Source organism: Pollicipes pollicipes, unplaced genomic scaffold (genome assembly GCF_011947565.3).
Source record: "Pollicipes pollicipes isolate AB1234 unplaced genomic scaffold, Ppol_2.1 Scaffold_3447;HRSCAF=4054_pilon_pilon_pilon, whole genome shotgun sequence".
In the NCBI taxonomy this organism is placed as follows: Eukaryota; Metazoa; Arthropoda; class Thecostraca; order Pollicipedomorpha; family Pollicipedidae; genus Pollicipes; species Pollicipes pollicipes.
Window position 1 is genome coordinate 11605670 of NW_023596297.1, and position 70400 is coordinate 11676069.

Consider the following 70400-nt stretch of genomic DNA (forward strand, 5'->3'; position numbering starts at 1 on the left):
CAACTATAGCAATCTGAATGCTTTACTGAGTGTGGGGGGATGTATTTGTCGCATATACTGCAAAGCGTATAACACCTACTAACCAAGGATTTTAGGGCGGCAGGAACTTTCTCGCAAGGTGCCGGGTGGTACACCTTCTGCTTTTATCACCTGTGCATGGGAATGTCGTACAACGTACCGACCATATGTTATTGACTTACTGTCAATGATTGGCTGATATGACTTCCATGCCTCATTGACATCTAGACAACAAGTCGACTCGCACATTATCTATGCAGACCCATAGTTTGCACCTGAACAGCCGAAACCGACATGACAATAGTCGTAATACCTGCCAGTAGTTTACTCTAGTAGCCTTGTCGTAAGACAAAGACTGACTGATTAAAAAGGTAGAAATGGGTCATGTCGCAATCGCGACGGATTAGGATATAGCGCAGACGAGCGCATTTGGTCTGGATGTCGTAACGCCTTCGGCTTTCTTGCGCTATCAAGTACAACATAATCACGACTTTCACCACTGTGCGATCTAGTTTATCGAGGTCGGGTGTGTCGTCTCATATGAAAGGGGCTCATTCAGAAATCACTTACAAAAAAGTAAATGCTCTGCAACGTGCTCAATGTGCTCTCCGAACACGGGTTTTACGAGTGGAAAACTAGGGGTTACGGACAAAATCTAGACCAATCTGAACGTTATACTGAGTGGTGGAGAAATACGTTTGCCGCACACACCGCCTGCCTAGTGCGTGGAGGAATGACGACACTTCTGGCAACCCACGGAGTGCCACAGAGAGCCAAAGTCGGCCAGCTATCCTTCACACCATTCGCAAACGACTTGCCAAGTCACCTGTGATATAGACGCCTCGTCTCACACGCAGATGTCGCTCATCTCCTGGACCACGCTCCTCCCAACAAACCGTCCTGACGCAATGAACGAAATATCGATTTGTGAACTGCAGGCTTGGTCCAGCGTAAACTCTCTGAACATGAATGAAGACAAAAACCGGCATTGTTCTCATAGGTTTAAAACATAATTTAAGGACAATTGACGGGAGATAGAGTGGCCATCACACCTTTACGGCACATGCAATTTCTTGGTGTAATCGTAGACTCGACGCTTTCGTGGGAGAAGGGGTGTTGCCAAAATAATGCCAACATGCAGCGGAATTATAATCTTGCTGTATCGCATTAGTCTGAGCATTACACCTAATGTTCTACAAATTATCATGGAAGCTTACGGTTTTCCACTTATATCATGCTGTCTATGTGTATGGGGTGGTGCGATCAAGGGCCATGTGCGGAGAATTCACAAATTTATAAATTTTGCCGCCAGGATTGTCTCTGGTATGAATCGCAGCCAGCATGCAACAACGAGACCAGAGTCTCTAGACTGAACCCGGACAGATCACTTGGAAAAAAGAGGGACGTGCTTGGAAGTATTCAAAGCGCTAAGATGCAAGGAATCGCCCCCACTGTGCGGTTTCTTTTTCAAGCTACGTTCCTCTGTTTCACTGAGGGAGAGGCGCTCCTCCATGTTGATGTGTCTCCACCTGCCCAGGTGCCGATTGGAGGCCACTAAGCAAGCCTTTTCTTATCGTGCCGCGGCAACTTGAAACCGTCAGCGCTTGCCTCCAACCATCCCTATGCCGTCGTCCCTGAGAAATGCAAAACATGCATTTTAAAACGCAAATGTAAGGTCATATCCTTAAGCCCATAGTAGTGACGCGCGTGATTGTGCGCCATATGTATGTACGTCAGTAATCTTGACATATCAATACGGATCTTAGGTAATTTTGATTTGTTTTCATTTATCGTTGTATGTGTACTCTGGGCTTGACGTAATCTGCTGCTGTTAATCTGGAACATGGCTTGGATTTATCGTTCAACTTCGTCCATATTTCATAAAATTACATTTTGCAGTGTCGCACTGTACATCATTGTAACGTCTTGTTTTAGAGTATATTTCGCAGCATCGTGTTTTATAGTATTTGTGTAATGTTTTGTAACGATTAAGTGAGTGTTGCAACAAACGAAACCTAGCGAACGTTATAACAAGCCGAAGATCCGAAGAGCCACTTTGTAGATGGATTTCGAGCAAACAGATAGAAGTACAAAATCGTAACGCTACATATGAAGCTGCACGTTATAGCTGTCTGCAGATATCATCATCTTCATACTATTCTCAGTAGTTATTGCAGGAAAGGAGTTCAGATTAAAAACTGATGCAACTCTCCCTTTTCTCCCCTACACGGGCATTAGAACCCCAACATATTCAAAATGGCATTTCACAATCAAATTAGCCATTAGTCAGTAGGGGCATTACACCCACTTTGACCTTTGCACATAACGTATGTTTGTCAATTTGTGTGTGGCAAAACGTGGGGCAAAACAAACCTGACGGCGGTCTTTGTCTGCACCACTGCTACCAGGCCCATCTTTAACAACGGGAGAGAACACAAGTACCAGACAACATCGTGATCTATCTCTTTCTCGCCCCAAAAGCAGTCGCGGAAAGCAAGCTTATGCTTTCCGAACCACGTACATGCACAACGAGCGTGTCATCAACAACGGCATTGGAGACTTGTCTCTTCGTATGTTCAAGACCCATGCCCTATGACATTGTTCAAAGTACCTAATATTGTAACCTGTCATATTCATCTTTCTGTATGTTTATATTTGCTGCGTTGTGAATGCCTGTGTACCCGCTGGCAAACATCTAAGAATAGCCCAATTAATGTGGAATGGCCCAATAATGTCCAATGCAATGCGCGCTTCGATTGTGCCCTCTTTCTGCATGAGTTGTATTATAAATGCCTCCTTTATGAATCACATCAAGATGGAAAAGGTTACATCTGTAAGAGCTTGGTTAGTCAAAAATAGACACGTGCTTTTTCGGAACGTGTTTGCATTCATAAACTCGCCGACTTACAGAACGCAGCCAAAAGTACCCAGTCTGAACGTACAGCCGCAAGCATTCCCATGCCGCATGCTCGGCGCGGCCCGGGACATCAGCTGCAGTAGTTACATTTCTGTCCGTAGAACCGCACGCTACGGAAGGGTCTTTTACCGCAGGGATGGCGCTGTCGCTGCAGCTGGTCGCCGCAGTAGCGGAACATGCTTCGCTGATTTTGCGAGAGGCAGTAAGCAATCCCCTTCCTCACGTCCCACGCGCACTCGAAGCCTTGGCGACACGGCCGCAACGCACACCATTCCGCGACGTCGACGCAGATCGTTCCCTTATCAGACTGAGGCAAGCAAGCCATGTGCCCTACCGCCATCTTCGCCATCGCCTTCTGCAGCGGGCAGTTGGTGCAGCGGCCGGTGAACACCCGCGCCGTTCGCGGCGGCCATCCCCTCGGACACAGGAACTCCTGCCGTCCATACCCGGTGCACTGGGAATACTGCTCGATCCGGTTCCTCTTAAGCAAGCAGATGAAGTAACCATTCGCATTCCACACGCACCTACTGGGCCCTGGACATCCCATTTGCTGGCATATGGCCAAGATGCCTCCACAGACGACCGCGTTGCCCTCGTTCCAGCAGGCCTGCAGACGCGGCGGCGGCGAGGTGGCCGGCCGCCGCGGCGGCCGGGTGGCCGGCCGGGCCGTCACCGATATTATCGGCCGCACCGAGGTTTGCGCGAGGGGAAAGCAGTAGGCGCATTTGCTACTGAACGCCAGCGGCACGAGACCGGGCTCACACGGCTGCAGCCTCCATTGTTCCTCGGCGCCACAGCGACGATTCTTCGTTTTGCGGCTAACGCACACGACTTGCCCCTTCACAGTCAGCGCGCACTCCTTGTTCTGCCCACATGCCTTTTCTATGCATTGTCTCGAGATGTCCACGCAACGATAACGCGCGTTGTGGACCAGGCAGACAATGGTCTCCGGGAGCGGACGAGTGGTCTTCGGCGTCCGAATCTGCACTGGCGTCGGCACCCAAGTCGGTGTTGGTGTCGGCGCCCGAGTCAGCGCCGGGATCGGCCCGGAGGCGCGGCAGAGCGTGCAGTTCTGACCGAAGCCGAGGATGTCCACGTTCTCCGGACACGGCTGCGAGAGGCGGAGATCCTCCGCGCCGCAGTTTTTGGAGCCCACGCTCGACAATGGGAAACATTCCAGCTGCTCGTCCGGGCTCAAAGCGCACACTGTGTCGTTGGGACAGCTTTTCTGCTGACACTGGGTGCTGATGTCAATGCATTCTTTTTTCCATTCCCCTGAACCCATGTGAATCACGACACATGCTTTTCCTGCCTGATCGTCACCCAATGTTTCAGATGAGTTGCCACCCACACAAAACGTGCATCCTTGTCCAAAGCCACGGACTCTGGAGTCGGCCGGGCATGGCTGGGACAGGCGGAACTCTTCCGAACCGCAGTTCTCGAGCTCTTTGGCCGACGCTGGGAAGCACTCCAGCTCTTCATCCTGAGTCAAGCCGCAAACTGTGTCGTTGGGACAACTTTTCTGCTGACACTGGCTGCTGATGTCAATGCATTCTGTTTTGAACTGCCCTGAACCCATGTCAATCACGACACATGCTTTTCGTGTCTGATCGTCAACGAATGTTTCAGATGAGTTGCCATCCACACAGAATGTACATTCCTCTCCATATCCACGAATTCTGGAGTCGGCCGGGCATGGCCGGGACAGGCGGAGCTCTTCCGAACTGCAGTTCTTGAAGTTTTTGACCGACGCTGGGAAGCACTCCGGCTCTTCATCCAGGTTCAGGCCGCAGACGGTGCCGTTGGGACAGTGCTTTTCGCGACACTGGCTTGCGACATCAGCGCACTCCTTAACACTCCCCCCGCTCATGTGGACAAGCATGCACGCCCTGCTCGTCAGGTCCTGGCGCTCTCCGCGCGGCGTTGGCGGTGACGGTGTCGTTTCGCTGTCCGAGCAGTAGGTGCAGCCGCACCCGAAGCCGAGCAGGGTGGCGCCCTCTGGACAGGGCTGCTCGAGCCGTTCGTCCTCGGAGCCGCAGTGAGGCGCGCGCGTCGCGTTCGCTGGCAGACAGACGGGATGGCCGCTCGGGTCGAGTGCACACGGCTGGTCGGCGCTGCAGTCGAGCTCCTGGCAGGTGGCGCTGATGTCGACACAGGCGCCCCGCCGCACTGCTCCCGTCTGCGGCGGGCTGACCACGCACGCGCGCTCCGACGAGCAGGCGCTGTAGCTGGCACCTGCAGCATAGACACCGGTCAACGCCGGCCCGGCACTGTCCGTAGGGCAACAGGGGCCGACAGGGGTACCGGTCAGCGCCGGCCGGGGACTGTCCTGAGGGCAGCACGGGCCTGCAAGTGCGGGGGGGGGGGGGGGAGGCAATCAGCCCAGTTCTCGGACCACTCAACTCAGTCGACCGCACTTGGTTTTTACTATGCCAAGTGACAAATTGTTTCCATGGTAAATTCTGCTGAATTTCAGTGCAACTAAATCAGTTCTTTAAGTTGTCGCGATTTCAGGCGAAGCAAAGCAGATTGCACTAAGCTCGGCAGATCTGACTGTCGGGCCCAACAATGAAGTTAATGAAATGCTGACGCACTCAGAAAACACTTGCCGGTATTGTGATACAAAAGATAGTGCACTGTTCGACGCGGCTCGGTCGCCTTGTCGGTGGCAATTTGTATTGTTCAGACACTGATATTAACGTCCTCCCCTCCCGGACGCCGCTCAAGCCCTCCCGCTCCCGGCCCGCCGCCGCCCCGCCGCCAAGCGGCTGAAACCCGCACCTCGGGGCAGAGCGTAGGAGCGAGCCGGCGAGAACGGATCATTATTCCATATCACACAATTGCGTATGGATCACGAAAGTCATCAACCTAAAGATCCACGGGTCAGCAACGTTTAAGTGTCCTTGCTTGGCCGTTGGCACGCTATGAAAGCACCTTTGCCACTGTCAGTCATGACTCAGATTCGGCTCGTTCGGCTTGTTTTGCTTGATTCGAGGGCACCTCGGTGCAGCAAAGAAGAATAGTAATGGCAATCTTTGTGGTGACTCTCCAATAATGCTCGTGGTAATTCGCCTTCGTCATTTTGTTGTGAAAAGCGTGGGAGTGGGAGAATAAACTTGGGAGAATAACCGCGATTTGAGTATGCCACTAAGGTGGCTCTTACACCAACATACCTGTGTGGACAGCCAGATATGACCTACCAGCCAGAATGCCACCTCTGGTAGTGGTGCTGCTCACTCGGAGACCGGAAAATAAGTCAAAAGCCAAGTGCAGGAAGGACCTTTAAAAACCCTGATATGGCGAGAACAATCCACACGCTCAGAGGGCATGGCCGATCCTTTAAAAACGTCATAATTTCAGTATTCATCTACGGTAATGGTCGTCGTGAAATCTGGTGCGTTTGTGTCAAATTGAGAGAGAGAGAGAGAGGAGAGAGAGAGAGAGGAGAGAGAGAGAGGAAGAGAGAGAGAGAGAAGAGAGAGAGAGGAGAGAGAGGAGAGAGAGAGAGAGAAGAGAGAGAGTAGAGAGAGAGAGAGAGAGAGAGAGAGAGAGAGGAGAGAGAGAGGAGAGAGAGAGAGAGAGAGAGAGAGAGAGAGAGAGAGAGAGAAGGAGAGAGAGAAGAGAGAGAGAGAGAGAGAGAGAGAGAGAGGAGAGAGAGAGAGAGAGAGAGCGAGAGAGAGAGAGAGAGAGAGAAGAGAGAGAGAGAGAGAGAGAGAGGAGAGAGAGAGAGAAGAGAGAGAGAGAGAGGAGAGAGAGAGAGAGAGGAGAGAGAGAGAGAGAGAGAGAGAGAGAGAGCGAGAGGAGAGAGCGAGAGAGAGAGAGAGAGAGAGAGAGGAGAGAGAGAGGAGAGAGAGAGAGCGAGAGAGAGAGAGAGAGAGAGAGAGAGAGAGAGAGAGAGAGAGAGAGAGAGAGAGAGAGAGGAGAGAGAGAGAGGAGAGAGAGAGAGAGAGAGAGAAGAGAGAGAGAGAGAGAGAGAGAGAGCGAGAGAGAGAGAGAGAGAGAGCGAGAGAGAGAGAGAGAGAGAGAGAGAGAGAGGAGAGAGAGAGAGAGAGAGAGAGAGAGAGAGAGAGAGAGAGAGAGGAGAGAGAGAGAGAGAGAGAGAGAGAGAGAGAGTATATAGAATATCACCATTATATACATATATTAATATATATATATAATATATAATTATATATATATATATATATATATACAGAAAAAGCATGACAAAATGAGCTTAAGTTGACTGCTATATGCGATCAAAATCAAGCCCAAAGTTAATTCCTAGGTTATTCAAGGTTAGCCGGTTAGTCCAAGTGATCAGTTGCATAATGAGTAAGGCAGAGGAGAATCCATTATTTTCAACAATAAATCTGGGGTCTATGTTTTGGGCTCTGTTTCCAGTAGAACAAGGCGTTACATTGCCGCGGTCGCTGAAATTCACGACTGTACTTGCAATATGGGGTTACAGCCCAAAAAATGTAACTCGAATAGCCTTGACATGCTGTTTAAGATACACCAAATATTGCTGATAATAAATTTGGTTTTATTTCTCTTTTTCCGCTTTTGTGGAACTTTATGAAACTAGTTGCAGGCGTAGAAAGTAGGCCAGATCAATCACGAGTGGCAGAATGCATGCAGGCAACCCTGTAGACAGTACAGTTACCTTGCAAAAGACGACTAAACGGTCAAATGGCGTACAATGTCCATCTTTGTAAAATCACGGCGAGTGCGCTTGTTACTTATCGACTTAACTAGCGAAGGGAACTGAACCTTCGCCAGGACCTTTTCTGGTAACAAACGACCGTCCACCCGTATGCTGGTACAACCGGCTTCAGTCCCAGATAGATTAAGTTAAGTTTTTTGCGGATTTCCTCCTCAAATAAGCCCATCTTCAGTCCCAGATAGATTTAGTTAAGTTTTTTTTGCGGATTTCCTCCTCAAATAAGCATCTAGTAATATCTGGTATTCGAGATGCAGTTGGCTCTGACAGTGAAAAGACCCTGCATCGTCAATTTTTGCAGTGCCATGTGGTAACTAGGTTTTGGAAAACTTATGAAGAAAGCACGATGGTCCTTGATCAGCTTTCAGGTGACAACGTAAGTTTCGGGAAACCTGTCCACTGTAATAGCTTTTTCAATCGTACTTTAGACCCTTGTTATGTTGGGCAGGAGGCGTATTGCCATTGAAAGTGTATGAACTTCACTCTCAATTCACAATGCTTTGTTACACACACATTCGAAAGCATAAATGCATGCCAATTGAAAGTAGCATGGCTGGCATGACCCATGGCGTGCAAAAGTTCAACTAAAAGTGATCGAGACTTACCGAGCGACCAACCTCGGTCGCACGGTCTGCGCCCCACCAGCTAACGTGGGGGGGGGGGGGGGGGGGAGGGCATATATGCGACTGTGCCTTAAAAAAGAGACATGTGGGTGAACGGGAGCTCAACTAGATTCGATTCCGTTACGTCACGAGCGGCGCTCGGAATGTGCTGAACTGTCAGGGGAGTGTGGTCGTCTGTTTGATTATTCATCTACGGAGAGTATCGGGCGTGGATGACCGTGTCTTTATTTGTGTTGTGTGCTTGACTGCCTGTCGTGGATGCACTGCAAATGCACATGACAAAAACAGAATAAAAGCTCTTAATGCTTAATGCTAAAAAAACTCCTAATGCGAGCAGTCATGAGGTGATCTTGATGTTCTATGTGCTGTTTTCATTTTCTGGCACCAGAAAATGGTAATAGTATGACTAGTACACACGTTCATGGTGGTCAATGTGGAACATCGGTGAGGTTTTCCATGACCTCTGGAGGTCACAGTTTCCAACGCATGGGTTAAGGACTGCAGTGGTCCCCGTATCTGTACCTGAGTGACATGTACTGTAGTGACTGTACTGAAGTGACATCTGAAGAAAACGGGGTTTTGGAAAATACGCTGTCATAGGTCCACCCAAGTCCACTACGCGATAGTCGATTTTGTATACTTAATTATGAATTGTAAGGACAAAGCATGTCCCATAGCGGGGCGTAGTGTAACGATGGACTCCAGATAAGTTTTCACCTGAGATGATGAACCAGACCTATGCAGGGTATATTCTAGGTTGAATATAGCCTGAATATATACATTTCGGGCTCCCCCATGCTAAGACGATTCGAATGATATGCAAGACAATGCAGTCCCGAGATTAGTTCAATTTGGGCATTGTAGGTGCGTGGCAAAATGCGTTCAGCGAAATGCGTTTGCTGGGGATCCGTTGCTCAGTTGTATACCAAGTTTGAGCGAAATCGAAACGGGGTGTCGACTTCTGCAGAATGTGAATATCAAACCTCTGCCAGATGCGAGGTACTGTAGCTTATGCCAACATGTCAGCAAACGTTAAGCTCCCACGACTTCCGCACGGTCAGCACCAGCAAGTAGACCACGCCCAGCGCCGGCGGTGAACTCACCCGACTTCAGAAGTGACAGCAGCACCAACACCAGCAGCAGAGGAGTCATTTCCAAGGGTGCACCCAGGCGCTGCCCGGAGCACGCCATGTCAGCCCGGCTGGGGTTGCGGGAGGATACTGCTGCCGCCTGCCGACCGGGGGCCCAGCCAGCCCTAGGCCCAAGGGCGGCCTCTGCTGACTGTCTGCCGGGGGGGGGGGGGGGGGAGCTGGTGTACACTCGCTGCGGGCTGGGCCGCGGTCGCGATGTGACCGTGTGATGGCCACAGCAAACGTCGACCCTTGCGACCAGACGCTGGAAAGCAGGCGCACTCGCCGCGCTGCGGGTAACGGCTGGAGATCGCTTGAGCCTCCGAGCGGAGTAGACCGGCCTAACCAGCCTCGGGAGCATCTCGCCGACCACAACCCTCAGGTGTGTGCTGATGCCCCAGACCTGAGGAAATCGGATGATGTTACGGTGATCTTAAAGTCCCAGCGTTGGATCGGGGAACAGCTGTCGGCAATTGATAGCCCGTGACATCTTCATCTGGCACCAGTCGTAGACTCGATGTAAGGTTGCCTCCACTCACCAAATTTGCTCCTGAACACTTCGCCAATCGATGTGAAGCTGGCTTCGCTCACCGTATTTGTTCCCGAATGTTTCGCAAATCGATGTCAGGCTGACCCCCTTCATCACACTTGCTCTTGAGCACTTCGCCAGTCGATGCGTGAAGAATGCGGGGGCTCATGGCTTGTCCGCAGAGGGGGTGGCGACACCGTGGGGCCGCGAACTCACAAGCTTCAGAAAGTGGAGGATTGTCCCAAATAACCTAAAAGAGACCCGCAATTGCCGAACGCATGTGCACGCGATCAGAAGGGTAATGTGCAGAAGGGTAATAGCGCAGAGCATCACAGAACGCTAAACCTATTTGACAATACCACGGTTAAGTTGGTACAAGTGAGCACTCCAAATAGGGGACCGGCAACACTTTGCGTAATTCCTCTCAGTAAGAAGCTCCTCTTGATGTTTAGTGATAATGGCATAATGGTATGATAATGACGTTTTGGCAGTCATGCACTGTGCCTGTCGAAAATTCGCAATCGTTTAAATGTGCCTTCCCTATTTGTGGTCTCGCAGCCGAAAACTAGCAAACCTGGGGGCACCATTCCAGCCATGTGCCCAATATCCTACAAAAATTAACAGAATTTATCAGGTCTTTTGGCTTACCCACCTAACCGATTGAATTTCGCGGGCACTTGTCAAAGGAAGAAGAGATTTTGGCATGGCAAAAACGTTAATTTCTTCGCTCATTCACTCTGGACTTTGAATCCAAGTTATGGCAGAAGCGAATGTATTCTGCGCAAATAATACTATTAATAGTATTTAGTTGTTGCTTAATGTCTCAGCTCTTACGAGTAATAGCTCATACTGGCCTTAAACTACACTTAAACAAAGCTTGAACCTGGCTTTTGTTACCTATCACAAAATGCGAGTGCAAAACGAACTTAAGCTTCATGCGGCGAAGCCGATGGGTTTTACATTCGTTGAGGCTAGAAAAATGCAGCATAAGCACAACTTGGAGTGGGGCCTGATAAATACAAATTGAAGTGTTTTGACAGGTCTACAAGGCCTGGCCAACAAAAACGGATGCTCGGCTAGCCCAGATACCGGTGTCGGCTGATGGCGTATCCCAGGAGCAGCAGCGTGCGAGTGTCCGCTCATGTCGTATCCCGGGAGCAGCAGCATGCAGGCGTCGGATGATGGCGTATCCCGGGAGCAGCAGCATGCAGGTGTCGGCTGATGGCGTACCCCGGGAGCAGCAGCATGCAGGAGTCGGTTGATGGCGTATCCCAGAAGCAGCAGCATGCAAGTGTCCACTGATGGCGTCGAAGTATCAATTTGTTATCACCATCCATCGGATTTTGATACAAATGGGCTACAGAGGTTGTCAATGGCGCTGAAGACCCCTTTGACCTATGCAGGCCTCCCAATTAAGCGGTTTCGGATCTAAAGCCTCGGGCCTTTTGGTGTTGTGTCGTTGAAGGGCTACGTTCGGCGACGATTTTTTTTCGCTGCGAATAAGGAAATCCGTACAAATCTTGATTTCAAAATTAATAAGAGACCGTCCAGACTATGCGAATGTCGTGGTTGGAGTCGTATTGCACAATAAATACTGATTTTGGCATTATGAACACTTGCAATGCATGCTGAACCATTTCCCCCCCGCAATTTTGGGCCTTTTCTTATTCGCATATAAAATAACGTAATTTAAACCACATAATCTAAAAACAAAAAAAGATGGCTATCGGCTTGAAAACAGCGTCAAACGAGGGGAAGACGTTACAATCGCGCCATCGGCCGGCGGCTGCCGGCGCAGTATCTCCCACGCGTCTCTCCGCACAGGCGGCGGAAAATGCGCGCATTGAGACAACGCTAAGCTTAACCACATAATGGCTCGCACACACGTAGTTTACTCAGTGCACCAGTGACACAGCTTAACTCATTCTAATTTATCACAACTCTGGAAGTCAAGAACCGCTGCTTTCCCCCCCACGCCTGATGCTGACTCACGGGCAATGACAGTCTGAGCACTCACTGGAGTTACTCTGTGAGCCTTAATGTCCTTTTGGTATTTTTGGCCGTAGCCAGTCTGATGCTAAGATCATCCTCTGCCCGAAGACTCCTCCCCTTGGTACGAAGATACATATCGCCTGCACACTTGCCTCGGCCTGCACCAACTGGCATTCTCAACAGAGAGAATATGATCAGAATAGAGGCGCGACGGGCTGGCGCCTGCAGCAACCGTGTTCAAGGTCCCCAGCCCGGTCCAAAAAGTTCTTCCCATGGGATATGATAAGGGAATGTCACTCGCACTTCACACCAAAGTCCTCCTCATGAAAGGAAATGTTCGAAGGATTTAAGCCGTTCTTGCACTGCGCAGCTGATCCGTCCGAAAACTAAAACACTATTCATATTTGAAGCGAGGCTTTGCACTTCCGATAAAACGTAGCGTAGAAATGTATGGATCACAAAAGTGTTATGTTTCATCAGCGTCTGACAGCGCGCAATAACTTTTTATGCGCAACACGTCCAGCTTTTGGCCAATATGCCACGAAAGGATGCGACGTGCATGACGATGCATCCCAATGAAACTGCTGACCTTCCTTTTGGGCAATGACATTGTAGCTTTCTAGAAGGTCGAAAAGGATCAAAGCTCCGTTCTCGGAGTCAACAAATAGTTTAAAGGCCATCGAACAAATTTACCGTGGCGTTGGGTCGTAAGTGATATCTGGTCACTCAACTGTGGGTTATGACAATTTGACCAAAAACTCACCCAATGGCAAAACAATTTCATTCGAAGTGCATCGGTCGGTGCTCACCCGATGGCTAAATCTTATTTTATTGATCGAATCCAAAATGTCAGCCGCTCGCGCATTGCTCGCGTCAGTCAAAAGCGATCGCACACCATCTCGAATGCGGAAAATGCTCGCACTCCCGGATCATGCAGGATTCCCTATGAACATCACACACGGCGAGACTCAGTCGGTCATGTTAAGTGAGATCTCGTATGCCAAGAGACCCAACCATCAGCTTGGCGTTTTGGTGATGACAGCATGCGGAAACCGCTGAGTGGTGCCGTTACACATCAGGACACAGTGTTTCGGGCGGAGACTACACTTTCGAAATCCGACTCGTGGGTCACTCTCGTCTTCCTGATTAAGTTGGTGAATCCTATACAGACTGCCTTGAATTAGCCAGCTTTGCTGTTTCATCTCATCACTTTTTACACCTCTCAGACACATAGTCTTTCTTTGCGGGACATATCCTTCTAACTGCACCTGATTCGCAAAACAAGACAATCTTTTAGCTTTCATCCTCAAATGTTTTCCCCTTCAGGAAGAACATTTTTTAAAAAATCAGCTCTTCATTGAGTTTAAGGCTACAAGCGCACTATGAGCTGCGTCGTTCCGAAAAAAGCTCGGCGGTTCTCTCTGGGGACCGCCGAGTAATGACGGTCCCCAGAAATACCGTAAATGAGGACCATGTAAGGAACCGATGGAAACGCCAAGGGTTATCCATCCTTTGTCGATCTTCTTTCAGCTCATTCACCATGCGCTTGTATCTGACACACCCGATGGAATAATGCTTATATGCCCAGCTTGAAACAATGCGATGATGCTTTAGACCATGCAATACCCCAGCGCCAAAGTGCGCTTTGAAAAGATCCTCTGTAGTAAACGTCATTGTGGAGGGATCAAAGCCGGAGTGAAGCGTTTTGTTGAATTCGCGGGATAATAGCCTCGTGTTTGCAAATATATTTCACTTCACATATAGTGTTTCAAGCCTTCGCAGCATTTATTACGCGAGCACTTGACCACATTAGTGTGATGCCACAATATAGAACGCACACGTTGGAGAAAGCATGGCAAATGAAAGGTGTTACGATATTTGTCCGACTAGGTTGACTACTTCAAATAAAAATTCTGAGCTTTTCAGAGAGATTGCGAGAAAACTGGTATCAACGATCAAAGCGGACGTGTCTAATCTAATGCAAAATGAAAGGACAAAAATATGGCATATCCCCAGTAAACTTCGCCGCACTCTCGTTGTGTGGTTCACTAACAGATTGGCGCAACTGGGGCTGTAGAGCATTTCATTGTTGCAAGACACTGCCAACACAGCCACGGGCTCCAACCACACAACGGGCAGTGGCCAAAGACTCTATCACTGGGCATTTGTCTGACTCCTGAATGGCCCTACATGAACAACAGTCACCACCCCTGCAGTACGCACTCACCTCCTCCTCCTCCAATTACCCTGGCCCGACAATTCACGTGGTGATGAGGGGAGCTGGCTGAAGCGGTACGTCGCGCGCCCTGCCTTCGTGCGTCACGCATAACTTGTCGGTGCATGGTCCATATATTTCCAAGCTGATAACTGCCTTTTTATTTTTGGACACAAACTAATGAGAAAAAGATGAAGTTCACATGAGACAATCGTTCTTGGTGCATTATAATAGTTCACATTGCCCTGGCCATTATTTATTGGGAAGGATGATTTTCAGAGTGGCATTCAAATATTCGGGACAGTTTCTGAGCATTTCAACACGTGCCCGGGTGGCCAGTTGAATACTCTGCTCGGTTGGTGGTCAATTTGACCCCGTGAAATCTCGGAAACTAAAATATCTAGAGACACCATATTCACAGGGTGTCTTATTATGTACGTAAACTCACTTGTGTAAAAATTTGGGACATCTAGGCAATTACCTTGGTTTTAAATAACGTCAAACTAGATCAAACTCCAGATTGGTGCTTCAAAAGCTCCCAGACCTCCTCCTGAAACCACCGCGAAACTAGATACCTGTTCTAAGCAAAACGTCAATGAGGCCAGTGACCTTTTAGACCTTTATAAGGTCAAGGTGGCCAAATGCCTATGAGTTTGCTTCCACTCTGTCATTCGAATGAGCGTCAAGGACTACGCTCGACAGTATGTTCCTAAAAACAAAGCGCTGACTTGGGTCATTTCACGTCAGTGACCTACTGTGACCTTGAACAAGTCCAGGGGACAAGTCTGTTGAGGTCCCTGTCACTAATACTCAAAATGAGCGCCAGAAACTGCCCCCTAAAACTAAGCCTTCGCGTAAAAAAGCGGGTTACTTTTGAACTCGTTCTGACCTTCATATCCTACCGTAGGTCAATTTAATTGGTTGTAATTCTAAACTCAGTTCGTGCATTGTCTGGGAAACTATTTCAGACGTGCCTGACTTCGTCTAACGCTCCGTTATTGCATGAGGTTAAACGATTCCCTAGAAATGCCCCTCGCTGTGCGATGCGATATGCGATAATAATATGCGATGATATCAAAGTAATTGTATTGTACGAAATGTTAAACGCGTCCCATCCATACAACCCATGACCTAGGCCATGGCTGTACGCGAAGGCAATGCCTAGGAAATTGCTCAGTCCGGTGCGACAACGGGGCGTTAACGACGCCATGCAGCTTCTGGATGGTGTGTTACACAGATGACTGACTCCAGCACTGCCAATAATTCAATTGATCGTGGGTGGCTTGATTGTAATTTCAAGGTTAAATCCAAACCGCCTCATTGCTGAAACACTTGCTCAATGTGGTAGTCTTTACGCTCATTTCGAATTCCTTAACTGCAGGACGTCAACAGACACCTCAGACACCAATCTGGAGCTTGGCGTTCTTATATCCGAAGGGCACCTGGGGACCTGAAAGTTCGACACAAATGAGTTCGCGTACAGCTCTATCTAACCTGTAAATTTGACAAGTCCAGCTCTCTTTGTTCTTAAGATCTCTGGGATCTAATTGCCCCCCCCCCCCCCCCCCAACCGAGCGAGGCGCATTCAGCCAGCAACCCGTCCGCGTTCCTTGCCATCAGAAGCACGGCGCATCTTCCGCACAGCGCGTACCTCCATACTTGCCAAGCAAGATATCTAACCCGTTCTGGTAACCCGTGAGCCGGCGTTCGGTGCGCCGTCGCCTCGACAAGCTGGCGATTCCAACATTAGACACGCACCAGCGCCATACGCCGCTCACGCACACTGAGCGACACGCCCGTGCCACCTTGATGCTCCTGTTCGAAGACTTCGTAGACTGCTGCATTACAATCTATGCCGTTATCCAAACAGCCCTGGAAGATACACACCCGACAGCGACTCTCCAGTCTTCCACTCAACATCAGTCAGTATGACAGCTGACAGACGCCAGCGTTTCTATGACATCATACACCTGAACGACATTCAAAGCAAGCGTTTCGGTAAAACCTGTATTAATATCCTGCGCGTGTGGTGCAAGCCCATGAAGCGATAGCGGTGGAAAAAGGAGGCGCCACACATTAGTTCCAGGCTTGGTCGACTGTGTCCAACACGTCTATTAACTTATAAGGTCATGTCAAGTACGCAGGCCGAACAAAAAGACGCAGTCCAACCAGTCCACGATGGAATGTGGCGTCCCGAAGAAACAAATATCTTATAAACAATTTCCATTTGGGGTTGTCTGCTAGGAATGATCATGAAGTTCCAAAACAAGTCACAGGCGGGAACAAAACATCGAACAAACTTTCAAGACAGAACAGACTGGCATCCTATCGAACTCAGCTGGGCCACGTACATGCCCCATGGGAAGGTCATCAATGTGTGCGTAGGTATGTACGTGGTACATGCCGTTACCGTGATACGCCGGTGCGGTATGTGGAAATCTAAGAGCAGCAGGTCATCCAAATGGAGATAAAATGAGTTCACGCATTCATTTTTGGCCAAAGAAGACCCATTTTCCAAAGAAGTCCTCGACTACGCTGAACGCGTACAGTGGCAATGTTGACCAACAAAACGTAACCTTTTCTAAACCTAACAAGTCGCAACCACGAAGAAACCAAACGTGAACACCCCCAAACACCAACATCTACCCACAAAAATCAGGCTCACTGTGGATAAGCGATCAGAGCACATGACATCGGATACGCGACTGGATATCACTGCACAACAAATCGGTGTGACAAGAATCTCGTAAGCCATCGCGGCCATAGACATTCGGTGACGGCCGGACCTACCCTGCACTGGCGGTGTGTCAATTGTGGTGACGTGACAATGGCTTTGCCGACGCCGGTTCCGACAGACAGCTCGCGAAAGAGTGGAAACTCATTTTCCAATAAAGCAAATGACGAATACTTGAAACGCTTGCCACAATCGCTTCAGAGCGTGCCCCCACCCGTACCCACGCACAAGCCTGGACTGGCCGCGTCTTTGGTGCCCCGGCCCCGCTGCTGACACATTCCTTGCCCCACCATTCGCATCTCACCCCGAGTGACGTCACATGATCACAGCCTTGATGTCGCAACTCATTCAAACTTTTTACTGTCCAGCTGATCTCGGATTCTCCACGCACCGATCGAGTACCGGAACCAGATGAAGAACAGGTCAACGCCCATCTCTATCCAGCTGATTATCGGTGTCAGCTTGGATCCTGGCGAGAACAGAAGAGGCGCATTACCGAGAACATCAGACATAAGAGGCTGAGCGGTGAACGCGGACGGCTCCGAATCGAGAAGTCTAAGCGCGATATCTGCTACAGAAAATCACTGGCCTCGGTTTCCACCACGGTGTAGTGACCAAATATTTATGTGCGGCAACGAGCACCTCTGAACTGATGTAGGGCACTCGCCTCTGTAAAGGTCAACAGTCCGCTCGACTTGAGCTTCTCTGTCAACATGTCAGAGATGTGCCGCGCCCGCCTCTATAAAGGTCAAATTCTTCTCGGGCTCTACTTTTCTGTCAACAAGTTAGTGCAAAGCACTCCATAACCTACATGTTCCCAGGGATGGGCTTCTGACAGCTCCAAATCCACCACATACCGTTGTTCACCAGCTGCGTACTGTCCACTCACACCACGCACTGTCCACCGCACCTGCGTGCCAGAGGTCAGCCCAACAGCGCGCCAAGGCACGCCAGTTCGGCCCTACCTTCGATTTCGGTCCAGTGCACTGCCACCTCCTTGATCGGCATGTCCAGCTTCTGGGCCACGTACAACATCTCCGCATCGAACGCCCTGCAGACGTGGATCAGCCTGTAGCACGACAGCCCAGGGAGTGGCACGGGACTTGACACTGAAGAGGACCTGCTTTATTTTGGCAATTTGCTGGAGCAAACTACACTTTGCACGCCCATTTTCGCCCTGGGTCGTGGTCTACGGTCACCAATCTTTTGCAGCGCTGCATCGAGTCGACGGCAGACTACGGACATCGGTTCAGACCCGGTCGCCGCAGGCTGGCGTGCGCTGTAAGCCAAGCGCCATACATATTTCGCCCGGGCATCCACCCACCCGAGCCACGACCATGAACTGATGGCAATGCGCGATTTGCCTCTGTTGCTGCGGGGTGTTGGCGGGGTGGGGTGGGGGGGGGGGGGGGGGGGGGGTGGGGGGGGGAGGGGGATGGACGACATCATGCAGCGCACGATCTGACCCGCACGCTAATTGCAGCGATGCATGCTTTGGTTTCTCCAGTCATGTCATGTCATGGCACTGGAGCTTTACGACGCAATCAGCTGCTGAGGCTATATGGCGTCGCCTGCCTCTCACCCTAGCAGGAAAGGCGGGTACCGCGGAGAATTGAACCCCGTACCTCTGGTTTCCCAAACGCGCAATGGTTGACGCAGACGCGCCTAACCACTACACCACCAGCACCCCTGCGCATTCTCAGATCACTGAGCGTAAGCTTAGCGCTGACAGTCTGTGGTCTGTGCCGACCAGAAATAATGGGAGAGCACATACGCCCCCCCCCCCCCCCAGACACACGTATACGCACGTACACAATATCTAGGCAGAATAAAAATAAATTGACAAATGAAGCGTCGTTCGATGTCATTTACAATTTTGCGTAGTTCTTGCTCCGGTCGTTTCCCAAGTTAAGATCAGGGCAAATGCCACAGCTGAGAGTCTGCCATTTTCGTCTGACTTGCATACAGTCAAACCTTGTTCATCCCATCATAGGGCACTTTTGGCGTTTAACCACGGTCAATAGATTGAAAATACACTTATTTGTCACCTCCATATACGGCCACTTCCCTATTAAAGCCGTTCGAGGCACCAAATCACATGTAAATGAGGGAGCAACGCTGTTCTGGCGGTGTGTTAGAGGCAGACATGCACGTCAGCTGCTGACGCTGAAACGCGGACGTAAACACGGGCAAGCCTTAACGCTGCTTCGAAACAGCTTATGAGTAGTTGCTGCCAAACGTGAAAAATTACATCTTGGGAGTTACAGCACATTCGCCCCAGTACTGACCACCGGTTACGAACAAAACATTGATTCAAAGTTGTGGCCATAGCCAGAACAGAACTGTTGGGTGAATTGGTGAGTCTGCATTCTGATCATAGGTTAGTATCCCGACAGTACATCAATGAAGACAACAGCCGTCTATTTAATTTATCGATAGTAGAAATCACCACCTCCACATGCTTCAAGAGAACATCACAGAGGCACCAGGCCATGCTGGCAACGATGGCGATAATCCAAAATAATACGGCACGCTTGATCGTCCCTGCGCGAAAGAAAAACCTGAAATCGTCGCCAGTATCCAACCCTTGCCAACAGTGGACGACAAATCCAGTCCCATTAATACATTACATATAAACCTGTTTCCTGGCAATGTGTCAAGGCCACCATTTTGCTTTCGGGATTAGAGGTTGATGAAAACGGAATAACACATTAGGGAGACCCCACCCCCATTCCTACAGCTACAACCATATATGCATGCATTAATCATGAAGCCAGATTTGTAAACAAAATATTAGGGTCAACGGCAAACAAACCGAATTCCTTACGTGGTTGAAAAGAACATAAAACAACTGGACATAATGCCAACCATCCGTCTCAACGCCACGGGCAACCAACTACAATCCAGTATTTTCCGCCCATGTCTAGTCCATTCGCAAAACAAACACCATCCCATCCGGGCATTTGATGATGTATACCTTTCAGTCTTCATTAATATGAACTGATATTGATATGAGCCTGAACAGACATTCAGGACCAATGAGCGCATCAATTTAGCTGCTGATCTTTCATTGATAATGACCTTCAGCAAGCAACTTCCTCAGGGCTTTAATGAAGCAATGCTTAATAATTATGAAGAGGCTGACGTAAAATTGTCGCGTCGCGTCATCCAATCCTACTTTTTGACACCACCTTGTCCCAAACCTTGAAAAATACCCAATATTCTGTCGTTTCAATAACCAATCGGCATACACGCCAGACTGAAACCAGCCCGATGATTTTGCGCCCCCCCCCTCCCCCCCCCCCCCCCCAGCCATACCGAGCCCCGGTGGCGGCCCGGCAGCACCGGCGGCCCTCACTCACCACCTCTCCACGTGCAGGTTGGCGAAGCAGAGCAGCATGGCCGGCCGGGTGAACAGCTTGAAGCCGCACTGGGTGTCGCGCACGTCGCGCACCGTGAACACGCGCACGACCACGTGGAAGCCCTTCATGAGCACGGTGCGGAAGAGCGAGCGCTGTGCGATGCTCTCCTTCTCGAGGTGAGCGCGCGAGCCGCACACGAGCGCGGCCGTGTCGGGCCGCTCGGCCAGCGGCGCCAGCTGCGCCTCCAGCTGATCCAGGTCCGAGAACCGGGTGGCGCCGTCGGCGTCGGCGAACAGCAGCCAGTGCCCGCGCGAGCTCAGCATCCCCTGCCGCCGCACGGGTCCCGGTGACGGCGAGGGCGACACGGCTCCGCTGTAGCCAGCGGCGCTGGGCACGCGTCATTATGTTTTTTCTTGGCAGGGGGGGGGGGGGGAAGGTGACGGCGGAACATCGGGCTTGAGAAAGATTCGGTTATTTGGCGGCGCGAAGCTTTTCTTCAAAACAATACCCTCTTTTCCAATACCGACCAGTGACCTCTTTTTGCAATACCAATCGGATGACAGCCCAGTCATAAGACCCAATTCGGCCAATCATGCCTACAAAGAAACTCACACTTTCTGAGAGCCCTTGCCATGACGTGGCTACACGTTAAACAAACTCTACGTTTTCAACTTCACTTTTTACACAAAATCAGAACCAACCGAAACCCTTCAAACGTAAAACACTCAGCAAGGGAACACATAGAACGAACTCCTGTTGAAAAACCGTCCGCGAACAGAGCCCGGCACGAATCGGTCACGGCGCGCAACACCGTTTCGTCTGCGCCGCCAGCGGCCTCACCATGCGGATCGCGCCGCCTTTGCCGCGGTTGCGCGCCAGCGTGAGCACGCGCACGCGCTCGGCGCCGTACTGCTCGGTGTACTGCAGCGCCAGGTCCGAGGTGGAGTCCCGGCTGCCGTCGTCCACCACGATCACCTCGTAGCTGAAGGTGTCGTCGGCGGCGCGGCGCGCCTCCAGGTGGTCCAGCGCCTCGCGCATCATGCTCGGCACTGGCGGCGCGGCGCGGTCAAGCGGCGGCGGTGGCGGCGCCGGCGGCCGGCAGACCGCAGCGAACGGCCCACCGGGAGGAGCGGCGGAGGGGCCCGAGCGGCTGGTGGATCATGTCCGAAGCGCCTGGCCGAACAAACTTATCGGAGGACCATGCCGCTATGAAGAAAACGCGCATCCGCGTTTCCTAACGAACACGATACTTGAAGTCGGAAGTGCCTGGCCGAACAAGTTTATCGGAGCACGTAGGTCGCTGCGAAGTAAATGCGCATCCAGGACCCCTGACGAACACAACGCTTTCAGCTTCGAAACACTGTTTAAATATAAAGGGTGCCATAGTGATAATGACAGACTGGCAAGAACCGGCGCAGCAGACTACCCGCAGTGCAGCACAAATACGTCATGCCATCTGGGGCAACAGTTGTCATTTCCTTAACTACAACAGCCGGATACATGTCACTGTTGTTACTGACGCTTCACGACGCCCTTCAGCAGCTGGGGGTAGGTAGCATAGCTCCGTTCTCACTCTGGCAGGAATGCCGGGCACCGCGACGAATCGAGCCTCATACCTCTGGTGTCCCAGACGCCCAGTGATACCACTGCGCTATTCCGACACTAGAAGCCGTAACTTACGTCTCTCTTCCTCATTATATGCTGGCACTATAACTGACAGCTTCACTGAATCCTGAGACTTGAACTTTCCAAATGGAAACTCTTTTTTCTGCTTCTTGCTCTTGCTGGTGTAAAACGTCTTTTCCTGGTCATATCGCATGATTTCTGGGTACGGCGTCGTGCTTAAATATATAGCCACACACACCTGAGGGAAATCAAGCATCAGATTAAAGATTATTCGGTGCTTTAATTACTTGCAGCCCAGACACACCTAGCACGGTGACGGTGGACACCTCAATACTCATGTTCCACGCATACTGCATCAGACGTGACATTACATCATATGACGGATCATGTAGCACACATAAGCATAGAAATTAATACCATGCTCATCGAGAAAACAAGAGAACATAACAGTTCGATAAGAATTACTGTAACATACAGCATTTGACGGTCTTAAGATGGGAGATGGGAGTCGACGCACCAACTACTTGGCCAGTAAGCTCCCGCGTGGCCATACACATAATCACACATAAAATATCGTTGAATGAGCGCGAAAGCGATGCCAGCAGAACTCTGCCTGTTTTACTCTCATGACAGGCAGACTTTCCAATGCCTTAACCAAACCCCATAGTATGGGCTTACACACATGCCTGGATCCACCAGCTCAATTTTTGGCAGCATTTTTATGCTTGTACATGATTCCACCCATGCCTGTTAGCAGGCTTGCACATAAAAGACAGCACCAGGTGACTTGTTGCATTCAGATTGAACTTACCATCATAAACAGGAGAAAGACAACAAAAACCATGTAGAGACCAAACACAGAGAGCCCCAACATCTTAGCTGGATTTCAAGTTCAGGACCTGTGGATAAAAAAGTGTTAGGGCAGAACTGATCATAATTTCCCAGTACTACATCATATTGTGTTAATGTGAATGCATTATGTGAAGTAGATATTTTACCACACTTGTCATGAAAAATATGCTTTGTAATAATAAGACAGCATAAATAATAAGCAAAAATAATAAGACAGCATAAATAGCCTTATTGCTGGTAGGAGAACCAGGAGAATGAACAGATAGATGCATTGCTATTTTGGCCACATGCCTTTATCATTGCTAATATCAGCAATACATTCAAACTATTTTGAGCATTTTGAGCTTACTACTGTCATGTATTTTGCTAAAGGCATGCAGCCAAAATATCAACAGCTATCCCTCCCTTCTCCTGGTAATTCACTAAGGAACAAGGCTTTCAATACCATCTTCACTTTTGACAGACACAAAGACAGAAACAGAGGAAACAGACATAAAGAAAGAAAAAGGGATGGAGACAATATGTGGTTCACACATATCATCTATATGTGGATTGCTTTGAAAGCAACCAGGATCCATGCCACCCTAGCACATGTTTATGCCTTACACAAATCACAGGTTGGGAGCCATAAGCTCTGGATCCTGAACCTTCATCAATCAAGTCTCCATAACATTTTTTCTCTTGAAATGGGTATCCCACATTTTTGTACTTTTTGACTGATTGCAACAGTAGATGCATACAATTTGATCAGTGGTGGCAGTTTCCTTAGAGACCATCCGAACAGCCCAGAATTTCCATTTGAACTAGCTGCTCCCATGGGAGCAACCTCACTTGACTCCTTGCTCACTATTGTCTAAGTAATAAATTGCATCTGCCTTGTTTATTCCACCATGTCTGGCCTGCAATGCATGCATCACACTAATGTATCAAATTTTTGTGTAATAAATGCCACAAAAGCTTGAAATGCTGTTTAGACAAGAAACTGGTGAATATGGGGCTGCAAATTCAGCATCCCGCAAATTCAGTCAAACATGGTGGCTTCGATTTCCAACCTATGACATCTACTATACTGGCTCTTTGTGGTGCACTTTGCCTTTAACAATGACAGCATCACATGATCCATGATCCATGATCCATCCATGATCCATGATCCGTGAAGCATTGGCAGCATAATTTGTACTAAAAAAATCATTAAGGTGATGTGTTTCAGCAGAGCACATTATAAAAATACTCCTCAAGGTGGGGCACTCCTTTCAATAAATATCAGATACATTGTTCAAGTGTACCAAAAGACCATTCAGGATCCTTGTGCATGAAGGGAATTCTGTGAACATATCCTCTGAAATCCCAGATCCATTCTGAAATTTTGGAGAAGGATCCTGCAAGATCCAGAATCCTTTTTAGACATCCTTATATCCCAATTATAGTTTGGTTGCTATGATAGACCAGTGTCATCACCACATGATACCCCATGATCAAAGGGAAAACAATGCTGAGAGGGGAGAGGGAGCAAGACCATTAATTTCAAATACAAATACTACAGATATAGCAGTTATCCAAACTCCAGACGAGCAGCACCAGGCTTCTTGGGAGATGGATACACTGATCCCACTGCCATGACCCATGAGCCGCACCTATCATACAATGTGTATTTATCCAGTTGCATCTCTGGGCAGGTTGCTGGAGTGGTGGCCAAGACTCGCCTTCTTCCCAAATTTTCCTGGTCATAATATTGACTGAATCTCCTGCCATACAGGTACCAAAAAATACACAATACAGCAAGGAATAAAATAAATGCATTTTCATATTGCTGGTTACCTTCATTAGCATCTAACATCTTACAACCAGGTCTCCAAACTCATTAATATTAGGGGTGCATGCAGGATTTTGCAACAGGGAGGATGCGCAGCTCAGCGTTCACACAAAAGTTTGGAATCCCAAAAACTAAACTTCAAAAAATACCTGTTACACCAAACATGTCCAGTGTAGCAGCAACATCACTTGCAACAATTTTTTGCATGTACAAAACAAAACCAAGCTTTCAGATTTGCCTCATGTCTGCCATCCCTTTCATCCCGTTCTGCCATCCCCACTCATAATGACCAGCAACTGGTCTCACTAAGATCATTGTAACAAACAGTAACCCAGCACAATTTGGTCTGGCATACATTCATCACACACCAGTACAATGTACAGTGTAACAATGACTGGACACCAGAAACAGTGGACTATTTGCACACTATTTGCACACTGGACTGCAGGCCCAAAAGATATGTGACATGGCATGAAGCATCTCCTTTCCTCAATATGCTTATTATTGTCTACCTTGAGAATATCATGAAACGACATTCACACATACACATAACTGCATGCACCCAATTTGATAGTGGAAGCGCAGTGTTCCTTCCACTATCTTAATATACTATATTTCCATTGATCATCTGATGAATGGAAAGGCATCGCAAGATCATTCTAGGCAATCCCAGCGCAAAAAATGACTGAAATCTGATCTCGTTGGAATCCGTGCACGGAAATTCGTGGCACTTGCTGCTGGTGATGCCAACACAGACTCAACAAATCATGTCCTTTTGTACTCGACGCTTGAAAAGGAAAATATAAACTCTGGACCACTTTTTTGCGTCACAAAGTTCGTGGTTACCTACGGTGAAACACAGACAGAAATCATACACAAAACACTCGCGGAATCCCCCACATTACCACAAACATCACCACCCGGCGCTATCACGCGTTCCTCTTTTTGCGCTAGAAACGTCTCGCGGCCTGTTGACGTCACTGCTATGTCGACGCTAAAATGCAGTGATATATAGGATAAAACATCACCGTAGGCATCCTAAGACTATTGATGAGAAGATGAGCAGTTAGAATAGCTTGATGTGCGTCAATTTATTGTGGAAACAAACATTTTGTGAATATTTATGCAATTACAGCTGCGAACATGTCTTCAGTGCATTGACGCTGCCTTGGAAACGGCACGCCTTTGTAGCTCGCTTTTCCGATATAACTTCATGTAGCAAGAAATCGTGTTTATACTAGACTAATTAATTACAATGCTAAAAAATCTCACTTTGTGAACAGAGCTCCATTTCGGAAACATCATATGATATTCGATATAAATCCTAGAGCTTTTTGCAAGTATTTCGACCGTTAAGCTTTCCAAGGCAAGTGAAGCATAAAACAGATTTGTGCTTAGTCCTTATGTAGCTCAAATTTGCATTCAGATTAAGCGTAATTCCAACGATTCAAATTTTATCGGGCCGTAATTCCCCTAATTGGGATTCAATTTAACCTCCTTCCATTAGTCTCGAAATCAAAGCAACCCTGAGCTTCACTTGCAATTGACTGAAAATACTTTTTGCACAAATATGCCTTTTTACACATGTCTTTGATAAGCTCGGGACCATAATCCAGTTGTTTCACAGAAGGCGTGCGCAAAAACTCTACGGCAGTGAATAAGTGTGACCTCCAACTTCCCGCGCTTTTCATCAATAAAGCGCGCGAAGAGAACGCTCGTCTTGTTGAGGTGCCGCTGGTTTGAGAGTGGGCTCCGGCCGATAGCGCTCCTTTTGTGCTGTTTTCTGAGTTTTGTTTTGTGTTTAGTTATTACGAGCATTTCTTGTTCCTGTCAATTATCCAATCGGCCCAGTCTGACTTCCAGCGAAGTGGACCGTGTTAAACCTGAAGCTCCCCATCAGCGTGCACGCCTCGTGTTTGCAAGCTCGAGGACAACCGTGAGGAAGTCCTCGTCTCGAATTCCTCGCACCCAACAATACATATTCATCAGATATTTCCTCAGACATGTCGGTAAGAGACCTTTGGCAAATTGGCAACTTTGGGATATTTTGTTTGTTCATGATTGTTTTCAGCTCATTTCTGTGTGCACAGCATCTGGGCTGTACTAACTTAGATTATCAAATGAAAAAGCAAGCCATCCAACAAATTGTGAACATATCACTGAATAGCTTTAAAATAGTCTGAAAAAGTAATGCAACAATAAGATTTGGCTTTTGCAAAACCATTTGGAAGGAAGTTGGCAGATAACTTCCTCAAGCAGTCATTCCAATTGCTCACTTAGCTTGATCAGCAAAGGTCATTGGATTTGGATATGACATGGATTTGATTTTGATGTGAGGTTTGCATAATTCTGCTATTTTTGGCATTGCCAGCAAATCTGTTCAAATGAAATGTTTGAGAACTGATTTAACATTGGTTAGTGATCCTTGTTGAATTATTATATCTGATTTCACTCATGATTTTGTTGTGGATTGGTCCCATGTCAATTGACATCCCATTTCAATGAATCATTTCTAATTTAAGTTATTGTCCTAAGTGTGTGTGAAACAATACAGCATTATTAAGCCCTATGTGCAATGTTTGCATGCTGATTTTAACTGTTTTGATTGCCAAATTATTTATTCACAGGTATTGTGTGATAATTGTGTGCCATAATGGTATTACTGATTGTCCACATTATCTCAAATCAATTTGTCAAGGTTTTATGTTGACTGCATGATTAAGATCAGCCCATTTTGGTAAGGCAATTGGTCAATACATTATTCACATTTAATTTGTATATGAAGATTTTGTGTACTTGTGACTCATGACAAATTATATGACTATGAGTGATGGAGTTATTCATCTTCAGAATGAAGCATGAGTATGATTGCTAAGATGAGGATAAAATATGCTCTACGTGATATTTAAAAGTATTAATTACTGTTTGTTTCTTGAGCTAGGGCTTGAGACCGCTAGGGTGGCAGCTTAAATGTCCATGCATTGATCTACCTAGAAAATATAAAATGGACAAATGCCCTGCCTTCTTCACAATATGATTTCCATATTTAGGCTTGGTTTTCATATCATTGTTTCAAATATGCTACCCCCAGTTAAATACTTGATTCATTCTTGATAATTTTTTTTGAACAAGTGGTTTCCCTGTGCAGTCAGGCAAGCAGGCTGGATGTTCAACTCCTGTGATGAAATTTCAGTATGAACAACATCATGACATTTGTGGTCCACACAAAAGACATGATGCAGGCATCTTATCTGGATGGCTATTGCACATGTATTATTGTCCCATTTCCAAGCTGTGTGGCATTGCAGGAGGTGAACCCCACTTCTCCAAGTTCGCCGTCGGCCCTGAGCTCGCCGGAGTCGGGCGCCACGCCCTCCTCGCGGCTGGGTCGGCGCCGCCGCGTCAGCCGCGGCTCCACCACTGGCTCCCTGGATGCACCATTTGAGGATGAGTCAGTGGGAGCTGCTGCAGGAGATGGACCTGGACCGCGAGGAGGAGGAGGACGGCGAGGAGCTGTTCGGGGATGCCATGGAAAAGTGAGAAAATGGATAGTTTGTTACTATGGTATTATAGTTTTTTGTTGTATTTTCCGGAGCTCTGCTTTGTGAGGAAGATTCGGTCTCAGGTCCAGCTTGCTTCCAAGTAGGGAACTTAACATGTATTATCTTTTCATAAGTCTGTTCACCACTGCAGGTAATGTTTGTCACTATGTAGTTAATATGTGATATGTGAAGTTAAATTTTGATTTCCTACTCTAATATCTTTTTATGAAATTGAGTGTGAGCGAACTTTCGGTGATTTCCGCAGTGACTACCGGCCCATGTCCGCTTTGGATCGGTATGAGCCGGACATGCTGGACGACTCGGAGGTGGACGCGCTTAGTGAGACCGGACGTCGCGCGGCTGAAGCGGCGATGCGCAAGCGCGACCGCGAGGAAGGCAGAACTGCTGGGCGCATGCGCCGGGGCCTATTGTACGGTAAGCATGCTCTTCCGATCCGATAAACCGATGCACATTCGCTCAGCGATGCCTGGGTTCGTCGCACAATGCTTGAGTCGCGGCAGTTAGGTTTGTTTGTTTGTTTGTGAGTTTGTGAGTGACGTGCGCTCGCGAGCTAATTTCTGGACTGAAACCATATACACGACATTGCATTCACGAATTAGCCGTCCACCTGACTGCGTGTGGTCCGATACGAATCAGGCGTGTGGTGGGGGGAGGAAGCCGGTCCACCACGCGCGTTGTTGACAGACGAATCCGACGAGGAGGAGGAGGAGGGCAGACCGGCGCGGCGCCGGCGGCTGGCGGAGCAAGCGGCCGAAGGCGGCGCCGCCGCTCCTGAAGACCAGCTGGAGTCCATCGAGAACCTGGAGGACCTACGGGGCCACACCGTCCGCGAGTGGGTGACCAAGCTCGGGCCGCGCACCGAAATCTACAACAGGTTCAAGAACTTCCTGCGCACCTACGTGGATGAGAAGGGCCACAAGCTATACATGGAGAAGATTCGCCAGATGTGCGAAGGTGAGCTTGGAGCATTGGCAAGTGTAGGGGGGATGGGGATCTAACAGGGCCATGTTCCCCTCCCCAAGGCGACGAAATACCAGGACGTTTGGACGTTGAGTTCTTATGCTGAAAGGAACTGATCAGTCATATACCAAAAGACTAAACACAAATATCAAGCATTTACTGAAATGTCTTTGAAAAACTCAATGATCACGTCTCCCTCCACTGCCTCCATGGTCTGGGAGAAATATAAGTTCAGTCCTCACTTCTCCCTCTCCTGCCTCCACTGGTCTGGGAGAAATATAAACTCAATCCTCGCCTCTCCCTCCCCTGCCTCCATGGTCCTGGGAGAAATATATGGGCTTGCTCTACAGTGGTACTGGACTGGAGACCCAGAGCAGTTGCATTGTTTAGCTGGCATGGACATGTGAACTGATCACCAGCCAGCGTGTATCAACCCGAGGAGAACGTGCCGCTGTTTTGTTTGATGTGTAAAATACCCTGCCAGACCTGTTGGTGCAAGGGTGAAGGTAAAATAATGTGTTGATGTGAGTGGCACAACTTTGATAGTGGACTCCTTAAATGTGCAACAAGCATTGCATAACAGATATGTGGAGCCCAAAGCCATGCCTGTGAATGATTCGTAGTTGGTACAAACATCAGATGCGCTCATTGTCTGGGTGGTGCAGGTTAGGCATTACATGAGGCTCCCAGAACTTCGAAGTATGAAAGGTGAAACATGTCCAGAACATTTGCAGACTACCAATGGAAGCATGATAAGTCAGTTAATTATCTAAGCTTTCGCATTTTGTCAGCCCACTTATGGTCCATGAAACTGCTGCTGAATGCCAATCAGAAAGATCTCAGTAGCCCATATCAGGGGTATGGCTGGAAAGTAGTTATGAGTTGTGTCCGAGTTGTATAACAAAATTGATATCATTTAAACCAAATGACTATCAAAGTGGCCACAAACGCACCTCACCTGGCAGTGCTCCTCATACCACGTCCCCTGCTGATGTTTGAATTTCTAGCCTTGATTGGTTTGCCATTTTCTGGATGGAAAGTCATGATGCTGGGAAACCAGATGTTTAAAGTGAGTATCCCGTCTTGTTCATGCTTCTCACTTATTGTTGCTTAAGATGCATATGATTTGATGAGTAATGCCAGTTTTCTCGAAAACCTTCTGAAAAGCTCAGACCTTATTTGAAGTAGCTGATCCTGCGTGAAAATCTCAGTTGACTCCCAGTTGCTCACCACTATGAAAGTAGTACATGTGCGTTGTTTTTTTTCCGACGTATGTGTTCTGTACTGTGTCAAAATGTTTGTGTATCAAGTGCTAGGAAAGCTGAAGCGCTGTTTAGACAAAAAGATCCGCGAACATAAAGCTGTTATCCCGCGAATTCAGCGACACGTCATTCTATGGCCTTGGTTTCTCTCCTCTGACATTTGCTGTACTGGCTGTTTGGCTTTGGCTTTGTTAATGGAGGGTATGGCATGGTCCATGCTATATACCGGTTCAGACTTAAGCCAATGCATTTATTGGTAGCAGGCTTGCCCGTTGGTCCAATCGCAAACGTTCTTTCACCAGGACGATTACCGCTGGATAGTGTTACTGCAGTACCATCAGGACACCATAGAAATATTCACTTAAAGTATTCGCGAGTCCAAATTACGCTGTGAGCGCTTTGTTACAGCACTATGCTTCTGAATGTCAGCACAAATGAACGTTTGTGATTAGCACAGTGGGCGACAAGGACCAGTTACCGAGAAGCGCATTGGTTGAAGTATGTACCGGTGCGTCACTATAGACCACGTGATACTCCGTTTCCCAAAGCCAGGTGCGCTTTGAAAAGAGCCACTGTGGTAAACACCGTAGTATATAGGGGAGAAGTGGAAAGGTTCGTTTATAATATAATGACGTTTCATTAGATTCGCAGGACAATAGTTTCATGTTCGCATATTTTTTCTGCCTAAACAGAGTGTTTAAGCTTTCGTAACATTTATTACACAAACATATTGACGAATCAGTATTTTGCAATCATCACAGAACACGCACGCTAGAAAAAAAACGAGGCAAATGAAGTGTAATATTTTCGTAGTGGTGTGCAGGGAGTCCAATGAGACTAATCCGGGAGGAGCGGCTACTTCAAATTGAAATTCGGCGCTATTCAGAAATATTGCGAGAAAACCGGTATACCTGATTAGATAGTACGCGCCCAATCTAACAGTAAATGAAGAGTACAAAAAGGTGGCATACTCCCGTAAAGCTTTTGCCACCAAATACTGCGGTTTGCCCGCAGTTCCGTCGCGAATGCTGGTTGCCTCTCATAGGGTGGTCACTGCTTGCGTTGGCGCCGATTTCAGAAAGCCATCCAGTCTAAAGGTTTGTGCTAGTTCTTGATAAATGACTGTGGTCTCCGAAATGGGATTTATATGATCCATTTTCGCGACTAGTTTGACGTCGTGTGATCCATACCTCTTTCTTGCATATACAAACGTGTCTTCTTCCCACCAGAGAACCGATCCAGCCTGAACGTGGACTACAACGTGATCGCGCTGAAAGAGTGGGTGCTGGCGCTGTTCCTGCCCGAGGCGCCCACCGAGATGCTGGCTATCCTGGACCAGGCCGCCAAGGACGTGGTGCTGGGCCTGTTCCCCCAATACGAGCGGATCGCCAAGGAGATTCACGTGCGCATCACGGACCTGCCACTGATGGAGGACATCCGGTCGCTGAGGTAAGAACGGCCTTGTAGCCACGGACCGCCTGCTGTGCTGCCAACCAGAAGAAATTGTCTGACGCTGCAAGCTATCATGGCGTAGGTGACGTCTTGCGGGCGACTAAAATATTGTGGACGTCGGCCTAATGGTCTTGGTATTATATATATATATATATATATATATATATATATATATGTATATATGTTTACATATGTATATATACGTATATATATATTATATATATGTATATATGTTTACATATGTATATATACGTATATATTATATATATATATATATATATATATATATATATATATATATATATAATATAGGCTGTTGTCATGTTTGCAACTGAACATTGGATTTTCGCCCGAATATCGCCATATCTATTTGGAATATCTCTGCCGACCGGGGGCGGTCTTGGCATAGGGAACCGTACATTGTCGATGTTATCAAGTGCTTATGCCCATGTAGGCTTCATGCTCAATGTTGTAGGGGCTTCAAGTTTAACATGCTATCCTTGGGAATGTGCCCTGTTTCCCTGGTCTGCATAAGCAAGGCTCCCCCCCCCCCCCCCTTCAGGCAACTGCATCTCAATCAGCTGATCCGCACAAGCGGCGTGGTCACCACGGCAACGGGGATCCTGCCCCAGCTCTCCATCATCAAGTTCGACTGCAACAAGTGCAGCTACGTCTTGGGTCCATACGTCCAGGGCCAGAGCAACGAGATCAAACCGGGCTCGTGCCCGGAGTGCCAGAGCAACGGCCCGTTCCAGGTGGGTGCGAGTGAGAGATGCGTGTGTTTAACGGCCCGTTCCGGGCGGGTGCGAGTTAGAGATGCGTGTGTTTAACGGCCCGTTCCAGGTGGGTGCGAGTGAGAGATGCGTGTATTTAACGGCCCGTTCCAGGTGGGTGCAAGTGAGAGATGCGTGTGTTTAACGGCCCGTTCCGGGTGGGTGCGAGTGAGAGATGTGTGCGTTTGTCTAAACTTGTTTTGCATCCGTCGGAAGGTGGGTTCCCTGCCACGTCCGTTGTTCTCGCACGGAGCTGGGTTCAGAGCCTGTTTGCGGACAAACGATGCTTTTATCACATCTGGTAACCTTCGCCAAGTTATCCAACTAAAGATATCTGGAGAGATGTCAATGTGCCCAGCGGCTGTGGCGGTGTGATGAATCCGCCCATCGATCAGGTACGACGAGTCGCATCTGTGTAGACGGCGCACCGACTTACCCCGAGCCTTACGGATGCTCAGGTCAACATGGAGGAGACGGTTTACCAGAACTACCAGCGCGTGACCATTCAGGAGTCGCCGGGGCGCGTGGCGGCCGGCCGGCTGCCCAGATCCAAGGATGCCATCCTGCTCGGTGGGTTTCGGCGTCCGCTTGGCACGGACGTTCTCAGAGTCAGTCAGAGCCATTGCCAGCAGCTGTTTGCAATCCGGAGGTAGCCGAGTGCAGGTCTTGGCTATCCCTGAATAGCCGGCTAGGCTATACTGGATGGTGTTTAAACGATGATATACTGTTAGGTGGCGCCTTAAATTTCTTGTCGTGCATCAACTCAAGCGCGTCGTCGATTTTGTCCGCAACCTCGTTTAAGTCTGGCGGCTGAGCGATAACAACGTCGACGGCGACAGCGAGTCGCATGCGATGTGAACTGCGCTCGAAATTCCGGAGTTCGCTCTTGACATTTCGGGTTATCTCAACCCCTGTCTAAACATGACTGCTGGGGAATGCAAATCGATGGTGACATTTGGCAGGCGACCTCTGCGACTCCTGCAAGCCTGGCGACGAGATCGAGCTGACCGGCGTCTACACTCACAGCTACGAGGGCAGTCTCAACACCAAACAGGGATTCCCGGTGTTCGCCACGGTCATCATGGCCAATCACATCGTGAGTTGGAAGCTGGAAGGTCAGCTGGAAGAGGCTTCCAGTGGAAGCCACGTAATGGCTGCTGATGCGAATGCGTAGGCAGACGCGCTTAATGAAGCGTTCGTGATAGGTTTGTGTCAAGTGTTGGCAAATCTACCCATGATAAGAATGCTATAGCTCAGTCCATGGATGCGGCTTTATTGACGGAAACAATGTCCGACAATGAAAAGGTTGCTAAAGATGTGAGCAAGACATGAGTAGGTTGCTGCCTGAACAAAGGATGAACAAAAGGTGAAAGTAAAAGAGCATGTCACCCTTCCATTGTAGGCCTGACAGACCAGTTCAGGAGTAGCTGCTTGCATCATAATATACCGCTACCCGTTGCGCTTCTGCGCGAACCGCGTGTCATTTTAGTCTCATTATAACTACGGGCTGAAGCCCGAGAGCCAACCACTTCCAATCACTCAGCTGAGCGTAGCACGCTGTTCCGAAGACCAGGCATGTGGGCCCCGTCCTACTGGCGACTGCCTCTGTCGTGCGGCCCTCTCGCGGCGCCGCGCTCACGCCCGTTTTACTCCTGTTCAGCTGAAGAAGGACGACGCGGCTCTGGCGCGCACGCTGACGGACGAGGACGTGCGCGCCATCACCAGCCTCTCCAAGGACCCGCGCATCGCCGAGCGGCTCGTGGCCAGCATCGCGCCCTCCATCTACGGCCACGAGGACATCAAGCGCGCGCTGGCGCTCGCCATGTTCGGCGGCGTGGCCAAAAACCCCGGCAAGAAGCACCGGTAGGTGGTCTGGGAGATCTGCCGCGCGCTCTCAGGCGGGCACCGTCTGCTGTTCTGTTGTAGTAAGTGCTATACTGGCGTGATGAATATGATGAGGACAATTTTTCTTGCCCTCGATGTTTGAGAAGAAGGCCGCCATTTTGCTTATCCACCCCTGCTTTATCTCCGTATGCAACAAGCCATGCATTCATCGTGATTAGCGGAGGAGCCTTGGTCTTACACAACCTCGTATAAAAAGGTCGTCAATAGCCAACGCTGTTGGAGCGCCGTAAAACCTATCATGGGCTCTGCAGGGTGCGCGGTGACCTGAACATCCTGCTGTGCGGAGACCCGGGCACGGCCAAATCCCAGTTTCTCAAGTATCTGGAGAAGATCGCGCCACGTGCCGTATTCACCACCGGCCAGGGAGCGTCTGCCGTCGGTTCGTACCAGTTCATTGCTTCCGTATGCAAGAGCCCCGCGTGGGCCATCCCGGACCAGTCCGCGAAACAACTACATTTGAACCCGGTGCATGATCCAAGTTTTCGATTTGCTGTCCCGTTTCTCGTGTGCACATCACCCGTCTGGGTGCGCGGACTACCAGTGATCACTTGGGCGCCAAACGTGCGCAATTCACCCCAGTGCTGCGCGGCCGCGTGCTGACACCTCACCGGCTGCGGCCGCTGCTGCGTGTGGCCCGTCGGGTCGGTGATCCGGCCGCCGCGTCGCCAGGTCTCACCGCGTACGTGCAGCAGTCGCCGGTGACCCGGGAGTGGACGCTGGAGGCCGGCGCGCTCGTCCTCGCCGACAAGGGCTTCTGTCTCATCGACGAGTTTGACAAGGTGCGAGGCGACCGGAGGGCGGTGGTGGGCCGTCCGGCTCGAGACTCGTTCGCTGGGGGTCAGGCGAACAATTCTCAGCTTTACGCAATGATTGAGACAAAATGTTATCGTTACGGGTTGATAAACGTCCAGTTAGTTTAATCTATGTCATTGAGGCTTCACGACGCACTCAGCTGTTGAGGCTTTGTAGCGTCGCCTGCCTTTCGTCCTGGCAGTAAGGACTGCCACCGCGAGTTAGTTAATGGCCTTCCCAGTAAGGGCAGTGGTAGATCTGGACGTTAAGTGGGAGACCTAGCTGAAATCTCAGCAGTTCCAAAGATAAATTTTGAGATGAGGCGCGTACATGACTGAAAACCCAATCTCATGCAGCCCCCGGGACTCAACAATAACGCTTGACGACGACTGGAGCACGCTGTGTAGTTACTGACACCAGACCAGTGTGATAGTCTGGACAGATAGTCTTATATATATATATATATATATATATATATATAATATATATATATATATTATACGTTATCGGCGATATATATATATATATATATATATATATATATATATATATATATAGTCAAGGATAGTCTTATTCCAAATGCGATGAAGCCTCGCGCCAGCAGCGCCTTTATGTTTGCTTGGTTCCAGAGATCTCGTAGGTACGCTGCCCCAGTGCCCTTGAACTCTGCATTCAAGTCGTGGGAGACTTAAGAGATGCCAATCGGAGGGCTGCGTTGCAGAACTACTCGTCGCTACCGCTGCGTTACCGTCTTGTTAATTTTTGACATTGCTTAGCTGCCATCTTATCTGGAGCTGCGGCGGGCGCATTCAGAACGGCCAGCACCAGCAGACGTAGTATTTTGTCACAAAATAGCAGCTCGAACGTTGGACCGATGCAGGAGCAGACGTGTCTCCCGATTGTGAGCATCACAGTGAGATTCGGTGGCGCCGCCGGGCCGTTCACTCGACCGCCGTCCACGCGCAGATGAGCGACCAGGACCGCACCTCCATCCACGAGGCGATGGAGCAGCAGAGCATCTCCATCAGCAAGGCGGGAATCGTGACGTCACTGCAGGCGCGCTGCTCGGTGGTGGCCGCCTCCAACCCGATCGGCGGCCGCTACGACCCGAGCATGACGTTCGCCGATAACGTAAGCGCGCACTCGTCTCGCGTGAAGGGCGTTCGACACTGATCTGATGCGTGCGGAACAGCGAAATACGAGCTTGGTGTTGATGAGTGATGTCTCGTGTTGTCGGCAGGCCTAGAGTAGTTATGCTCACACCCCATGCTTTCTGCGCTTCTGTCCGTTCGGTAGGGCCTGTAAGAATCTAATCCGTCTCAAGCACCGTGCACGATCCCTAGAAGCCAGTTGCAAGCCACACGGCGCCTTGTCACCGCCGTCCCTGCCCCCCCCCCCCCCCCCCCGACCGTGGCGCCCGGCAGCGCGCGTGACCAGCACGCGTGCGCGGCGCAGGTGGACCTCACCGAGCCGATCCTGTCACGGTTCGACGTGCTGTGTGTGGTGCGCGACACGGTGGACGCCGTGCAGGACGAGCGGCTCGCCCGCTTCGTGGTCGGCTCGCACGTCAAGAACCACCCGCTCAACACGGTGGACGAGCAGGAGCAGCAGCAGCCAGAGGTGCGGTGGCAGTGTCGTGCCGGGCCGGGGCGGGACGGGACGGGACGGATCTGGATCCGGATCCGGATCCCGGACCCGGACCCGGACCCGGACCCGGACCCGGACCCGGACCCGGGCCCGGGCCCGGGCCGAACCGGCATAGAACGGACCATTGCCGTTAAGCTTGGCTCAGCTTAACACGTGTTCTGTGAAATGACCGTGAGAGGCTGTTATGTCACTTTTCTTTATTGGTTGGTCGTCAGACTGATCGTTTTGCAATGTGGTGTATAGCCACCGTGTTCTAGCATTTACTTGGGCTCAGGATGTACGAAGATAAACTAATATTAAGTGCAATATTTGCATCACGAATCGTTCCGAGTATGTCTATAGGTCGAGTATCTCTCCACAGAAGTGGCTTGCGCCGCCCCGTAGCACACTTTTTTAGAGGCATTCCTCAAACGCCTGGCGAGCCATTAATGGCTCAATTCTGGTTTGTTGTGTTACAGGACATGCCACAGTCGGGTACAAATCTGGACGGGTTGGAGAAAATCCCACAGGACCTGCTGAAGAAGTACATTGCTTATGCCAGAAATCGGGTGAACCCGAAGCTGAACCAGATGGATCAGGATAAGGTTGCAAAGATGTACAGCGACCTGCGCAGGGAGTCCATGGTACGTCATATGATGTAGTCGAAAATGGTGGAATTTCGTTCCCGTTTGCCATTTTGTCGTTTCCAGTCATATATGGAGTTAAGCATTAGCCATATTTTTCTCCTATGGTGATCCAAACAATCGTACATAGTGCGACATAACATCTTATCCACAACTTGTGTCAGTGCGGGACCTTTGTGATGATTGGTCGTGAAGCTAGCAGTTATGTCGCCATAGGAACGTTTCACTTCCGCCCCGACGCCGATAGCTCATGACAGCTGAGTCGGAGAATGAGTACAATCCAGTCCTGCAGTGTGGTGGTGGCATTCGTCAAACTGATGTTCAGCATCAGCTCGCACCTTTCGGTGGTTTGAGATGGCTGGCGTCCCCGCAGGCGACGGGCAGCATTCCCATCACGGTGCGTCACATCGAGTCTGTGATTCGGATGGCCGAGGCGCAAGCCAAGATGTGTCTGCGCGACTACGTGCAGGAGGACGACGTCAACATGGCCATCCGTGTCATGCTGGAGAGCTTCATCGACACGCAGAAGTACAGCGTCATGAGGAGCATGCGGCGGGTGAGTGGCCGTGTGTGCCTCTCAGGCACTGCTGGCACGATGAGGACGATTATGGCGTGCGAAATGGTCGACGATTTGTTAGTGCGCTAGTTCGTGCGTTCGGGCATTTTCCCATTGGTCTGCTTTAATGATTTATCACTTATGTCTTAACTTAACCTTACCAGTATCAAAAGATTCGTGATGACGGCTACCCTATTCGGGGCGATCCCAACCATGCAAGCTCACACGCCTGTTATGCTCTGACCTGCAGAATTTCTCGCGGTACCTGGCCTTCAAACGCGACAACAACGAGCTGCTGCTCTTCATCCTACGCCAGCTGATCCACGACCAGGCGACCTATCAGCGCAACCGGTTCGGCACGGACCAGGAGACTGTGGAGATCTCCGAGAAGGATCTGGCCGACCGCGCCCGCCAGATCCACATCCACAATATGCAGCCCTTCTTCTCCAGTGGCCTGTTCAGTGCAAACAACTTCCGCTACGACGCCAAGCGGAAAATAATCGCGCAGGCGATCTAAAAAGGACGCGCCGGGACGAACGCTGACATTGGCGGTTGTTGGCTGGCGATGGCCACGTTGAAATGACCAGAGGGTGTCGTCAGGCTTTATGGTCGTTCCGGAATGCCGCGGACATGCGTTTTTTAGGTGCGTTAGGGTGTCAAAGCCTCATGGAGCTGTGGTATGCGGAAAGTAGACAACGGACATTCGTACTTGGCCGGATTGACCCACGGTCTGTTTTTTTGTAATAAAACAGGAAATAACGCAGGCTTTTTATTTGGCCCTCCAGTTGACAATGATGGGGCTGACACGTATGCTGCAGCGGGTTTGTCAAGCCCGAGAAAGCCTAACCAGTGCCGCGCCTAGCGATTTCCTCTTGCAGTCTTTAACAGCGGAGATGGCTAAAGGAGAGAGCAAATGCGCTACAAGCAAGCGTCAAGCAGCTGGGGACAAGGTGATACCTGCATCACTCGGCGTGGCCTCTAGGGCTAGCAATCAGTATCACGGTGTTCCGTTCAATGAGATCAATATCCTTCTCTAGCGCCGCCATTTGGCGCTCGAAGGCTTTCTTTTCGGAACTGCTTCGGTAAATTGTCGATGCACAGGGACTGGGCTGAATAGGCTTTGTTCAGGGCGGCCCAGTTTTCCTTCAGACCTTTCAACAGCTCTTGCCGCTCCTCTTCCGATACTTGCTTTGCTTTCTGAGAGTCAATCGCTTCTTGAGCTTGACGCTCGCGTTCTTCCCTAGTCTGCTTCATTTCAATCACACGCCTGGACAAATACTTTGGGGTGGTACCGAAATCCTTTTTGAACACGTATCTAAGCTTGAGACCAGATGGCTCTAGTGTGTGCTTATCGCCTCCTTTTGTGTCAACATATTTCCGTTCAGGAACATGTATGTTTTGGGCTTCTTTGGCTTCCTTTTTGTTGTTGGTAAGGAAGTCCTTATGCTCAACCTTGAGTTCCTTCAGTGAAATGGGAGTATGGTCATCCACCTTCGCAAGAGATATCAGTCTGTGTCTTTGAGGTTTTGGTGGAGATGTCATTGGTTTTTTCGATTGCTTCCTGAGGTAATTACATGGATCAGGAGCTTTGTAATGCTGGTAGCCGAAATGTGCATGGGGCCTCTGGCTGTCAATAATTTCTTGTTTTGTCTGCCCGTGGAATTTTGAAACGTGTTTCAGTAACTTTGGTGGCGGCGGCGGTTTTTGTGGGATAAGATTGCAAATATTTTCTGCTTTGCGGCACGACATTTTCCGTGTGTCTATACCCCGTCAAGCTCGTGTCGCACCATCCCGTACTTAACCGAGAGCCGAAAATGTATGCGGGCGCAGGGAGCAGCTCACTGAGGGCGCCAACTGCAACAAGATGGATCAACAAATCCAGTTTCGTTCGTTGGCGTTGTCGACGGTTTAGCAGATTCGCGGGATTTTCCACTTATATCCACTCGGTCTCCACGGGCGGACCAATATCACCAACGGAAAACGTGCACAGGACACAACCGCGTCGCCGATGCAATCTCGTTGCCATGGCAATGACGACTTAATTGGGGGCCTTGAATGTTAAATATTGAATGGTGATATTTCATGGATGAAATGCCAGTTTTAAATTACATGCATGTGGTTTCTTCTTAAATGAGCACACCTGCCAAGCAACTTAATCTTCCTAGAACTAAAATTTCCCGTACATCATTCGTTGCACGTCAGCTTTGTCAGCTGTTGATTGGGTCCGTCTGTCGTCATTTATGCAAGACCTGCTTCGAATACGACGCACTGACGCTGGCGGGGCACGTAGCGCTAAACTGGGGTGTGTGGGTAGCGAAATAGCAAACAGCATGTCTAAGACAGTCGGTATTATGGTCGCTTTTAACCATCGCTACGTTCTTGGCAATGCTAGTATGAATGTTAACATAATTGTTTCCTGCCAGGCCTGAGTTTGGAAAGGCCCCATATCTCTTTACTGTGGAGAAAATATTAGCAATTTTTTGATGACTTATTGTACATCTTTCCCTCATGTAAAAAAACAGAATGAGGTGCCTGCCTGACAGCAGTTATTACATGCTAATTGCTTCAGCATGCTTTGATGTCATTTACTGGATGGCAGTTATGCTAGCTACCATTTTGATGCATTTGTGACCTAAGGGAAACATTTTTGGCTCTGTTGAAAGGTGCTGATGGCGAGTTCCATGTGCATTACTGGAGCCAAACAACATAGAAAATTAGACTGGGGACTGACCAAAAAGGATCAGTCCAAGCCCAGGGTGACTGTGCAACACATTTTGTGTTATGCATCTGTGTCCATCTGCATAAATTGCTGGTGCAAAAACATGCTAAGTTTAGTAACTCAAGTTGGCTATGTTAGCTAGGTTCATGTTGGTTCAGTGGTATATACAGTGAGCTCTTTTTAGATGATAATCTGAGTTCAAACTTAATTATGCAATCTATTGATAAATATAATCTAATATCTCATCATCATCATTATCATCATCATCATCATCAGTCAATCTAAAATAGATTGATGAAAAGGTCAATCTGTGCATTGTGTGAGGCATATTTTATATAGGGACTTGTTGAAGCATGTTAGCAAATGCCTAGGTGGCTGGTTAAATACCCTTTGCCTGGGTGTGGGGGGGGGGGGTGGGCGGGCAGTTTTATACCCATTAGATCTCAGTAATGAAGAGAGCTAGAGAAATAAATTTATAGGACATGTTGGTCTGTGTCTGAACTCATTTGTGTTAAAACTTGAGGTTCTTAGGTCATGATCATTAGGTCAAAAGAGGTCAAAATGGTCAAACTCCAGATAAATGTCCTAAATGCCCTCAGATCATCTCATGCAACCATGGTGAACCTAGACCCTGCTCTCAGCAACAGGTCAATGGTGCTGTGATTTTTGCATTTGTGCAAATATCAAGTAGTACCCCAGGCAGTATGTTCCTAGGAGGAAATGTTGACATGGCTGTTTGAGGTCAGGGAAGTTTTCTGACATTGAGGTCTGCCCATGGAAGATTTATAATGTGGTGCCTGTTGTTATTAAATTCAAAATGAGTGCCATAAACCACCTCATACAACAAGCTCTAGAGTAATAAACTAGGTTGGTTTTGGCCTTCATGTGCCCTTCATACCTGACCCTAGGTCAATTTAATTTGTTAATTCAGCTGTTATTTTGCCCAGGAAACTTTCACAGGATGCACTGCAAACCCCAACACTACAATGTTGCATCATATTTACCAATTCTCTGTAATTTGTCACAGTTTTTTATGCTAGTGCAACCAGTTCATATGCTTCACTCTGATTAATCCATGTGTCTTTGTGTTGCAGGAAATTTTTCAGGTCATGTATTAAATCAACAACAGGTTGGAATACACAGCCATGCAGAAAAAATATCAGCATGAAACATCAAGAAAAAGGCCATTGGTGTATGGCCTTCATTTTATGCATTTTGGTAGATGCAAGTGCATAAGACATGCCATATTGGTCATAGTCTTGGCCATTATGTCTCTTTCCAAAACTGGAGAGACATTGGCAGTGAAAAGCCCATCACAGCTGTTTAGATCAATGTTGGACTTGAGCCAATCACTCATGAGTTCAAAAGGCTTGTTTGAGAGTGCAGTCTCAGTGTCACAGAGCACTTCTAACTACATGCACTTCCATGAAGATGTAAAAAGCCAGATGCAAGAAGAAACTCGCAAAATGTTTTATTTTGGGTATGACAACTACATGAAATATGCATATCCTGAGGATGAACTCAATCCCATTGACTGCAATGGGAGAGGCCCAGACGTCGAGAATCCGTAAGTACATCACACAAGTGACCAGTAAGAAATGCCTAAACGAGGAAGCTGTCGTTTCAGAAGTGTGTCTGTGTGTGTGTGCAGAGCTGACTGTTCACAAGATACAATTACGAAACGGAATTACGTTCACGAAATACAATTTTCCCAGCTGACATCAAGTGACACACAGCATGTCAACGCCTGTAATATGTGGCCCAGTCAGTTGGAACGTATTTCTCAATTCCAGTTCCAACTTGAACATAAACGATGTGCTGGGTGACTTCTCGCTGACGCTGGTGGACGCCTTGGACACGCTGGCGGTGATCGGCAACGCTTCAGAGTTCCGCCGGGCCGCGCAGCTGGTCATCAAAAACCTCTCATTCCACAAGAACTCGACCGTGCAAGTGTTCGAGTCAAACATACGGTACGATTACGCGACTCAACGCACGACGTTCATGCGGTGCGATTACGCGACTGGACGCACGACGTTCATACGGTACGATCACGCGACTCGACGCACGACGTTTATACGGTGCGATTACGTGATTGGACGCACGACGTTCATACGGTGCGATTACGCGACTGGACGCACGACGTTCATACGGTACGATTACGCGACTGGACACACGACGTTCATACGGTACGATTACGCGACTGGACGCACGACGTTCATACGATGCGATTACGCTACTGGACGCACGACATTCGTGCGGTACGATTGCGTGACTGGACGCACGATGTTCATACGGTTCGATTGCGCGACTGGACGCACGACGTTCATACGATACGATTACGCGACTGGACGCACGACGTTCCGTGTTTGAGACGAAGGCCAGTAGCCGAGCGTGAACGCCGTCGCGTAAGCCGTTGGCCTGCACAACCGCCGGCACATGCAGTCTTGTGCTCATCGCGCCTGTATTCGGAGTGGCGCATTTGGTCCGACTATGCAGGGTGCTGGGCGCGCTACTGTCGGCGCACCTGCTGATCGTCGACCCGGAGAAGCCGTTCGGGGACCTGGACCCGGGCTGGTACGACGGCGAGCTGCTGGAGCTGGCGCATGACCTGGCCTCCCGCCTGCTGCCCGCCTTCGAGGAGACAGGCACCGGGCTGCCGCACCCCAGGATCAGCCTCAGGTACTAGCTGCCCGTCCCCGGGTATCAGCTGCCCGTTTTCCGGCACCAGCCGGCGATCCTCGAGTACTAGCTGCCCGCCCTCAGGTACCAGCCACCCGTCCACGGGTACCAGCCGCCCGTCCTCCGGTACCAACCGCCCGTCATTCAGTGCCAGCCGCCCGTCCTCAGATACTAGCCGCCTGTCCTCAGGTACCAGCCGCCTATCCTCAGGTACCAACCGCCTGTCCTCAGGTACCAGCCGCCTATCCTCGGGTACCAACCGCCTGTCCTCAGGTACCAGCCGCCCGCACTCTGGCGTAGCCAATACTCACGTGACGCTTTCTTGCATCGCGAGATCCCCATGAGACGAACTTGCCAAGCAATGACCGCATTAGCCTCCGGTTGCCCGCACGGGGGTGGCCGGGTGCGGGCCGAACTGACGTGATCCACGCCGCCAGGCTGGGCGTGCCCGTTGACGGGGTGCGCGAGACCTGCTCATCCGGCGCCGGCTCGCTGGTGCTGGAGTTCGGCCTGCTCAGCCGTCTGCTGGGTGACCCCGTGTATGAGATGCGCGCTCGCCGCGCCGTCGACATCCTCTGGGGCCTGAGGTCACAGGTCACCGGTCTACAGGTCAGCTCACTGTCCTGCGTCGATAGATCGGCGGGCGCGCCGGGGCCGGGATCGAGGTTTGTGTTGGTGGACCGGAATGTCCGCCGGGGAGTCACTGGGCCTGAGTGGGCAGTTGTGTGATCAGTGGTTGTGTGGTTGTGTGGCTGGGCGGTGGGAGGGAGTCTGTGGGCGGTTGGCCTCAGGATCCGTGATACAATCTTCTTGTAAGGTGGAGTTCTTTGAGACGTCATTAGATCTGGAAATCGGAGTCAAACCTTTGTAAAGGTAGAAGTACGGGTCAGGTTGGGGTAGGGATTTGATGGCGGTGCACCTAGATGCCAGATGAGCTGAGAATTACTGGGACCGGCGCCAAGGTTAGCCATCGGTGCTTTTAATATACCATATGCATGGCACCAAACACTAAATCACGAGGCACACCACAACTGAAAATCGTCCTGGAACAAAGCTTGCGTGCATGCCATCGGCTCTGACAATTGACATGGTGCTCTGATCGGTGGTGCACCCAGACCTGGCCGATCACCTCTGCCTCAGGTAACACGGTGAACGTGGACAGCGGGCGCTGGACCAGCAAACTTTCCGGGCTCGGCGCCGGCATGGACTCCTTCTACGAGTATCTCCTCAAGGCGTTCATCATGTTTGGCGACGCGGAAGATTACAGCCGCTTTAACGAGATCTACGAGAAAATCAAAATTTTCATGCGGAAGGGGTGAGTTTTGGTGTGCTGTGGTGCAGGGCGGGGAGCAAATATTCCCCGCAGGGAGGGAAGAGTAGATGTCAAATGTTGCCCGAACTACTGAGAACATGAACCGGACTGCAGTTGAGCAGTGCAGCATATGTACCGGGCTGCAGTTGAGCAGTGCAGTATATGTACCGGACTGCAGTTGGGTAGTGCAGTATATGTACCGGACTGCAGTTGGGTAGTGCAGTATATGTACCGGACTGCAGTTGAGCATGTCATTATATGTACCGGACTGCAGTTGAGCAGTGCATTATATATACCGGACTGCAGTTGAGCAGTGCAGTATATGTACCGAACTGCAGTTGAGCAGTGCAGTATATGTACCGGACTGTAGTTCAGCAGTGCAGTATCTGGTGTGTAGCAGCACATGACTCGGGGGAGGGGACATGCTCCCCCATTGACTACAGGCCTGATGCGTTGAGCCTGGCTCTCTCGGTGTTGTATGTGTGGCTGATTGACTGATTTCCCGGCTCCAATTCCAGATAAATCGGGCATCACTTCAGCTGCTATGAGATAACGTGCCATAGATAACGCATGGTATCTCGGGAGCGGATCTTGCGGCGTAATGCTCGAAAGAGGCCAAATTTGCTGCCGTATACCATTCTTCCACAACCTAGAAGTACCGCAATATCGGCGCATGCTGCGATCCAAGCTAGCTGGGGTTTTTGTTTTAGTGTTGTTCTTTTCAAAACGAAAGCTATGTTGTATCCCCTGTTAGGTCTCAGCACTGGTATGCCGTTCGCAGATGCTCGCAGACCACTGACCATTCAAAACATGCGCCACCTGCTAATTGCCTTAGCTATTATCGAGACTCCTCTAGACTTCAAACTGGTCACGCGGTCGACGGAAAAGGATTCTAATATGATGCACTGGACGCTGTCCGATTGATGGATGCCTGCAAGTTTGTTGGATGGATGCCTGCAGATGATGCCATGGGTGTTAGTATTAATAAGTGATAAATGCTGTAGGTTGTAAATTGTCCTGAATATGACATAGTATGTGTCCAGCATGCTGCCAAGATGCTGGAGATCACTGTACCATGGGAAGTCTGGGCTCGCCATGACTCGTCATTAGCAGATGTAACCTTCCATGTGTTTCATGGTGTGTGAACGCGAAACGGTTTTTTGCCATGACACACCAGCTTGACATGCTGTCAAGTCGAGAATGCTCACGAGGCCAGTCTCGTTCCGTTCGGGTCACGTCGTCAATACCGTCAGCAAGCTAAGCTCAGTGCAGACGTGTCGCGAGATGTGCGCGGTTTGGGAGTGCCGTCGGCACACCGCCTCCGCCTGCGTGTGCCGCCAGGAGGTCCCGCTGCAACAGCGGCGTCGGCGACCACCCGATGTACGTCAACGTGGACATGACCAACGGCAACACGATGACGGGCTGGGTGGACAGCCTGCAGGCGGCCTTCCCGGCCGTCCAGCTGCTGGCCGGCGACGTGGAGGAGGCCATCTGCCACCACGCCCTCTTCTACGCCATCTGGAAGCGGTGAGTCCGCTGCACCGCCGGAGGCGTTGGCCGGACTCCAGATGAGGGGTAGTCGACTGCGGCGTCCCGGTCTCTAGCAGTGCTGCTGCAGTGCTCGAGTCACTGGATGGAGTCACTAGCCCCACTGGATGTCAGTCTGTGTCGTTGGAGAACATGCAGTTGGTGTAGGTTTCGCGCATGTCCATGTCGCACGGTCACCGGCCGCCGCGTGAAGAGTGCTGTGCTGCCGCCGACACTTTCGCTATCGGTGTCCGAGTGAGCCCCAGCCCCGGCCGCGGCCCGGCGCCGGCGGCGGGCCACCTCGGCCACCGTCGCCGGCCGCCGCGTAAAGAGGCTGTGATGCCGCCGACACTTTCGCTATCGGTGTCCGAGTGAGCCCCAGCCCCGGCTGCGGCCCGGCGCCGGCGGCGGGCCGCCTTGGCCACCGTCGCCGGCCGCCGCGACCCGCGGCTGGTCGCCGCGGGGCCAGAGGCTTGCGCTTCGTGCCGTGACCTTGAGCGTGCCGCGGTTTTCAGCTACGGCGCGCTGCCGGAGCGCTTCAACTGGCAGAGGAGCCAGCCGGACGTGCTGTTCTACCCGCTGCGGCCCGAGCTGGCCGAGAGTACCTACTTTCTGTACCAGGCACGTGCGCACACGGCCGCCAGGTCATCCACGAACGCACGCCTGACTCCAGCGGCGCATGGCTATCGGTGGCTAGTGTTATATTCGTATTTTTGTGCGAGATTAATCCCGAACCTCTTGCAGTTCATGGATTTCCGAGATTAGAACCCACACCAAGCAGCTCTTGTTGCGTGAGTCCTGGCCCCACTTGCGGTCGTGAAATTTCATGTTAAGCGGGAACTTTGTGGCGAGAGGTTAACGTGCTGCAATGTCCAACGCGGTCTCTTCACCCTGTGACGTCAGCTGACCTATTGCCCGACTGCTGCCACCGGGCCAAAGATCATCCCAGTCGGGGGCATATAGCAGTTGCTTAAAATGACTGCAACTACTGGAATCCCTCCGGTACGGTTGGGGCCGACCGGAAACGGGTGCTTCAGCCGACTGGGCTACCGAGACGGACGGAAGCTTGCACGTCAGATGGCCAGTTGATCGCTGCTGTTTATGGGAGACATGAGATTGGAAATGTTTTGCAATCTGTCAGAATGCCGTTCCCTATAGCCCGTTAAGCGTCCAACACGCCTCACACCTGGGTGGCTGCACTGTCACGGACCGGTCCTCCCGGTGGTCGCGATGTTCACGCTTCGCGGAGTATAGCAGGACTCCCCCGCACCTGTTAACACCCACGGCGCGCCCCAGGCCACCAAAAACCCGTTCTATCTGCACGTCGGTCGGGAGCTGGTGGAGAGCTTGAACCAGCACGCGCGCGCCCGCTGCGGCTACGCCACGCTGCACAGCGTCATCGACAAGTCGCATGAGGACAGGATGGAGAGCTTCTTCCTCAGCGAGACCTGCAAATACCTCTACCTGGTGAGTGGCGCCAGAACGGTCCGGCACGCACGACAGCCGTCTTCCCTCCAGGGCGCCCGGTGTGTGGAGGCTGGCACACACGATACGCATGCGCGTGTTGTCTGCTCACACGCGCTCCTCTTTCTGGCTCGTAGCTTGGATGAGTTTTGCAATCTGTGTTGATTTAGCAGGCATGAACTCACGTGAGGTATAATGTGGTAACATTTACGGTACGTGCCGCGGTGGGAGCTGGCTGAAAAAGCACTCCTGTTGCCTGTATATAGATAGATAGATAGATAGATAGACATACATATATATATATATATATATATATATATATATATATATATATATATATATGTACCATATATATATGGCAAATAATATGACATATATATATATATATATATATATATAATATGAACACGTGATTGAGATATTTGCTCATTCCAGCTGTTTGACGAAAACAACTATATCAACCGGAATCCGATGAAGTACCTGTTTTCTACGGAGGGGCACATATTCCCGCTGCAGCATGGACGCTTCCGGAAGTCATGGGACGCCACGTGGCACGCGCCTCGGACCAATGTTACCGATACTGTGAGTCGTACCCGTCGCCCCAACGCTGACTCTAGCCGTGTGTGAAATATGTCTGGGGCAAGATTCGAACACGCACTTTTACAATGAGCTTAGCTTTTTGGCCGATTAAATGGGCGCACCACCTCTTGGAGACCGTGCGACGTCACAGGTAGCAGCGTGAGCCCCGCCGCCTGTGCGCTGCAGCGGCCAAATACGGCTATCTAAGGGTTCAGTGACATCGGTGACGTATATGTGCCTCCACCGGACCAGCCGCTCACGCCCCCCCCCCCCCTGCCCGACGATCCTCTGACGTCACGTGTCGTGTACCGGGGCAGCTGCACGACTCCATTATCCGGTGATGTCACGCCTCTGTCTACTGATGACGTCGCGCCTCTCGCCCACGGTGACGTCACACCTCTGCCCGCCGCCCGGTGATGTCACGCCTCTGTCTACTGATGACGTCACGCCTCTCGCCCACGGTGACGTCACACCTTTGCCCGCCCCCGGTGACGTCACGCCCCTGTCTGACGCCGCAGTGCGCTGCGATCCCAGCGGACCGGAAGCTGACGCTGCCGCTGCGCCAGCCGTACCTGCATCAGCTGTTCCAGGCGGTAGGCGTGGCCACGTGACACGACCTGGCCGTGGCCGCCCTGGCGGCGGCGCCCCAAGTACCTGGTAGTGGCCAGCCTGGCTGGACGTAGCTCGCGGCGCAGGCAGTAATGCTAACGCGCCCGGGCCCGTCGGCGTGGGGATGCTAGACGCCGGCTGTGTGGGCGTGCCGGTGGTACGAGGGTTGAACCGAATCGATTGAAACGACGCGGGGGCGGTGGTTTGCTTGGTTACCTGTGAAGTGGTCTTGGGGTGGGGCGTCGTCGGAGGACTAGTTCAGCGTACGTTACATGAGGTGTGTGATATATTCAGAAGATTATATATTTTGTTTTTGATAAATGTTGAAATGGAAAGCCTTGTTACGGCCATCATGAAGCTTGGAAGAAGTATTCAGCAATGTATGACGCTTGCCAAAGCAGCCGATGTCTGGATAAGCCGCAGCTCAAAAATAGGTGAGTGCCTTGTCTCAATGTGATTCCATATAAATAAACGCCAGTTTGTTGACCACCTGTCTTGTGCGGACATGCGCTATGTGGAACTACCAATAGCATCATTGGGCGGTGCGTGGCGTAGAGCGACCCCCTCCGGCCGGGGCGGAGGGTACGGCGCCCGCGTGCCGTGGCGCCTGCTGCATGCTGTGGGCATGGACATGGCTTCACCGTCCCGTAATTGGACCACCCGCTAGGGAGGACAGCGGCGCTTCTTCGTGGCGATGGGGTGCTACTCTGGGCGCTGGTGAGCCTCCGGTTCTGTGCGAAAACGAGGCGACGGGCAGGTTCAAGACCTACCACGGACTCACTGCTTGCGTTATTTCTTCCATGCAGCTTCGCCCAGGGGTGTAGTTTCCTGTTCAGTTGGAGGGTTGGCTTCAGCCCCACCCAAACTTTGGCTTCGACCATCAAGTTTGGGAGGAAAATGGGACAAATGCTGACAAAAACCTGTTTGCTGGCATTTTTGGGGGGAAATTTGGGTCATTTTTCACAGTTCTTCCTCTCCCCCAAGCTTATTTTGCGAAGCTACGTTGGCTTTACCGTTCACAGTCTATGGTAGTATGGTCAGTTGCAAGCAGCTCGATTTGCGCTGTTTTCTCAAAATGGCTTCCACACTAGTGTGAAGGCATCTCGGCGTCGCTCAGAACATCAGACCCGGACGAGCGCGCTCTCCGTGTGCGGCCGCGCTTCTGGGCCAATCGTCAATGAGCACCATGTCTGTCCTAAATTTGTATTGTGTGTGTGCTAGCCTGGCTGCCCAGACGGCAGCCTCAAACACGGACGTCCGTTTAGAATCTGGACCGGACGTGAGCCGACACAGGCGGCCCGAGATATGGGCTTAGAGGGTGCCCCCAAACACGGTGTCCGCTTAGAATGTGGACAGGACGTGAGATTTCACCATTCCGCAAACTGGGCCGACTCAAACGGCCGAGACATAGGCCTTAAAACTGGTGTGAGCGTCGTATGTGGGGTAGGGGGAGGGGGGGGGGGGGGGGGGCACGGAGCTATGGGCCTCCTAGTTGCCGTGCAAGCCTACAATGTGACTCAGTGGTGATGTGTAGAAAGGACTGACTGGGAATAAGGTTTAGCTGACCGATTTGAAGCACCGTCCCCACGCTCCGGGGTACGCAGAGTGCAGGGTCTCAACGTCGGGGCCGGCCACGGATGGTCCTCAACTGCGGAGGATGTTGCGCCCAAATTAAAGTTTTGCTGAACACCTTTCCAGCAAGAGGTGTGCGAATGTGCGCCAATCTTTACATCCCCTGGGTCGAAGCCCGTTCACCGGGGTCTGTTGACTTCTCACAAGGTCTCGTAAACACCAGCGGAAATAAACATCACCAACGTTGCAAAGAAGCATGTCGACGTCTATTACGAAGGGGAAAGGGTGGAAAACCACACTTATTCTAGTGAGGAAAGAGCGCCCCGTCAGCGCAATCTCGCTTTCAGGCGGGCTGTGAACAAGGTGGGCAAGGTGTTGACCGCCTGAGCCCCAACTTTCTAAAAAATTAAAAATTTTCTTATGGGCGTACACCGGAAAGAAACACAGTGGCTGTCACCCCCATCAACATGGGCGAATCTCTGCGTGGCACCCTCCCTGACGTTTATTGCAGGGAGGCGTCTTCTTTTCTTCATTGCCGTGAAATACTATCGGCTTCCAGATTACAAGATAGCTACCATATCAAAAACGTCCTGCAATGTGGCGCACTCAAGGGGCGCGCTGAGCGCAAGGCGATTGAGCGGTTGTGGCACGCTAGGAGGCATTCGTGTGTCAGCACGCTGCGATGTGATGCTGTGCTAATTGTTGAAATTTCAAGCACGCATTCTGCATCGAAAGATAGTATTACTTATCAGCACATATTTTCACATGCATCGTCCGTTGCCAGCCGAGCTGGTTGGTGAACAGTGAGGCATTCACGGGTAAGGTTCCCTGTAAAGAAGTGCGGAGCTTACTCCAGGGTGCCGTCAGTTGCGCCCGCTTGTCACCCGTCTATGTGCATTTTCAACATTTCACTGATAGGCTATGAAAAAGCCGCTGTAATTTAAACATCAATTACCCTTTTCTGTTCTGTTTTCTTTCTTTTCTGTTTCTGTGGTCCTCTATTAGTAGCTAGTTTTGCAGTCACAACTCAAATGAAGTTTGTTTGCCTTCTCAGACACAGTTTAGAGCGTCTTGGACGTCCTGTAAACAAAAAATTTTAGTAGTTTTGATGCATAAATATAGCTAAATGGTAGAGTGTGGAGGTGTTACAACACTAACAGTACTCATGAGGATGATGGGTAAGACGAGTGGTTTGTGTACATACCTTAAACATTTGTTATGCAAGTATGTAACTCATTTTGCACATATTCCAGAAGCTGAGTGGATCAGCTCCTAGCTGCCAGGAAGCCATGGCAACACAGCCCAGTCATGTAGAAGTGCCACAGTCTGTTAAAGATGGTCTGCAACAGTTGAACACCATACCACAGCAGCCTGCCAGTCACATCACAGCAAGCATGCTCAAGTACCTGACAGGGACAGAGGGGGTTAATAAAGAAATCATGGCAGAAGAAGTTAACAACTTTGCTTCCATGGCAGATATTGAGCCAAGTAGTGCGCAGACATTGGCTAAAGCCCTGCTGAGCATGCTGAAAGCATTCTTCAGAGCAGGATTATCATCTAAACAGGTCCAGAGTGACCTGGAGAGACTAAAGATTTCTGAGCAAATAACCATGGTAATCATCAGACTTTGGACCAAATATGTCCACCAGCCAGATCCAACACCTGAAGAAAAAATTGTTGGGAGAAGCACAGAGCCGGATGATCACCCTCTTGAACCCAAACCAGTTGAGGAGGTGGAAAGTGAAGTCCCACTGAGCTTGGACGCCGCTCTTGACGAGGACATGGTGTGTTCATTTGACGAGTTTGTTGACGTGCAGTGGAGCTTTGGCGTGACTGCGGCGAGCAGCGACGCGGCGCGAGTCGGCAGGACGTTCGTCTGGCTCGATCTGCACCTGGTGACGCCCAGCGGGCAGGCGACGGTGAAAAAACTCCAACTCTCTGTCACCCAGTTCTATTCGCTGCTGCATCAGCTGGAGAAGTCCCGTGCCCTGGGCAGATTCATGTGATTTGGCATGTCAGTGACCAAAAGGTGATTAGTGTATGGATTTAAAGAGTGCTGTGGACATGTCACTCTGTAAATGGGAGTATCCTGGTGCAAGTGCTTTGACATTTGGAAACATGTGAATGATTCAGGTGCACACAAGTTAAGCATATCTATCGTGACCAGATGCTGGTACCGCCCAGGGAAATGCAAAGCTCTGAGCTTCCAGCTGGTGGATATTGTGAATTGGATGTCCCAGGTTATGCGATTCTTACAAGTTATAGGATGCCAAGATGACATTCCGACATCTGTGACGTCGTGTTTTTATGAGTGGCAAGAGGAGATAGTTTCCATGACATAAAAGGTTATGTGAATATATCTGCCACCGTTGACTGTAAACGTTGTATTCGTCATCCGGACCTGTGGCCTTGTGAGGTCTCCAGGAGCAGCACACGACAGGGTTCTAGTTTAGCCATCAGATTGTCAATAGCAAATGATGGGCTGGCGCGCTGGATGGCTGGTGAACTGGACGGTAATAGCCTCCGCTGAAATGTTCATCTTCCTGGTGGTAGCCTCAGTCTCATGTCAGCAGGGTCGCGTTCCACTCTCAGGCTGCGTTCGCTCTCCCCACAGTCGGGTGGGGTAGTGCCCACTGGCTACGACGTGACGATCACCCTTGCGCAGGTCATTGGAAATGGGTGAAGGAATAGACGTAAGTCATTGCACGACGTCGCGAACGGTTCCTGACCTGACGCATGCGTCGCTCATCACAAGCATTTCATCACATCACCAAAGAAAATACGAGCAGATGCGTTTATGCATAAAAGTTAATCGATTCAAGTTCAATGAGTCCCCCACGTCACGGACACAGCATAATCCTACCAAAGACATATTTCGCGCACTGCCATCTTTACACATACTGCTGATAGATCGCAACACAATGCACATATACATGAAACCCGGTAAGAGGAGACCGCTGTAACTCGCCTCGTGCCTTCAGCAACGGAACCGCGCCTGGGGCACATTCTACGGCGAGGCTCAACGCTCACGACTTCTGCTGCATCGCTGTAGCCCAGTCCACGGTTCGGTTGTTCGGGACACCGACTTTTCAACACCGAGTCGCAGAGCAGCGTCGGCCGACGGTGATCCGACAATGACATTTTCTAGAAAGATAACACGATAGCAACATTAATTCACTGGTCGCCAACAGGCTCGGCCCGCTGATCACCATCGGATTTGACCGTCTGATCGCCGTCGGACCCGGCCAGCTGGTCCTGTCCAGTCAGCTGATCGCCGCCGGAGCTGGTCAGCTGATCGCCGTCGGGCTTGGCCAGGCCGTCGGCACGTCGTTTGGTGACGGCGTCCCGGTAGGGCGGGTTGATGGGCGGCTGGGTCGGCTCGCGGTACTCGTACTCGGCATCCTCGCTGAGCTGGAGGCGACACGGGGCGTCGTCGGCATCTCACACAGGTCACGGCCGCGGCCCGCCGGTCCGCCGAGCACACACGCCAGACATCGCACCCACCAAACAATCCAGCAGGCACAGCGCTCATCGGACCCGGTCCAATCATCACACACTGCGCTGTCTGAGAGCTGATCAGATGTGTTTTCTGTGTTGAATGCGTACAGCAGGTAACTGTGCGCCGGCTAGGTGGGACCGTGCCAACAGACAGCGTGCGGCAGTTTCCACAGCAAAGGCTCACGCACATAATAACGTAAGTTTCCGCAACAACAGTGCAGCAACGTGCGGTCCCGTCAAGTCTGAACCACAATCTTGCTTCTTAATACAGTGCGTCAAGTACGACGCGCATAGTATACCTACGCACGCTGTAAGACACATCCCATCCATGCGCGATATACACGCGCACGCGCACACGCACGCGCAGGCATACACACACAGACACACGCACGCGTGCGCAATTGGTGACTCCTTGCCGTGATGCTGACCTTGAGTGGATAGGTGAGATCGGCGTCGTAGCCGGAGAGGTCACCGCAGGCCATGAACGGCACGATGATCCGGTTAGGCCCGGTGAGCCCCTCCAGGTCCGAGTACTGGTGGTCCAGCAGCGGGTTGGTCAGGTTCGGCACGTACCCCTCGGGCGGCCGGTAGTCCTCGCAGACAACGAACGACTCTGCGGAACGGCGGTCCAGTACTGAGTTTTGGACCATGAAAGGCGTGCCCAAGCCGCGCACATGGACAATGTTTTGACGGCCCAGTCGCCACAACTGGCGTGAGCTGCTAATCTTGTGAGCTTGGCACGGCACATATAGCACTGACATAAATGTAGCAGCAATACTGAGAAAATAAAATGCTTGGCAGAAGACGACAAGCAGAAGGCCGGAATCGGGGCAATGCAGCTTCGTTAAGACCATAATGCTGCTGACTTGCTACATTTTGGTCGTGGGCCACCGACTACAGACGAAGAATAACCAAATTCTACACAAGTGCACGCTTCACATACATGACTTGCCTTCCGTCATCTTAACCCATCTTTATTCCAGACCCATAATTGGTGGTGGTGGTGGTGGGGAGGGGGGGGGGGAGGGGAGACAGCCATCACCATTGCGTCCATACGCGTGCACGGACACGCCTCCTCACGCACCTATGCTGGAGTTGCGCGAGCTGCGTGGCTTGCTAACAGTGACGCGTCGGAAGAACACCTTTAGCTGAGAGTACAGCAGCGTCACGTCCTTGCCGCGGAATATCTTCGCCACGAAGGTGCCGCCCGGCGTCAGCACGTGGGTGGTGATGTTGAGCGCAGCCAGCAGCAGCTGCGCCTGCACCAGGTCACCAAAGCCCAGTCAGCAATGGCATGCTCCGAACCGGTGTTGCTGGACCTGACAGAATACGAACATGGCCACAGTGCCTTACCATCTATCATGAAGCCTAAGCCAACTGTCCACGGAAGTCCCCCCCCCCCCCCCCCCGCCCAGGCAACCAATGACTGAACTGTCACGTTCACACAGCGCCGCTATCAGAAGTTGCTCAGGACATTGTTGCAACTTTTTCTCTGCCTGTGACGCGCATCATGCATGCACACTGCTCATATCACGGACGCTAACGCGTTTGGCCGGAACCAGGCCGCGTTCCGTGCGCCGCTGGCGGGGCGCTGCCCCCCCCCCCCCCCCCCCCCACACACACACACCTGGATGTACTCGTCGAGGTCGTGCAGGCCAGTGACATCGGGCGCGCCGTCGCAGACCACCAGCTGCGCCTGCTGTCCGTCCAGCTGCGTGATGATCTCCTCGGCCGTCGACTGCTTGGTGATGTCGCCCTGGATCTGCACCACGCCCGGCAGCGGAGCCATCGCCTGCAGGTCCACGGCCACGATCTTGACTCCGTCACAGGACTGGCCGTCATTTCTGTGGAACGGGAGTCACGAAATGGCTGTGACTCGTCCACATCTGCACTGGCAGTGGGATATGGTGTGTGACAGATATTGGCGCGGGGAAAAGAAGCACAGGTTATGCGCCATATTTGAGATACTAGAAAACAAGTGCTTTGGAAAATAAGCTCTTAAGTATAACTACACATCGGATTTGGTTAGCAATACACGCATTTATGCAACTTAACTGGAGGCGCCACTTTACAAATCAGTTAGGGAGGGCACAGTCATTAAGGTTGACACAACCTGCCCGCAAACCTTATTTTCCCCGGATCTAGGCCATTTAACCCTCGTCCTGAGCTGCTGATGGGATAGGGAGGGGGTGATGCAGCCCCAGTTTTTTTTAAGATACCTCTTCAGCTTGTGACATCATCCCCAAATTTTTGTAAGCCTATGGGACATCCATTGCATGTAAATGTGTTCCTAGCTTTCCTGGTTTAGATTGGCATTAACCTGTCAAATCTCAGGCAGAAGCCAAACTCACGTCAGTTTTCTTGACAGAACTTGACTCCAACTGCCAGGTGCAGCACACAGATCAACAACACGTGTCACACCTGAAATGGCACAAAGTGGGATAATCAAAAGCATGCCACAGCCATAATTCACAAATCACACAGGTATGCCAGATGTTTAATCACAACTTTATGCCATATTGATAATTGTTGAATGCATCCAGTCCAAATTCAGTACCACTGCAAGCATTGTCTTGCATCAGTATTTTATCTTCAGATGAAGCTGTTTCATGCAGAAATGAAAACCCATTAAATTTTGTAAAAATTCAAACTGAAAAAACGCATGCTATGTAGAACATGCTCGGTGCAGCACCATCATGATAACGACTTTAGCACAAATGCCGGGCGCAGAGCATTCAAAAAGTTATAAACTTTGCCGCCAGCATTGCCTCTGGCATGAAACGCAACCAAAATATAACACCGACTCTGCAATCTCTACGCTGGCCCGGGATTGATGATTTGGTGGAAAAGAGGGACAAACTGAAAGTATTCTAAGCCCTAAGATGCAAAGAACGGCCCCTGGCAGTCTGATCTCTTTGCCAAGTTCCTCCATTTAACTAAGGGAGGCGCACTCCTCCACGTCAACGCATCTCCTCCCCCCTCCCCCCCCCACCCAGGTGCCCATTGGAAGCCACCAAGCAAGCCTTTCTGTGCGGCAGCAATTTACAACCGACTACCTCCAACCACCACTATGTCTTCATATGTGACTTCTGAAGGATTAAAAACTCAAATTTCAAAATGCAACTGTTTAGTCATGTGCCTTGATTGCTTGTGTGATTGTATGCCATATGTATGTATGTGTGTTATCTTTGTGAGTTGATGTGGATCCCATTTAATTACAATTCATTTCTTCTTTGTGTGCATGCTGGGTTTGGCAGCTTCTGTAGTAAATTTACCACATTTATTGTATTACAACATTATATTACATTACAATACATTACTGAACATTTGTTGCATTTCTTACTGTATGTTATCTCATTGCATTTGATAGCATTATATAGTAAAGTCTAATATCATTTATATCATATTTTGTAGTATGTTTTATAGCATCAACTTTTATAGTTTTTTGTTTGTAATATGTTGTAATGAGTGGGCAATGCACCAAAGCTAGCAAACGTGAAACAAACTGAACAGCAGAAAAGCCACCTGGTGGGTGGTATTTGAGTAAACAAATACAAGCAAATATAAATGCTGCAAAGGCAATCACAAGCAAGATATCCCATAACACATTTTTTATCAAAAAGTGCTGCGAAAACTCTGTGTAACTTGGCCTTAACCAAGTTTCATGCATGCAAGCACATCATTTAGTGCACCAATGCTGTGTATGGGGCCAGTGCAGAGGTTAATTTTTTGCAGATTGGCCTTCTGTTAGAAGCTACCAGGATGTCATGAAGCATTGGCATCATAAAAGATTCCCCAAATTTTTGCAGATCTCAAATCAACTGCTTTGATAGCTGTATAAGAATATAGTTTGGATTGCAGTACATGCCACAGTATTTACATGCATTGACTTGATAACTGCCAAATACCTGTGGTCACATCTATTCTATTGTTTATAATTACTTCTCTACATAAGTAATTTATAATCCCTTCTCTACATTAATTGCATTGTGCATTTGATCCATATCTTGGTATATGCAGCCAGCACCACTCAAATTTTCACTCTGACACAATGTGGAGGAAAGGTACATGTCTTGGATCATACATGGTGGCCCAGATCCGTCATGCACAAACCTTGACCGTTTGCTGCTGTTATATTGTATCTTTTGCATGTGCACAAAAAATCATACTGCATGATCAGTTTTACATTATAATGCTAGAATATCAATTCATAATAAATATAGCACGCTAAAAAAGTCCCATAAGTCTTTCAAATATAGCTAACTTAGCACTTTGTGCGCCCCAACATCAGCAGCATTGAATGTGATGACCCAATGTAAGATATTAGTATCAGCTTGTCACAAATTTGTATAGTGAACAACATTCTCAACATTAGCATGAAACAGAGGATTAAGTAAATGCCTGTGAAAACCATCATTACCATTGAAAATGTTGAATTCTTCATCAATCTGAAGGAGCTTAAATGCACTTCGCGCTCTCCAGCCTTCCTCCTTTGCCAATCTGTAGTAGATGTCACGCTTATCCTTTGACGAACGACCCATGATGAGCCTAAAAGAAGAGTAAAGGATTTCTTGTGAGTGAGAAAACAATATTAATGCTTAGTTTATTCTTGCGGTCCGGCAGCTCCACAACGCCTAAGTGTAATTCACCTCAAGACTTGCTTTTTGCATTCGCGTGCTTACGGGGGTGCCTTTTTGTCGCTACTGCGGCGCCTTTGCTGCTATGTGGAAGCTGTTAAATGTGGAGAAATGAAGGAATGAAAGTGAATTGTAAAGACAATGCAAAGGAATTAGGGGGGTGAGGTGCATACGGATGTATCGCCGAGTGGACGTTCGGGATTACGCAGTTGAAGAATTGGCACCCTTATGGCGAAAGCGACCGCAAACAATTTTCTTTGGAAAAGCCCTGATCGAATGAGGTGACCAGGGAATGGATTGGAGCTCACGAGATCCCCGAAGGCTGAGCGGTGCCGATATAGTATAAAACAAGCCCCATTTATAGGCGTTTACGCCGCGGAGTATCGATATTATCATGGGGTGCTGATATAACCAACTGATTCAGGATACCAAAATTTCCCTTATGCTCCTGTGTGCTTCCTAGGGTCCAACGATGGCCGAAGTGCAGCCGAAACCATCAGGCGGTCGTAAATAACGAAGGGTCTGAACTAATAAGCGGTCTCAAAGCGGTCAAGGGAGCCCAAATTCATCATGGCTGTATGAGAGTCCAAGATCTTAAGATTGTCATGGCCCTCTCGACGCGAGAAGGCCTGGACAGTAACGGTGTTTCTGTGCGGTCGAAGAGACTTTTAATCTTTACGAGACATTCATAAGACCTTTAAATGATAAACGAGATCTTGAAGACGTTAAAGTGGTACCGATACTCCAATGTCTATGGTCCAAAACAGTCAAGGCACTCCAGGCATTGATGGATCTCAAATTTGTGAATAGTAGTTGAGTAAACGGAGACTTCAAAATCGCTATATAGCCGCAGGAGACGCCTGCAAAAAGTCCCGACAATGCGGGAGGGCCAATATACGATCAGCAGCTCAGAAGTGGTTGTGGCCGGCGTCTGATGAAATTGCTGACCAGGAGGCGGACAAGAGGACCCGACGGACGCAGAGATCAGTGACACTTGTGAAAGATGAGCAATTGGAATTTTCTGCTTGTTCGCAAAATAATGTTGTTTTAAAGAGACCTTCTCTTCTTTTGCGACGATTGCATGCAATTTATCGGATCCAGGACGATATAGAGCTCCTAAATATGATCAGCCAAAACAGACCTTGGGACGGTCAGGAGAGCTAGAGACTGAAACTGAAGACGTCAGTTGATTGACAGATCTCGAACCTGAAGCATCCACGAATGAGACCGCTGAATCCGTCCAGAACTACACTGAAACTGATTGGCTATGGGTCCGACCGGGCCTGGTAATTCCAATCGACAAAATCTACGAAACATAATCTTGCTCATCTACTGACAGTTATTGGAGGGACAGAAGAAGCGGAAATATTTTGATGAGATTGGACATAGTGACCAGCGTGCAGGGCTGTTGCCGCGGCGCTCCTTTTAAGAGGCCGCTTTGGGAAAAAGTGGCATGCCTCATGTCATGTTCCTTGCCAGCCGCGCCTGGCGCACCTGTAGGTCCGACAGTGCGGAGGATATCATGCGATTTTCAGGCGGTGCATACACCTGTACCGTGCGGATGTCTTTATATGCTCTGATTTCCTAAGTGCGGCATCGATCCTTAAAACACCAAGGAACTGGAAGATCCGCGCCTGCCACTTGAAGATCTATGGCTCACACTTGCCGATTCGTGGCTCACATTTGAAAATCCATGACGCGCACATGACGATCCGTGGCTCACACTTGAAGATTCGTGGCTCACTCTTGAAGATTCGTGTCTCACACTTGAAGATCCGCGCCCAAGGTGTACTTCCGCAAAATAAGAGAAAGGAAACTTAACAGAAAAACACGATTAAAACCACGCTCAAATTACGCCCCAAAGCGGGTCTCTCTGCCAATCTAGTCAATTTTCTTTTCATAGTTGGGGCTGGAACGAACGCTTAACGGAAAAAGGAACAACGTACCACTGAGCGCACGCGAACAGTTCCAAACATCAAAACGCACTTTTAAATGTGCGATGATGACTGGGCCACGCTTTTGTCTGTTGTGTCTTCGCTTTCATGGTTTGTTGTTCTACCGCATTGACCTCGGGCCATCAGGATCTGGCCCAGTTTCTACCCGGGTTGCCACTTCTGTTCGCAGTCATCTTTTACTTTACCATGTTGATCGAGTGGAGAGGGCTGCATTTGCTCGAAATGCAAAGCTGCATAATATGAGCAATCAGTAACAGAACTGCATGACCACTTCAGCATGCAGTGAACAGATGAACAGTCTACGCAGAATGAAGTGGATCCAACATTTGCCAAGCATTCCTGTGAAAACGATTCCTGTGATTTCAGAGTAACTGTGGGCTTTACCCTGAATTCGAATATGAACACACATGCCAACTTAGTGACCATGCAAAACGTTTTCTCTCCCTGCGTTCCAGTAAAATGTCATCACGGGGGCAGGACAGGTCATCGGTATATGACACATCCTACCTATTGGAAAATTCGCTATTTTTGCCATAAGCACCGGCTGTGAAAACGTGTTGACACTGCAGCATCTGTCGGCCAGTGCAGGTGTGCCTTTGTGTTTGCGAACCAGTGCAGGCCATGTATTCGACTGTCCATTGTTTTCCAAATAATACACTCAACCAGAAACTAGCGCCTAGATTAACTTCCCGTAACCCCCTTACGTCATGATGTCAAGGTGCTGACAGGTGTAAACATTCTGTCAAATCAATGCGGCAGTTAAGTAGCTGAGTGGTAACAGGGTCACAGGTTTTCCCAACCACCGAAGCGGCACAAACATGTCGTGATAAATCACTTCTTGCACCTGGAAACCAGTATGCATCGGTGCAGGTTTGTGCAACCGACAAAGAGTCGTATCACGTCACCGTAAAAACGTCGTCCCCGCCTTCCCACCAGTCGCACCAAGGAAAGCTGCAGCTAATGACCGCCAGCGTCGCTTTTGCCCGATGTTGTCCAGCGGAAGGTGTGACAGACACCCGAACCAGTCGAGCTAAACAGGACACCCGCCACCTGGGCAGGACACCCGACACCCGGAAAGGACGCCTAACACCCGGACAGGACACCTAACACCCGGGCAAGACACCCGACACCCGGTCAGGATACCTGGCACCCGGACAGGACACCCAACAACCGGACAGGACACCTGACACCAGGACAAGACACCCGACACCCGGAGAGGACACAGGACAGGACACCTGACACCCGGAGATGACACTTGACACCCGGACAAGACACCCGGACAGGACACATGACACCCGGACATGATACCCAACACCCGGACAGGACACCTGACACCCGGACATGACACCCAACACCCGGACAGGACACCTGACACCCGAACAAGACACCCGACACCCAGACAGGACAGCTGAGCCAGGCAACCCGCTGCTGGTTCCTACTCAGCAAGGAACATGCTTGTGACAACGCTGTGTAGACAATGAGCGACATTGAGCCTTTGTTAACGACCAACTGAAGAATAGTCAGATTCAATCGCCTGGAATTCATTGCGTACACATTCAGAGATGGACCACAACACATGCACACATGTACAGCGGAGATGATCATAGCTGTTTTAGAAATGACAACAGTCCGTTCCTCAATCCCTTCCCTGCAATACCACCGCCCGTTATTCAGCATCCTGTCATTCTTGCAGGGTGGATCGTTGCTCTCGCGGCAATCCTTTTTGCAACTTTGTTGGGCTTAGTGAATTGCGAGTTCCGACGAAACATGATATAAGCATCCGCAAAACGAAATATTGCTTGAAAGTTACGTTGCGGTCTTGCTTCATACAGTTCACTACTGGGGTGCTGTCTGTAATTCACTGGCTAGGAATAACCGCCGCTACCGTTTATGTCACTGCTCGTTACAATAGACATATCATCCGAGCTGCAGGTCGCTTTGGGCGCCTTATTGTCTGGGGTATAACTAAAACATTTTCGGAGTATGTGTTTGCATGAGTTTGAAATGATTGGAATAATTAATGAAGGCTAAGATATTAAATACCACCAGCAGGCGAATTGGGTAAAAAGAAAAAAACGTGCTTGGCTTAAACAACGGCAAAGTAAACCATATATTTAACCATCATTTATTTCAGGCCACCAAACCAAGGATATGTGGCAAAAGAAATGCACCAGTACTCAAGGCATGCGAGAATGAGATGAGACAGACAATGTACGCTTAATTAAGTCTCGAATGACTTCAATCAAAATTGTCGGGAAAGTGCCACGAACATTTTTTGATGGTGGTCAAAGGTAAAAGGCCACTTTTTCAGTTTTATGAATGAATGCAGAAGTAGGTAATTTGAGCTGAAAATGTAAAGAGAGGCACAGCCAGAACCTTAGCAAGTGACAGAGGGGAGGGAGACACAAGGTTGAAAAAGATCTCTGATGGGGATCCTTCCCCCCAGAAAAAACGCATCACGTTATGTGGCCGACTTTATTTCGAGAGAAGCATGATCCTCTTTGTTGCATTTTATTGAAAACTTTTTTAACTGGCATGTAAGCCAGGAGCTACCAGAAGATGCAACCATGTTCGAATGCTGACTTTAATAAACTGAAGAAAGCGGGCGTTAAGTGACTTCATTTAATAACCCACCGTCACTTCTCATTTTACAGCGATTGAGTGCACTCTTTATAAATGCAGGGAAATAAGTGGTTGCATCAGATTTTTCAATGCTCTGCAGAGATGTCGCGGGACCAGTGAGCGTTAATTGTAGATCGATATAGCTTCACAAAGCTGCTTTAACATGGCTAACTCATGTGTTTGCGCGAAAATTTTGTCCAACCTCCAGTCCGAATCGATTAGTGAGAAAAAACATGAAGCATTTAACACACGCGCTTGCGAGTAAAAAAAAAGTTTCCGAGCGTTGGCGTCCTCAAAGCCCGCTCAGCCTCGGTCCCGCGGCTAACGCTAGGCAGCGGCCAAATGAGCCGACGAAAATGGTGATGCGTCTAAAAAAGTATCTTTGATCGCGTTAGAGCATAAATTAGCACGTTTAGAAGACAGCTCTGACGTAAACCTCACCTGCACGATTTTATGATGCCCCGAACAACATGCTATTTCCTTCCTATGTCCTTGTAAACGTATTTACAGCACAGCGAACTGGTGCTGGAATCTGGTGGTGGAATTGGAAGAGTTTGTCGTTTTTGAATCTTATAATATATATACATATATATATATATATATATATATATATATATATATATATATATATATATGTATATATGTATATATACATCAGGTGCGGAAAGCTATCTCACCTGGACAGATGGCTCCAGATCGACGCGGTGTCCCTCATTGACGCAACAAGATCCCATATCGTCACAGGTGGTCCAATAACTGACACAGGGACTCCAGTTCGGCTTAACGGGTCCCTGGCTGAAATTGAATGGAGGACTCCCGTTTAGTACTGGGGCTCTGACTGGCACAGGGCCTTTCCATCCCCTCATTGAAGACTCTCAGCATAAGCTTCCTTATCTCCTTTAACTGCCAGAGGGCCGAGACCAACGCAAGAGACCCTCTGGCCCCGGTCCCATCCCTGCTTGGGAGATGGACCCCAGGGCTCAGACGGACACAGAGCCGACTGTTCGGTGCAGGTGGTCTCTTGCCAAACTGGAGGCCCGCATTGACCCTAAGTAAGACCATATGCATGACCATATGGATGTAAGAGTGTAAGGGACCCTGTTCTTTGGGTGTAAGAGACACTTTGACGGACGTTTTAGGTCACGGCCTGGGGCCGCCAAATTGAAGCCGGCCGGAGGCCCTTAATGAGGCCTTATGACTCTAATCGACTCGGGGAACTTTAATGTGGTTCACAGCCAGCCTTTCGGGCCATTCAGCCTACCAACTGGGCTCTTCATCGTCGACCTCGAGAAGCTCTTTGGACCTCTCTTCGGGCACGTCGAGCACCGCCAATGGTTGAATGGGGGCCTTTTGCCAACACTGGACCCCCTGCCAGTCACTGTGGCCACTGGCCGTCACAAGGGCTCCCCTTTAAAGAGAGTGTTCCACATTAGTATGGGGGTTTGAGCTGAAATGGTCGTCTGGAGGGCATTTCGGTGCTGTTCACAATCCTTCAGCAATTTCCAGATATAACGGCCGTCAAATGACTCTCAATCAATGCTGTGCAAGGTACAATGACGTGACCAAACCATGACGCATTGAAAAGCACATTTGCTAAACAAAGCGTTGTGCTGTCTAGAGCGGTCTTTTCTACTTAAAAAGCATACCAATAGTTAAAAGGGAGCTTGTTTCATCATATCTGATGTTTACTTTAACATCTTTAAATGCGAAAGACTCACGGCTTGGAAAATGGGCCCTGAGGCTTCGACCATCACCGAGCAGACTATTCGACACTGGTGATGCCTGACCGATATAGGGGCCCTAATCGACTCAGGGTACTCCAGTCAGCATAAAGGACCTTCTGATTGAAATTTGAGAGCCCGGCCCTTGGGACCAGGCCCCTTAATGCTGCCTCCGGCCAGCCGTTCGAACCCCTTGAGATCTAAGGGAGTGAGGCACGTGCATCATTCCCCCCGCCCCTTCCTCTGCATTTACTAATGGTAAGCAAGTATTTATGATAGGGTCAACACTAAGAGTCTACCCACATTACATGGGCCACCTAAATCCCAATGTTCTGGATTTTGCCTGCAACTGCTTTGCAATACAATTTCTACCCACGCGTTCAAATATCGCTCAGCAGCACCGACAATGACGATGCTATCTATGATTTGTCATAAACCAGTATTTTTTACTTGAGCTTCATATCCCCTCTCCTCGGGCGCAGATGATCGAAGCTTTTTTGGAAAAGAAGGAGAAAATGAAATTATGAACACATCAAATCCCACTACTTCATACAACACCACGGCTCATCTGGTTCCACAAAACGACCTAAGACATCTGCTTTGCTGATCTCTTTTTGCTGAATCTCTTCTCGATCAACGCAGGGTCCTCCCCCTAGTCGAGACGAAGGTATGTTCTTAGTCATAGAGAACATGCCGCTGTTATTCATGGAGGGTTGTTAGTCATGGGAGTCGCTCGCCTAGTCCGAATAGGGCCTCATGTATTGCTGCATCACGGCCACATTCGTCATGACGGGGGCCTTTTGCCGCGCCAACAACCTCAACCATTCAAGCTGTCAAGAACGCAAGATAGCAGTCTTCTTGCTACAACGTGGGCCTCCATCACCAGAATGTTGTTTTTTAAAGCCCTCAAGCGTTCAGGTTTGCAGCTTTCAGGCGTTTTCATGAGTTGGAACGTTATTAGAATACATTTAGCCGGCCGACCTCCCGAGCCCAGAACACGTCATCCAGTTTGAAATAAATATACCCTATAATTTAAGAAGAAATCAAGGCCTCAAAGAAATCAAACGGATTGCACTGATGACCAGATCATCATCCGTGCCCTTCTGGAATAAGAATGCGGTTTCAGGTTTTAGCCTGGGCAAATCTGTGTCAGAGATACCCCACGCACCAAACGCCACCGTTTTCATAGCAATCATGCCTTTTCTAACTTGAGGTCAATGCATGCTTGTTAGGGTGTTTTGCTGGTCATACATCTTTCTCGGACTTGTGCTTGTGTAGGAATGCTAAAGTTAAAACTTCCCTCAATTCGCATCAAGTCGTCGTATGCGCCAGATCTGAGCCTTATGACTTGTTAAGGCTAAATTTCCTACAAAAAATTACTGTCCTGTCCTGTAAAAGTTGCAAGCTAATCAAAGAGCAGCACAATTTGCCCTTTTGTTTCAGCGCGAGGCGAGTAGGATAGTGTGCGTATACCCTAAGTCCCTTTATAGTGCTCCGGCGTCTGCCTCAATACATTTGGTACTCTGTTAACAGGAATGTTCAGCTTAGCAACGGTGCTGTCGCTTGAAACTCAGTTGTCCATGAGACTGCGTTTTCGTGTGGCGGCTTGGGAACGGTGGTGGCGTGCATTACGCGATGCCCCGAGCTCAGATGATTACCTTTAAGGCTCGGTTTTTAGGTCTGCGTACCTGTGGTGACATGCAATGCTATTTCATTTGGCGCTTCGGGAACGGTTCAACCGTACCTTGCTAGATGCCCTGTGGTTAAATTGTCATCTTCAGGACTCAGTTTTTAGGTATGCATACCTGTAACATAAGTATATAAGTATATAACCAGGTAACGTGAGAGTATAGTAGTATTAAGCATTGATTCTCTGAAATATGTTTAAGTTCTCGGCCGTTTGGTGTGGATGCTTTGCGGCATGCCACACACCATCATGTAAAATTATCAGGTGTATCTTCCGGTTTGACCTCTGGAGGTCAAACGGCTAAATATGAATCAAAGCCTCGTAGGTGCCACGTTCTCATACCGTAAACTTCCTGTGAAAATTGTCAGACCCTTCAAGGGGCATTTCAATGCACATTAAGTCTATATTGAGTTCATACGGAGGCGTCCAAATTATGGACGTGCTATGGAAGGTAATGTTTTGCTTATATCATAGACGTGTCTCAGAAGCCGTTAGCTGTTCTCGACGACACGCAGCCGGTGGTTTACAACAAAAAGCATGCGCTATGTGGTAAAGATCGTCGCAAAAAAACGGTTTGGCTGCTCGGCACCCAGTCCATTAGCCTAGGGCTCCCCGAAACATTGCTTGTCCCGAACTCGAGTCACACAATTTTGTCATTCAGAGAAAAATAAACTAAACTTTTTTTTGTTATAGTTTTCTCGTTTTTGTGAACTGTGTGGGTAACTTTGGAAACGGGAATGAGGGAAATCCTTACATGTAACGACGAGTTTTTCATATTTTACCTGCTGACTGTATTTCTGTGATTGTATGAGCGCACTGACTCAAGTTGCAGTGATTGGTCATCCAGTGGTGAGAGGGCCGCTGCAAGGTGGAGCGCTTCGCCACAGTATGGGCTTCGCTCCTGTTACCTAGCTTAACAGACGGCCTGGGACTGGCACTGACATTTGTTAGTCATTGGTCTTCCATCGAAAAGCAATGACTAGAGAACAAAACGAGCCAAAAAATGACAATCACGTTCAGAACAGCTTAGCTTCTACGTGATCGGCCGCGAGTGCAAAAGAACTCTGAAGACGGGATTAAGACGAAGCCACAAAGTCAGGACTAATGTGGTAATGGACGGAATTGTGACGTTCAGGACACACCTCGACTGAACAACGGACCTCACGACAGTTTCCGCAGTGTTGATAATGGCAACGCACTCCGGCCAATGGAAATTCAGCTTGAGGGATTCATAAACGCGCCAGGTAGTGATTCACATTAATGAAAAGCTGTGACGGAGTGGAAAAACGTGACCACGTTAGTGATGCCATCCGTGCTCCCAAACCACTTAGTGTCACGGGTTTCTAATGCGCACGAACTCTCGCATGATTCATGGCTGGTATGGCCACTGGGAGACCAATGTCATGGCCAGCACAAACTGAGATCAGCTCTCGTGCAGTGCTTGAAATTTACGTCAGTACAGACGACCTGTGATTAAACGCAAATTTTGCGGACGACTTTTTACGTTTGCGGCTCCATGATTGCACAGCACATTACCGCTACCCGTGCGTGACTCCGCGAATGGTTCTATTCAAGGATTCGCTGAGGAAGCATCAGTTAAGCAAGTAATGACTGTTTTGTGTGCATGTTTTGACCAACTGTGGCCCATCACTATGTCTTATTGTGATGGTACAAGGCAAGAAAAGCATCACTGCGTCGATGGTCTGAAAACATACCTTCCGGCTGCCATCACCATTCCTCCTGAGATGGCCCTCATGATTTGTGGTCAACGTGATCGCCATGTTGTCATTTTGACATTTGAGGGTGAAACGGTACGCATCATTGGCTTATTATACCTATAGCTTATCTAACGTATTTATTGGGGCAATGTCTGTTCACCATCATAAACGACTACACGCACGCTCTCTTTTTGCTGCAACTGCAAACAAAAACACAATCGCTCTTCAATTTTGGACGAGCCATTAACCGCAAAAACATCTCATTTGCGTTTTTCGAGCACAAGAGAACCGTTTCCTCGTCTGGCGGGACTGTCTCCATCACGGGTCGCCGTGACGAACGCGCTGTGATCTTTGCAGCACCCCGTGGCCCGTTAGACAGCCTCGTCGTACCCTCTATTCAGCGACGTGTTCGTTTCCGGCTCATCAATACACATACAGCGACAACATGGGTGAACAGCGTTTCATGTACGGGTCCTGCGGCGAGCCGGCCGGCCGGTCCGCGCCCCCCGCGGTCGTCCCCGGGGCTCGGGAGGGGCGCGCGGGCTGCATGCTGCCCGGGTCGGACGCCAGTTGTGCCGCTGCACGGGGCCGGGGCTGCCGTGGTGGAGTCGTGCTGTGGGCGGAGGGCTGACTGTGCACGGCTAGACACCGGCGACTCTCTGGAACTGCCTGCTCGCAGGGCGGACCTCAGCATCTGCGGTTAGCGCGGCACCTGGGCGCTTTGATCGTTGCCATTCTGTGCACGAGCATCAGTTCGAAATCGCTGCACGTGTTGAAGGTACGTATTTTGGAGTGCTCTCTGTCTACGGCGTGAGGTACGCTGGCGTGTTTTCGGACAGCCTTCAGACCATTTTTAGTCCTCATTTGGTTGTTGCAGGATTGATGTGCCGCAAAAGCTGCCCTCAACGTAAAGCTGTGCTTACTGTTAAACAAATGCATTCCTTTAAAACGCTGGCAGCAAATAATATATGCAAATATGTCGATCACTGTACCAACATGGATAACACCGTCATTTCACAGCATGCTTGCACAGTCACGGTATTGCTATGGAGGCAAAACATGCTCAGGGAGGTTTCACACATCAGTGGAGACAAGTATTGCATACGGTCTCGACCGGCGCGGGCACGGCACAGTTCCGTCCCGATCCGTATACCAAGATACACTCGCGATACAAACAGCGATTTGAAAGCACAGCGTGCAGATTGGGGCATGGTTCGCGTATTGAGACCCGCCCATCTTTGCCCGACGCGCGCCGGGGGCGGCCGGCGGTCACCGATGTCGCCGTCACCGTGACCGATCCGGACTCAGTCTGCGGGCGCTGTACGGTCTGGACTCGGTCTGCAGGCGTTGGACGGTCCGGACTCGGTCTGAGGGCGCTGGACGGTCCGGACTCGGTCTGCAGGCGCTGGACGGTCCGGACTCAGTCTGCGGGCGCTGGACGGTCCGGACCCAGTCTGCGGGCGCTGGACGATCCGGACTCAGTCTGCAGGCGCTGGACGGTCCGGACTCAGTCTGCGGGCCCTGGACGGTCCGGACTCAGTCTGCGGGCGCTGGACGGTCCGGACTTAGTCCGCGGGCGCTGGACCGCCGGCCGGTCCGTACTCTGCAGGCGCCGGACGGTCCGGACTCAGTCTGAGGGTGCTGGACCGCCGGCCGGTCCGGACTCTGCGGGTGCCGGACGGTCCGGACTCAGTCTAGGGGCGCCGGATCGCTGGCCGGTCAGCAGGAACGCAGCGCGTTCCATGCGCGGTTCCGTGCAGTCGTGTCTGACGGCCACCGAACGTGCTACGCTTTGAATCCGATGAAGTGCACTGAATTCAGCGTCCAGGGTCTCCGCCAGCCACGCGTGCCACATCACGTGGCACGTGCTGCACGTGGTCGTGTGTTGTCGCGGCGCCGGTTTGTTTACTCTCGGAGGCGTCGGGACGTCTGGGCGCTGTGGTCGCGTCCCCCGCAGTCCCGTGACTCAAAGCATTGCCTCACGCTGGCGAGGCGAGTAGCCATGCGATGTAAGTCCTGCTAGAACCTTTGCGATGTGGCTGTGGAGTATTCATC

The 70400-nt window shown here is 50.0% G+C and overlaps 6 protein-coding genes across 11 annotated transcripts in view; 3 read left to right on the forward strand and 3 right to left on the reverse strand.

Moving 5' to 3' along the window:
- Window positions 1–1480: 1480 nt before the first annotated feature.
- LOC119091816 (uncharacterized) lies at window positions 1481–9461 on the reverse strand. The gene is made up of 2 exons (XM_037214704.1): window positions 9364–9461; window positions 1481–5170 (listed from the first exon to the last, which is right to left on the reverse strand). The coding sequence occupies exons 1-2, from the start codon at window positions 9449–9451 to the stop codon at window positions 3006–3008; spliced, it is 2253 nt and encodes a 750-aa protein (XP_037070599.1). The 5' UTR covers window positions 9452–9461; the 3' UTR covers window positions 1481–3005.
- A 6653-nt stretch (window positions 9462–16114) lies between these two features.
- wol (Dolichyl-phosphate beta-glucosyltransferase wollknaeuel) lies at window positions 16115–30015 on the reverse strand. 6 transcript variants are annotated; one of them, XM_037213998.1, is made up of 7 exons: window positions 29995–30015; window positions 22660–22747; window positions 21903–22086; window positions 21063–21271; window positions 20223–20548; window positions 17826–17911; window positions 16115–17329 (listed from the first exon to the last, which is right to left on the reverse strand). In XM_037213998.1, exons 2-7 carry the CDS (start codon window positions 22720–22722, stop codon window positions 17205–17207), a joined length of 993 nt encoding a protein of 330 aa, XP_037069893.1. In that variant the 5' UTR covers window positions 22723–22747; window positions 29995–30015; the 3' UTR covers window positions 16115–17204. The 6 variants fall into 6 exon arrangements, with proteins under 6 accessions (XP_037069893.1, XP_037069892.1, XP_037069890.1 ...); XM_037213997.1 differs by having other exon boundaries at window positions 29990–30010; XM_037213995.1 differs by lacking the exon at window positions 29995–30015 and adding an exon at window positions 25419–25457.
- On the forward strand, window positions 26221–38802 carry LOC119091298 (DNA replication licensing factor mcm2-like). Its single transcript, XM_037213992.1, is given in 17 exon segments — window positions 26221–26522; window positions 27822–27989; window positions 27991–28049; window positions 28321–28490; window positions 28761–29030; window positions 31528–31747; window positions 32313–32505; window positions 32982–33093; window positions 33486–33619; window positions 34184–34386; window positions 34680–34807; window positions 35098–35207; window positions 36187–36351; window positions 36676–36840; window positions 37326–37490; window positions 37864–38046; window positions 38297–38802. Coding segments are annotated over 17 exon segments (2718 nt in total). The 5' UTR covers window positions 26221–26516; the 3' UTR covers window positions 38564–38802.
- A 1547-nt stretch (window positions 38803–40349) lies between these two features.
- On the forward strand, window positions 40350–49421 carry LOC119091814 (ER degradation-enhancing alpha-mannosidase-like protein 1). The gene is made up of 11 exons (XM_037214702.1): window positions 40350–40388; window positions 41860–42332; window positions 42559–42735; window positions 43262–43444; window positions 43882–44053; window positions 44560–44759; window positions 46098–46283; window positions 46799–46904; window positions 47580–47750; window positions 48183–48329; window positions 48845–49421. The coding sequence occupies exons 2-11, from the start codon at window positions 41911–41913 to the stop codon at window positions 48935–48937; spliced, it is 1857 nt and encodes a 618-aa protein (XP_037070597.1). The 5' UTR covers window positions 40350–40388; window positions 41860–41910; the 3' UTR covers window positions 48938–49421.
- A 3528-nt stretch (window positions 49422–52949) lies between these two features.
- On the reverse strand, window positions 52950–58649 carry LOC119092028 (putative tRNA (cytidine(32)/guanosine(34)-2'-O)-methyltransferase). Its single transcript, XM_037214982.1, has 6 exons — window positions 58426–58649; window positions 56357–56426; window positions 55633–55849; window positions 55090–55264; window positions 54434–54618; window positions 52950–53918 (listed from the first exon to the last, which is right to left on the reverse strand). Exons 1-6 carry the CDS (start codon window positions 58544–58546, stop codon window positions 53682–53684), a joined length of 1005 nt encoding a protein of 334 aa, XP_037070877.1. The 5' UTR covers window positions 58547–58649; the 3' UTR covers window positions 52950–53681.
- Window positions 58650–68790: 10141 nt separating this feature from the next.
- Window positions 68791–70400, forward strand: part of LOC119091634 (uncharacterized) — a 24276-nt gene continuing 22666 nt past the window's right edge. The window contains exons 1-2 of the mRNA XM_037214441.1: window positions 68791–68794; window positions 69025–69123. Coding sequence (XP_037070336.1) covers window positions 68791–68794; window positions 69025–69123 — 103 coding nt within the window. The remainder of the gene's footprint in view (window positions 68795–69024; window positions 69124–70400) is intronic.

Coding starts and splice junctions, on each gene's coding strand:
- LOC119091816 (XM_037214704.1), bottom strand. CDS start 9,451: ATGGCGTGCTCCGGGCAGCGCCTGGGTGCACCCTTGGAAATGACTCCT. Junction 5,171..9,363: donor GCTGTCACTTCTGAAGTCGG/GTGAGTTCACCG, acceptor TCTATGCTGCAG/GTGCCAGCTACAGCGCCTGC.
- wol (XM_037213998.1), bottom strand. CDS start 22,722: ATGTTGGGGCTCTCTGTGTTTGGTCTCTACATGGTTTTTGTTGTCTTT. Junction 21,272..21,902: donor ATATAATGAGGAAGAGAGAC/GTAAGTTACGGC, acceptor CCGCGCCGCCAG/TGCCGAGCATGATGCGCGAG. Junction 17,330..17,825: donor GCACTGGACCGAAATCGAAG/GTAGGGCCGAAC, acceptor TGTTCTCGCCAG/GATCCAAGCTGACACCGATA.
- LOC119091814 (XM_037214702.1), top strand. CDS start 41,911: ATGCAGAAAAAATATCAGCATGAAACATCAAGAAAAAGGCCATTGGTG. Junction 44,054..44,559: donor CACAGGTCACCGGTCTACAG/GTCAGCTCACTG, acceptor TGGTGCACCCAG/ACCTGGCCGATCACCTCTGC. Junction 44,760..46,097: donor AAAATTTTCATGCGGAAGGG/GTGAGTTTTGGT, acceptor GTGTGCCGCCAG/GAGGTCCCGCTGCAACAGCG.
- LOC119092028 (XM_037214982.1), bottom strand. CDS start 58,546: ATGGGTCGTTCGTCAAAGGATAAGCGTGACATCTACTACAGATTGGCA. Junction 56,427..58,425: donor AGAATTCAACATTTTCAATG/GTAATGATGGTT, acceptor GTGCCATTTCAG/GTGTGACACGTGTTGTTGAT. Junction 53,919..54,433: donor ATCTCACCTATCCACTCAAG/GTCAGCATCACG, acceptor TGTCGCCTCCAG/CTCAGCGAGGATGCCGAGTA.